We start from the raw sequence: 72,089 nt of genomic DNA on the forward strand, positions 1-72,089 counted from the left end.
TTTTTGCATATGGAATTAACCTTGGAAGTTCTAGGGGTAGCAAGAGTCATTTTTATGGATGACTGGGCCTGCAGTGGAACATTTTCATGGAGAGTTTAGATATTCTTCAAGTTCAGCAAACACGAACCTGTTATGATTTTTATCTGGTATAGTTTTTATAACAAAATTACACTGTGTACATTACATGCAATTCATTCTACCATTTCAAGTATTATTCTGAAACCAATAAATGCATTTCTTGTTGTTTTATATATATGTAGGCAGCCATTTACGGTATTGTCATTTTACTTGGTCATGTGCTTTCATAGAGCTGTTATATGGTTAACTTCCCATTGTTCTTCTGATGGACTGCTGGCGGGAGGGATATCACATCAACTTGAAGTGCAGCAGTAAAGAGTGACTGCACTGCAAGTCAAATGACTGGAGTGCTTGGGAAACTGACAGCATGTATAGCCACTGACATCTGCACTTTACATTGATCTTTATCTTTTATGTCAGATTTCAAAATTAAATATAAAAAAATCAGTTTGCTCTGGCTCAAGGCAGGATTCTGCTGGAGGAGAGACATTATGGGGCTGATTCACTAAGCTCGAGTGAAGGATTCGAATGAAAAATACTTCGAATTTCGAAGTATTTTTTGGGTACTTCGACCATCGAATGGGCTACTTCGACCTTCGACTACGACCTTCGACTTCGATTCGAACGATTCGAACGAAAAATCGTTCGACTATTCGACCATTCGATAGTCGAAGTACTTTCCCTTTAAAAAAAACTTCGACCCCCTACTTCGGCAGATAAAACCTATGAAGGAAGGTCCCCATAGGCTTGCTAAACTTTTTTGATCGAAGGATTTTCCTTCGATCGTTGGATTAAAATCCTTCGAATCGTTCGTTTCGAAGGATTTAATCGTTCAATCGAACGAAAAATCCTTCGATCGATCGAACGAACGTTTAGCGCTAAATCCTTCGACTTCGATATTCGAAGTCGAAGGATTTCAATTCGAGGGTCCAATTTCGAAGTATTTTTTACTTCGAAATTCGACCCTTAGTGAATCTGCCCCCAACTGATGTATTTTTTTTTTTTAAAAAAAAAACATGTTTTCCCATGACAGAAGAAGAAATAAACATTTCATAGCATTGTTGCTTCACACAGATGACAATGTACCACACCACAACAACTAATTGCATATTATCAAGAGTTAAAGCATGATAGGATCTGTAGTGTGGATTATAAATAATTAGTTCTATGTGGGTTACCTTGTAGGAACTGAAATCCATAATTCTGTGTACACCATCAGCTTAAATGATTTGGAAATTATATTGTGGATAACTGAGAGCATTAAAAAAGTGAGCTTGTGTGGTCAATCTGTAGTAGCATATGAAGATAAACATTTTAAAAAGAATGGTTATGGCATATAAAATATAACAGATAAGAGAGGAGCTAGCTGTACTCTGTAGAAGTAATATATGCAAGGGTGTTAAGAGGGTATAACAGAATGTATGAAGAAATAAATAAGAGCTTAGAGAACAGAATGATGAAACACATATATTTTGCTCTTGGGATGGTAGGTTTCTATAGACCATTGTAGATGTGCTGTTAATTGTATGTTGTCTTACCAGATATACTTTAAAGGAATCTAAAGCATCTATAAAACACTGTGCCCCCTATCTGTTTAATGTTTGTAGCATGTCGGTATCTACATGCAGAACTACTAGATAACTGCTGGACATATTTCACCCAAAATGCACCTATCCACACTAGTACTAAAGTGCGGTCCATTCAGAGGAAAACTGTCAGGTAATGTTTCTTTAAATAGAGATTAGCCAATGGCTTAACTGCACCTGTATTTGAACTATCAGATAGATCTGTGTCAGACAAAGATTAATTGTAAGAAGCTACAGTCACACTGACATCTGCACTATACATTGATCTTTATCTTTTATGCCATATGACCATCAGGATAGATGGTTGAACAGAGAAGATTCTGTCCAAGTGTAGCAGAGTGGGATTTGTATGTATTTATGAGCACTCTTGACCTGGAGAGTCTGGTGACTAGGATGATTCACTAATTTGGTGTGCGTAGAAAAAGTACACACACTCTCTCTTTGTCACAATTGGCTAGATATTGTAACAACAAAAAAATGAAAGAAAAAAAAAGTCAATATAATGAATTGGTGGCCTGCACTGGCAAAATTGGTATGTTTACTTCAGAAACTCAACTATAGTTTATATAAACAAACTGCTGTGTAGCCATGGGGGCAGTCATTCAACCACAGAATACACAGTAGATACGTTCTGAAGAATCCCATTGAATGGTACAGTACTTATCTATTTTCTGCTCTTTATCCTGTGCCTTTTCTCGCTTTTCAGCTTTGAATGGCTGCCCCCATGGCTACACAGCAGTTTGTTTATATAAACTATAGTTGAGTTTCTGAATCCAACACACACTTTTTACTAGTGCAGCACAAAAGTACATTATATTTTCATTACTTTAAGACACTTAAATTTTTTGGTGTTACTGTTCCTTTAAGAACTTGTGTGTAAAATGTGTCCAGCACAACAATTGCACAATAGTTTCTGGTGAGCTTCCCCATAGTTGTAAAGCTCAGTGGATGTCATAGGGGAGCTGCACGATTGATATAAACTAGGAGGTGCAGTAATCTATCAAGGGTGCTACACGTATATTTGTTTGGATCACATGTGAAAGGAAATATATTGAATTACATTCGTTAGAGATTATTTCATCTTTACATTCATGCTCTACAAGTGGAGCCAAAAAATAACAAGGCTTAGGCTCTATTTACTGAAAAGCGACATTATCGACATTACCAAGGGATGTGCTTAAAATGTGATAATTAGCAACACCTTGGAATCCATCTGTACAGTCTGTGATAAACTGATCTGGCATTGACACCCACAGATTATTATAAAATACAGCCAAGATGGAAATGTAGGGAAAAGAAAAGCAGAACAATTTTTAAATGCAATTTTAAATAAAATATTTGTTCATGGAACTTTTTGAACCCGGATTCGGGAAATATGCCTGTCCTGTTCATTTGATTGGGGGCACAGCTATGACAGAATATTTGATCATCTCATGGATATGAATAGAGATGGAAAGTGAAATTCAGAGAATACTAAATTCTCTGACACAGAAAGAGAAATAGAAGACAGATGACTCATATCAGAAAAATCCTAATGTTTTATTGTCATTTCTACATTTTATATTAAAATCTAAAAAAGACTATTGAATAATGTATACATTTCTTGTCAATTCTAAATCTGGCTCTGCTCATAAAAAACGAATGTACTTAATCCTTTAAAATATTATGATTATGATGTATTTTTCAATTAAGAAGGGACATTTTAACCTCTTCACTGCTGTAGGTTTTCAGCACACTCTTAACAAGTATGCTTTTGTGAAAATGCACACTAAATGAAATGTGAGAGTTTTTTTATGCTTAAAAATATAGAAATATAAAATAAAATCATCAAATCTTTAAAAAAGGCAAAAACCCTGTATGTCCTGCTACAGTATATCAGAAAAGCCCACTAGAATAAGATACTGTAGGACAATGCATGTCAATGTAATGGGCATCCAATCAATGTTTTGACTAATGCATTCGCTTAAAAAACACTTGCAGTTATGGTGTAAGACTTTCCACCGATCCAGTGTGTCCTGTTCAGGTATGCTGACCAGAAAGAGTATCAGTACTTTGCTGTATGCATCATGATTATGTCACAGCAGTGAGCGTACTGATGCTCTGGTTTTTAGTTTTTCATTTTGTATTGGTTATTTATGCCAATGATTTATTCCCCCTTAGCTGTGCCAAAGACTATGAGGAGGAAGGTGTGGCTGGGTGGTATATGGCAACTGTAAAGAAAACACTTGGGGGCCGATTCACTAACTTCGAGTGAAGGATTAGAAGTAAAAAAACTTTGAATTTCGAAGTTTTTTTTGGGCTACTTCGACCATCGAATGGGCTACTTCAACCTTCGACTACGACTTCGAATCGAAGGATTCATAGTAAAAATCGTTCGACTATTCGACCATTTGATAGTCGAAGAACTGTCTCTTTAAAAAAAACTTCGACCCCCTAGTTCGCCACCTAAAAGCTACCGAAGTCAATGTTAGCCTATGGGGAAGGTCCCCATAGGCTTGGCTAACTTTTTTTGATCGAAGGATATTCCTTCGATCGTTGGATTTAAATCCTTCGAATCGTTCGATCGAAGGAATAATCCTTCGATCGTACGATCGCACTATTTGCGCTAAATCCTTCAACTTCGATATTCGAAGTCGAAGGATTTAAATTCCCAGTCGAATATCGACCCTTAGTGAATCAGCCCCTAAGACCTGATTTCCTTTTGAATGGGTGGAGGTCGGACACAGCTTTTTTGGTTATTTATTTATTAGTAATGAGTCACATTTTTTGCCAATTTTCGTCCCAGAAATGACACCCATAGACTCCAAAGGTTGTATTCAACAAGAAAATTTGAATGGCAGCATCCAGCAACCCCTTTCGTTTTTCCAAAAATTCACGAAACAGAGAAAATTCACCAAAATGCATTGAAGTCTATGGGTGCCAATTCTTTTTTTGTCAAGCAATGTGCATCCATTTTTTTCATTCCGCAATAAAACTATTTGGCGCCTATAGACTTTAATGCATTTTGGCTAATTTTTGCCATTTCACAAATTTTTGGCAATGCGAATCAGGTCAGATTCGCCCATTACTAATATTTATTAAACCTGATAACCAGTCCTTGCCTTGCCATAACAAAACTCCCACATATCCCAATGCCAGTTACTGCAGCCATGGTTGGCATGTGAAGTGAACTATGGTAGCCTGTACCAAATGGCAAGGACATAATTAAAGGGGAATTCCACACAAACATAATAAGATTTTTAAAAGGTAAACATAATTTCAAGCAACTTTGCAATATACATCAATTCAAAAATATGCAGACTTTTCATGATTTTTAATGGTTTGAGACAGTTCCCTAAGCCTAGCCCCCTGCTCTCCTGCTGATCTGTCTGACTACTTTGCTGAGTTGACTGACTACTGTTACTCAGCCTACATCCTCCAAACCCCACAATTCCCTGCACATGTGATTTCAATAAGGAAATGAACATCACAGTGCAATGCGTTGTGGGTTATGTAGTTTATGCATGCTGTATGTAAGCTGTGGAGAAGTTGTTACAATTTATAACATCAGTGTTTGTCCCTCCTTCCCTGACAGGATTTCAAATGTTGCAGAAAGAGAATAACTGTTAAACAGCTGGATTTCAGCATAGTAAATGTAATTTATTTATACTTTTTGAAGAAACAGGTAACTGTGATTGGTATATTAGAGGTTTCTGTGTTACGTGGGCCTCTTTATCAAATTTTGGTTTGGAAGCCTGAGTTCACTTTTAAATAACCACCAACCACAGTTGACAAAGATTTAAATTTACAAACACACAAAAGCAAAAATCAGAAATTGTTAGTTATAGAATAAAGTAACACACAAGCATGAAAAGTGTATAAACAGCATACAATACCTGCAACCAAGGGGGTGGGTGGGTGGATCAGGTTCTGATGGTGAAAAAGACACCAAGGTAAGTCTCTTTCTACTCTTAAATATCAATATCTATCCCCTGTTCCTGGTGGTCAGTCCAAAGCTAAGACCGTAACTACCCTAGATTCCTTTCCTCACAAGAAAAAAACTCTTGCTGCTCTGCCACTGCAGAAGAAAACAATGCTCACAGCTGAGGTAGAAACTTTTACCTGATACATCAGCTCCCATCTACAGGATTAGGAGAATGTTCTTGTTGTCTTTCAGGTAGTAATCCTTAGCCTAATGTTTTATAAAAGTATTCAAACTGTTTATATGCCACTGCACACTAATTTTGTAATGACTTCAGTACATACAGCCTGCAGTGAGCAACAGCAGATAGACAGTTATGCTAGGAGAATCAATGCACACATTGCACAGTAGTTCATGCTGATTACAGAGCTGTTATGAACCTTTTATACTGTTTTATTAAAGCTAAAGTGTTTTATATTCATATGAATACTATTTGTTAAATGTATTGCCAGAACAGTATTACTAGTATAGCATTTTGTTAATGTAGGGGATTGCTGTCCAACTTCTGTGGTACCAAGGTCCCACATTTTTCCAACCTAAATTGTGGAGGTCCAATAATGGAAGCCACTCCCTGTTTTTAAACCACACCCACTGTTAACCACACCCATGTTACCACAAGAATATGTCCACATTATTTTATATATACCACAAAAAAAAAACCAAATGTTGAAAAAATTTGTCATATAAAGACATAGGGGCAAATTTACTAAAGGGAGCGAAGTAGCTAACGTTGGCAAAAATTCACCAGCGTGACGTCATTTCGGCACTTTGCCGATTTACTAATGGTCGCTGGCATAATTTCGCTAGCGAAAGAGACTCTGGCACAACTTCACACTCTAACACCAGGTGAATTTTCGCTCTGGCGAAAGAGTGTTACTACGCAAATTCACAAAGTTTTTGATTTTACTGATCTGTACCTCTATCGCCAGACTTGACTTCACCACCTCAGACCAGGCAAAGTGCAATGGAGTAGATAGGACTTACTTGAAATTTTGTTAAAAACGCTGGCGTCTTTTACTTTTTTCAGGGTGATAGCCTGCAAAAGTGAGTACATTTTTTTAGGGTACCCAGCTTCTCCCCTACATTTCCTTACATTTGGCACCTAAACTATACAGTTGGCACATGTGTAGGGCAATATAACAACTCTATTTTATTTTATTAAGGTTCCCTTGTGTAGTGTAATGTATTTGCTGCAACATATACGTCCATTGTACTTTAACTGCACGCCGTATGCAAATCAGCCAACACTAGCGTAACTTCGAACTGCTGATCAAATTATCGCTAGCGCAACTTCGCAAGCGTTCGGTACCCTGTGTGCAACTTCGTCAATTAGCTTTGTCCTGGTGAATTTGCACCTGGCAAAGTGTTGTGATGTGTGTGAATCCAGTGCTGGCGGATATTTGGAGGTAAGTAAATGTACCCTATAACCTTAAATCTATATGCCTCATCCTCCCCTGTGGATAAGACAGCCCCCCAGCACATTATTAAACACCTTAAGGGCCCCAAATGCTTACAAACCCCCAGAACACACACCTACCAGGCTTATGTTCCACAGGCAGAGTATGGCACACCCAAGGAGCATAGGGCAGGCCCAGTATGGCACACACAGGGAGCATAGGGAACGCAGAGTATGGCGCACACACAGGCTAAGTATGGCACACCCAAGGAGAATAGGGCAGACATAGTATGGCACACACAGGGAGCATAGGGCAGGAAGAGTAGGGCACATAAAGGCAGAGTAGGGCAGGCAGAGTATGGTACACACAGGGAGCATAGGGAAGGCAGAACAGAGCAGGAGACAGGGAAACCTATAAGGAACAAGGCTTTAAGGAAGCATTACAAGTATGAACAATGCAGGGGGAATTACATGTGTGTACAATGCAGGATTTTAAATTTAAAAATGTTAATTCAAAATGAATTTAAAATGTAAACAATACACGTGGGTAGCTGCAGCACTCGGACGCCGGCGCCTTGACGCCGGTGTAATGATGTCATGTGCTTGGCGTGAAATTCAAAGTTAAAAACCCATCCGGGTCACGGGTTCAATTCCCAAGTATAGCATTTGTTTGTTTATAATTCCTGGGTACACTATATTGATATATTGACTGTTTTCTGGATTTTAAACCCTGCCTGAACTTTGATTCTGATTCTATTCTGCCTGCCTTGAACTATTGCCTGGATTTGGATAACGTTTTCTCCTGAACCCTTCTGTGTTGCGATTTCGGACTTTTAACCCCAAGCTTCCTCCTTGGTCCTGACTACTCTCGGCTGGAGTCGATAGGCCCCCGTGACATTATACTCCACCTCCTCTCTACAGTGGAGATCCCCAAGCATGCCATAGTTTTGTGAACCAGTGCCAGATCCAGTATGTTCTGCAACTCACACAATTCGAGTGAGCCAAGTTGGGAATTGTAATTACTCGTCTGGCTGGGAAAGTGCTCAAATGGGCATCTCCGCACTGGGAGAAGGAGTCTCCTCTTATTGATGATGCCAAGGCTTTACTCCAGGAGTTCTGGACTGTGTTTGATGCTCCTGGTCGGGTGACGACCACTTCGTCCCGGCTGTTTCAGATTTGACAGGTGAGTCGCAGCGTTGCTGAATATGCTATTGAATTTCGTATGCTTGCTGCAGAGACTGGTTGGAAAAATGAAGCCTACCATGCTGCCTTCTACAATGGGCTCTCTATCCACCTTAAAGATGATCTGGTCTCCCGTGAATTGCCGAAACTGCTGGAAGACCTCATTGCTTTGGCTTTCACGATGGACACTCGGCAAAGAGAGCATCAGGTGGATAAGGACCGTATCAAGAGATTCCAACCTACGTTGGCTCCCCATTCCAAAGACCCTTGTTACCTGCACCTTCCCAGCAACCTTCCATTATTCCTCCAGAGGAGTCTATGCAAATTGGAAGGGCCCATCTCTCCGAGCAAGAGAAAATTCAAATTCGTAGACGTATGGCGGTCCTATGTCTGTACTGTGGTGTTCAATCTCACTTTGCCAATTCCTGTCCTGTGAAACCTAAGGATTTTATTCCCCAAGGTAAATCCGTGGTGACACATGTAGGGGGTGTTACTCCTAAATCTCAAGAGAACTCTCACAGGTTTCTTCTGCCTTTACAGATTCGTCTGGCCACTAAGACTATTGTTGGCTCTGCCTTCATTGATTCTGGGGCTGTCGGGAATTTCATGGATGCTCTCTTTGCCAAATATATGGAGGTTCCCTGTATCCATTGTCTACTCCCTTACGGGTTACAGCTATTGACAACAAGCTATTGACAACAGGCTACTAACGTCTGAGATCATTTCCATGACAACAGGGGGTTTGCCTGTGCAGGTTGGGACTTTACATAAAGAAAAGTTGTCGTTTCTGATTATTTCCTGCCCTTCTGTTCCTGTTGTGTTGGGTCTACCGTGGCTTTGCCTACATAACTCCTCCGTTGTTCTGGCATTCCTTATCTAAAGACTTGGGTATTACACTTCAGTTCTCCTCTGCCTATCATCCCCAGACCAATGGGGCAGCAGAGCGTGTAAATCAAGCCTTAGAACAATTCTTGAGGAATCATGCTTCCCTCTGTCAGGATGATTAGTCCGATCTTCTCCCGTGGGTGGAATTAACTCATATTAATGCATGCCACACCTCCACTGGACGGTCTCCATTTATGACTGTGTACGGTCAGCATCCTCATGCCTTCCCACAAGACTTTGTTTTGTCAGATGTTCCTGCTGCAGATGATTATGCTGCCCATATCTCTGCTATTTGGGCTGCAACCAAATCAAGTTTGGAAAAGAGTGCTCTTGTGCACAAGACTTTTGCTGATCGCAGACACAAGTCCTCTCCTCCATACAAAGTTGGTGACAAAGTATGGTTATTCACTAGGAACATTCGCTTAAGAGTGCCTTCACCCAAGTTGGGTCCAAAATTCGTTGGTCTATTCTCCATTATGGAGATTGTCAATTCTGTGGCCATTAGACTTCAGCTTCCCCCGGAGATGCGAATTCCCATTGTGTTTCATGTCTCCCTGGTGAAACAAGCAATTTCCAATTGCTTCTCTTCCGATCAGTCTCCCCCTTCAGCTATCTCTGTGGACGGCCAACAAGAGTACGAGGGGTTCTCTCCAATTCCTCATTGAGTGGAAGGGCTTTGTCCCTGAAGAATGTTCTTGGAAGAAACACTCCGATGTACATGCCCCTCGTTTGGTAAGGGAATTCTACAGCCAGTTTCCCCAGAAGCCAAGACTTGGTGGTCCAGTGGCCCCCCGTGGGGGAGGGGGTACTGTCAGGAGCTGAAGCCGCATTGTCCGTTCCCTCCGACGCCACATCCAAGATGGTGGTGCCCATGAATTACACGTGGGTAGCTGCGGTGCCCAATGCCAAAGTATAGCATTTGTTTGTTTATAATTCCTGGGTGCTCTATAGTGATATATTGATATATTTCTGGATTTTGACCCCTGCCTGAACTTTCATTCTGATTCTATTCTGCCTGCCTTTGAACTCTTGCCTGGATTTGGATAACGTTTTCATCTGAACCCTTCTGTGCTGTGATTTCGGACTTTTAACCATAGAGCTTCCTCCTTGGTCCTGACTACTCTCGGCTGGAGCCCATAGGCCCTCGTGACATAACATGGTAGGGGGCCCACATGCGGCCTGCAGGCTGCCAGTTTGACAGCACTGGTGTAGGGGATCAGGCAAGTCTTTCCTCTGTTTCTCTGTCTGTGACATCATCCAGCCCGGTTACAGGCTGGAGGGCAATCCTAATGACTGAAAGCCCCAGTGCACTTCTGGTAAAGGAGGAGGACTCAGGGGAGTACCTTGCTTTGGAGCCAAATGCACAGGGTTAGAGAGGCAGCTTATAAGGAAGCCCCTGTTGCTGCAGCAATCAGCAAGAGCCAGATCTGGGGAGTGTGAAATGCAGTGTGTGAGTAAGAGAGCTGCAGTAAAAAGTAAACCTGCATTTGTGCTCATCTTGGACAAAATTTGAGCTTCAGATTAAAGGAGGTTGCCCTGTATCCAGTTCAGCTGTTGGATGCCTGTTGCAGCCCTAATGTGTCCCCGTTGTGAGGACAGGTGTTTCTCATGAGGCTGCCACGTGGAAGCTACAGGTTATATCCTAAAAGAGAGATACATTGGGGGCAGGTAGCACTACCTGGGAAATAATAACTCTGGGAAAGGAACATTACCTTTGAAATGAACATTTTTCCTCTACTCAGGTGTTCACCCTGAGTGGAGGTAGAGACTGTACAGTGTTTGGTGCTAGATAAACCCATGTTTCCCAGTGCAGGAATAATATTGCATATTGCAACTGTTATTTCATTATTATTGGTTTACTGCAAACTGTGTGTTTTATTTTCTCCTCCGTGCCCACTAGGTGGAGGCACTGTGTTGTAAATCCCAGTTCCCAGTATCTTTCATCGGCAAAGAGAATTTAGGGCCCTCAATTGCAAAGAGTTAATCACTATTTAAGAGAGAGAGAGAGAGAACAAAAATAGGGTTATATTATGTTACTCCTATACTAAATTACTTATATAAAAGTATATGTTTAGTAGCTTAGGAACTTTTACCTGATGCACCAGTTTCCATGTGCAGGATTAAGAGAATGTTCCCAGTGTCGGACTGGCCCGGCGGGACACCGGGAAAAAACCCGGTGGGCCCCGACCCTCGTGGGCCCCCGCCGGGCCAGACCACCTCTAATAGTATAAAAACTTTGAAAAAGTTTCTGGCGATGCGCATCGCGTCGCCGCTTGCGCATGCGCATTGCCGCTTGCTCAACGAGAAGCGCTGCTCGCGCATGCGCATGGTGGCGGTCGAGCGGCGCAGTAGGGGGGCGGGGGGCCCTGGACCAGCAGTCCCGGTGGGCCCTGGGCCCCCCAGTCCGACCCTGAATGTTCCTGTTGGCTTTCAGCTCCCTGCAATAAATGGAATTATTCTGTTAGCCTACCCTCACACTCTAGTTCAACAGTTTTAGTGTGGTTTTTCTGCATTGTTTTTTTTTTATTTTTTTTTAATGGCGTTTAAAAATAAGTTTCTCTTTCTGTAATATTCTCTTATCCCTTTGTTACAGACCTTAAAACAGTATGTTTATACATTTGCTGCTTGGGTGACTCATTTTCCGAAGATGATTTATTTAGACTTAAAAATAGACCCTCCTAGATTCATTAGACTTTGCTGTTTCTGACAAACATTGTTGGCTATTATTGCTAATGGATTTAGGTAATCATCCTTTGCATATTTGCTGGGATTGTAAAGTAGGTTTTTATAAAACTTGAGCATTATTATTTGAAAGAATTAATAATCTACTGTAGAAATATAGTTAGCAATTTTTATAATTATTATGAACAGAAATGTACAAATCAAAAGGAAAACATCCAGTATTATGGCTTTAAACAAACAAAACATCATTCGTTATTCTTTGACAAATGTTCTGCATTTGTCTTTGTAATCATAAAACTGCATGCCACAGTAACTGGTCAAGAACTCATAATTGAAGTTGTGTTTTTATCTTGTAAAAATTTCCAGGAAAGTTGCAAGGTTATCTTTTGTCCTGTTTGTTCAGTTTTTTAAAAAATGTGTTCAGTTTTCAGAAAAGTACATATTTTAAAAGGCCATTGTGTTGTTTCATTTGTTGTTCTAAGACTTCTTACCTTAGTTACTCAGTGTAAAGGCCTAAAGTTAACGACCAGATAAATGCTGGTTGCTGCAGTCCAGAAACATTGAGGTCTTACTCTTCCACAAATAGTACTCAACAAAACTTTTTTCTTCGTCTCATGGCCAAAAACCCCATTTAAATACAAAAAGAAAAATCCTCCACTCGTTAATTACACTATTTAATACTAAGCAAGCACACATTAAAGGGATACTGTCATTATTTTTATGGTGTAGTTTTTATTTATAATTTTCATTGTTTACATTGGAAATAATTCACTCTACCATGTAAAAAAAATTTCAGGTCATTTTGTCTGATCCCATGCTTTCAGAAAGAGTCAGCACTTTGGGATGGAACTGCTTTCTGGCAGGCTGTTGTTTCTCCTACTCAAAGTAACTGGTGGAGTCGCAGTGGGACTATTACTACTGAGTGCATATTCTCATACCAAGTATCTGTAGTCTTGTGTCAGGGAGCTGTTATTTGGTTACCTTCCCATTGATCTATTGTTAGGCTGTTGCGGAAGAAAGGGAGGGTGAGATGACTCCAACTTGCAGTGCAGCAGTAAAGAGTGAGTGAAGTTTATCATAGCACAAGTCACATGATTGGGGGCATCTGGGAAACTGACAATATGTCCAGCCCCATGTCAGATTTAAAAATTACATACTTACATAGTAAAATTGAGTTGAAAAAACACAAAGTCCATCAAATTCAACCCCTCCAAATGAAAATCCAGCATCCATACACACACCTCTGCATGCCTTCACATAAATTATATATACCCATACCTATACTAACTATAGAGTTTAGTATCACAATAGCCTTTGATACTATGTCTGTCCAAGAAATCATCCAAACCACTCTTAAAGGCATTAACTGAATCAGCCATCACAACATCACCCGGCAGTGCATTCCACAACCTCACTGACCTCACTGTGAAGAACCATCTACGTTGTTTCAAATGAAAGTTGTTTTCTTCTTGTCTGAAGGGGTGGCCTCTGGTGCAATGATCCTCTTTATGTGTAAAAAGGTCCCCTGTTATTTGTCTATAATGTCCTCTAATGTACTTGTAAAGTGTAATCATGTCCCCTCGCAAGCGCCTTTTTTTCCAGAGAACACAATCCCAACCTTGACAGGCTGCTTGAATCAGTTGCATGCTGCTCCTGGAGGAAAGAAAATGTTATTGTGCAGAGATGTTTAAAAATCCATCTTTATGGTTGCTGGACCACTAATTAGAGATATAACTCTTACGGATTTGTTGGGGAATGCTGGTAGAATACTGGAATTGTAGCCTCTGAATACACTGCTGTGGAAACTACAGTGTATGTCCCCTGTAAACATTGTTTTTCTATTACAAAACAACTAAACGGCTGTACTGTAATATGTTCTCCCTAGATCCAGTTGCAGGAACAAAGAACATAGATAACAAATGTGTTCCCTAATTTTCTTTTTTTTTTTTAATGTAGTGGGCAGAACTTTGTCTGATCTGTTATTTTTCCTACTTTAATCATACAATTTAAATCTAAATGGTTAATTTTAGATCATTGCATAAAACAAAAACATTCAAACATTCATTGTACAAAAATGAAATTCAGAAAGTCTATGGCAAGCTTAAATCTTTACAGTCATTAATTGTAACTGATTCATAAAGCATTGGTACATCAATAATATGGGTATTTTCACTGCAGTGATTTACCTCATAATATACCACGATGTAAATGACCGAACTGATGACCATATTACTGATAACTATATGGGTCTTCATTCTCCACATTGAATATATTGGGATGTTGATTTCTTTTAAAATAAATATTTTTGGGGAATTTAAAAATTAATAAAAAACACAGCCTTTCCAAGCTGTATTTTAGAACACACTGCTTATTTTACTCTGTTCGCCAATTTTTTCTTGCCATCATAAATGTAATTTTGTATCATGTTTCTTTCACTGTTGATGACAAATAACTACAATACATTACTTTTACTTTGAATTTTATCCAGGGGAACTTTATCAGAAAGTATAAAACTTCTCTAACACCTTATTATATGAATACTTTGCAAAAACATGCACACACCCTTGCACAATCCTGGATTTCATTTCAGAAGGAGATGTATGTAGTGAATGTAATTATGCCCAACGTTTTATTTTGATGAGCATACCTGTCTTGACAGTGCCAATACGCACTTGTAAGCTCTACACTTTTGCAGGAGCCACCTACAGCACATGCCTATAGGGAATATTCAGAGTTCCTTATTGTACAGGACTCAGATTTTTATATCCAACTTATATCAAAACAGATAAAATATAATCACACTGGAAAGTTTCGTCTTATGCCCTTGTAGTCTGAAGTTGACTACCTTGAAAAATGTCTTTTTTATGACTATATCTATAGTGAATATTGGAAAAGGATATCATGATTTTCTCTTTTCTTATTCTGTGTAGAAAGCTGGCTAAAAAGAGGTCCCAGATATCAAAATCACCTCTAAAATATTCTGGGTATTTTATATTTTTTTATATTTATTTTTATAATTTACAAATATTTGTATTATAATTGTATTATCTGTAATCCTTATATATGATATATTTAAGGTTTATGATTTAGTTTTTGCCATTGAAAGATGAAATCAGGGGAAAAAAAGACATTTTTCTTATCATGGAAGGATTATTTTAATAAAAAATATTCAATACATTAAGGCAACATAAAAAAAAGATTTATTAAAAAGTAATTATTGCATTCAGGATCATTCTTGCTGTTTTTATATTAGTGATGTGGTTAAAATCTTTACGTACTGGATACTTTGCTATACGCTATACCTATGGAGGAGCTGGTTGCTAACACCCTTATCCACTACTTACACACAATATTGGCAGCAGTGAGTAAGGAGTGGTCTGGTTAAGTGTTTTTGTCAGCCAATCAGTTAATCTGCAAAGGAAAGAAAAGGGCTCACAGATTTGTAGTAGTGCTAAATGCCCCTCTAGGAAGTTGCTCTCTCTCCCTGCTGCTTATTTATACATCTAAGCTGATCCCAAACTGTGTAAGCAATTTATTTTAATTAATAAGTCAAGTTTATTACTTGATTGTAACTGTAAAAGTAGCTTGGTAGCTATTCAGGGGCGATCCTGGCCCCTCCGCCGCCTGAGGCAGCAGCAGTTGCTGCTGCCCCCCCTCCCCTGGAAATTCGCTCTTAAAGTACCAGGAGCAGCATTTTTGCTGCCCCTGGTACCTAGCGGGGCGCTGCCGCCTGAGGCGACAGCCTCAACTTGCCTCATTGACGAAGCACCCCTGTAGCTATTAGTAGCACAGGTATAGTATGTTACCCCTTATCCTGAAACCTTTATCCAGAAGGCTCCGGATTACTTGAAGGCCAAGTCCCATTTTAATTGAATAATTCATATTTTATAAAATGACTTATTTATTCTCTGTAGTAATGAAACAGTAGTTTGTACTTGATGGTAACTAAGCCACATGAATCTGTATTGGTGGAAAAACAATCTTATTGGGTTTATTTCATGTTTAAGTGATTTATAGCAGAATTAAGGTATGGCGATCCAAATTATCTGGAAAACCACAGGTCCCTGTACTTTGCAAAAGATGAGCATCTTTAACATTTTCATACTTATGCAAAAAACACATTTTAATTGGACTGTAGATCACTTATGATATAGGGGACCAAAGCATAACAACGGCAACCACCTTCCACAGATGCAATCAATTTTGGTTACAGCTCATAAACTGCCTTTACAATTACTTTGGTTCCGCTGACAGGATATGTACACCAGGAAGCTAATATATTGTAGCTTCTTATATTGGTCTTCAATTCTATGTTTTTTATACTGAGTTATGCCGAAATGCATTTTTAGTAAACAAATTTACAATACATACAATGAAAAAAGATCCTACTGTGCCCCCTAATTCTTTATAACAAACAAATTATAATAATATTAATCACCAAATTGCTTACCAGTAGTGATGGGCGAATTTGCGAAACGTCGCCGGTGACTCGTTTTTGATGCTGGCATCCGTTTTTAAGGCGCCTGGCGAATAAATTCACCCATCACTACTTACCAGCTCCTACAATTGAGCACTGAATTTTTCACCAGGATGTGACACGCGTGACGTCATGTTCACCGCATCTTAAAGGGGTTTTTTACTTTTAAATTAAATTTTAGTATTATGTAGAAAGGGATATTCTGAGACAATTTGCAAGTGGTTTTCATTTTTTATTATTTGTGGTTTTGCGTTGTTTAGCTTTTTATTCATCAGCTCTCCAGTTTGCCATGTGTAGCATTTGTTTTTTGGATTGGGTCAGTAACCCCCCATTTGAAAGCTGTAAAGAGTTAGAAGGTGGCAAATAATTAAAAAAATATATTTAATGATAACCAGTTGTAAATTTGTTTAGAATTAGTCATTCAATAACATACTAAAAGTTAGCTTAAAGGCAAACCACCCCTTTAACATATGCCCTACCACCTGGACCACCTCATGAGTAAGTAAATATTAGAGGGGAAGGAATGTCAGACTGCTGTTTCAGTTGTTTTTTTTTAATGAAAGATAGTTAGGGGCAGATTTACTATAAAGAGCGCAGTGGTTAATGCTAGCGTCAATTCGCTAGCGTTGCCACCCACAGGGACATCACCAATTCACTAACAGGGGTAAGCTCCAATTCACTAGCAAACCAGACTATCGTTAGTGCAGTTTCGGACCCTATCTTCAGGAGTATTTCCCCCCCAGCGAATGGGCGCTACTCCGCAAATTCACTATAGTGCGGATTTTACTGAATGTTACCTCTTTTGCCAGAGTTGACTTCGCCACCCACGCGAAGTGCTAAAAACAAGCTATCTCAATCTTCTGGTCACTTTATTATATATTATATCCTGTGAGCCGAAAATGCAGGCGACAGTTTAACTTTGTGCTCCATTGTTTGATTGCTGCACTGTTACTACCAGTTGTACTTTAAATCGTATATCAAGCATAAGACAATGTGTATAAGATTAAGTAGCAACAGGGAAGCTGGTACATAATGCATTAAGAACACAATCCTGAGCTCCATTTCATAAGTGCTGAGAGATTCCTCTGTCATAACTACCCATGCAAAGTTCTTTTGCCAACTTTGAACCTCCCTTGGCAACATTGTACCTCCCTTGAGTCTCCAACAGACCATGTGAGAATGTATGTGTAACTTATTACTAACACAGATTTGTATCAATCAGCTGTTACCTTTGCATTTATATTTACAGAATATAACAGAGGCCCTACATATTCCAATTCTTTGCTTCTGACAGATTTCAAGTACCTGTGGAGACACATTAATTTCCATTCTCTAGAGTTATTCTCTTTGCAATTGTTTCCTTGTTTATCTGTGTGCCTGGCTCACTTTGCCCACAGATTCCCTCTCAAGATTTAATTTTGAGAGTGCAGTTTAAAAGGCAATATAATTTAATTATTCCCTTAAGATTCAGTCGGAATAAATAAAATATTGCTGGTGAAGAGATGAAAGAAAGTGTGTTAGTATGCATCATATACAGGCCCGGATTTAGGGAAAGGCCCCCTAGGCCGGCAAGATGTTAGGGGCGGCAAGAAGGCGCCCCCTAACATCTTGTGTAAGTCGGCTGCTCCTGATAGATCCGGCTGGCTTTAGGACCGCTCCTCCAGCCTATCTCCCGCTGTGGCTCCGCCCCCTCCCACTCCTCTCTGTGCTCGTGCTGCTGCTGCCTATGCTGTGCTGCGTGTGTCCCAGCAAGGTGATCTGTTCCTGGTATGTACATTTAATATTTCCCCTGCAGATCTGCTGTATATCGGCCATGTAGAGAAAATGTCATAGTCAACTTGCAGATTTGCTGGAGGTGCAGAATCACAAGTGTTCTAACTTCTAAACCTGTTACAGATTTTTTTATGTCCCTTTCCTGCTTCCTACAAAATGAAAACCATTTCAGTTCATGTATTATAAGGGATAATGTACCCCCTACTGTAAATGATAAGGATATTAGAAGTCACTGAGGGGTTGTTCTGTGACCATATAAAGGCACAAGGCTGCAGGCTGAGTTATACAGGGAACTCTGAGTATCACTCATGTATTATAAGGGATAATGTACCCCTTACTGTAAATGATAAGGATATTAGAAGTCACTGAGGGGTTCTGTGACCATATAAAGGCACAAGGCTGCAGGCTGAGTTATACAGGGAACTCTGAGTATCACTCATGTATTATAAGGGATAATGTACCCCTTACTGTAAATGATAAGGATATTAGAAGTCACTGAGGGGTTGTTCTGTCACCATATAAAGACACAAGGCTGCAGGCTGAGTTATACAGGGAACTCTGAGTATCACTCATGTATTATAAGGGATAATGTACCCCTTACTGTAAATGATAAGGATATTAGAAGTCACTGAGGGGTCCAGTAACCATATAAAGGCACAAGGCTGCAGGCTAAGTTATACAGGGAACTCGGAGTATCACTCATGCATTATAAGGGATAATGTACCCCCTACTGTAAATGATAAGGATATTAGGAGTCACTGAGGGGTTGTTCTGTGACCATATAAAGGCACAAGGCTGCAGGCTGAGTTATACAGGGAACTCTGAGTATCACTCATGTATTATAAGGGATAATGTACCCCCTACTGTAAATGATAAGGATATTAGAAGTCACTGAGGGGTTCTGTGACCATATAAAGACACAAGGCTGCAGGCTGAGTTATACAGGGAACTCAGAGTATCACTCATGTATTATAAGGGGTAATGTACCCCCTACTGTAAATGATAAGGATATTAGAAGTCACTGAGGGGTTCTGTGACCATATAAAGACACAAGGCTGCAGGCTGAGTTATACAGGGAACTCTGAGTATCACTCATGTATTATAAGGGATAATGTACCCCTTACTGTAAATGATAAGGATATTAGGAGTCACTGAGGGGTTGTTCTGTGACCATATAAAGGCACAAGGCTGCAGGCTGAGTTACACAGGGAACTCGGAGTATCACTCATGTATTATAAGGGATAATGTCTGCTGAGAAATAGGAACTACAAAGATTATGCTGCTGCCAAGATTTGACTTTTTTATTTTATAATAAATATTTAACTGATGCTGCGGCTGCGCACTGTAGCACAATTGACAAACTTATCAAAACAAGGGACACATCTCTCTCTGCATCTATGTATAAAAAGGTGTCTATATATAGAGAATATATATAGATATATCTCAAACAAGCCTAACTGCTAGTTGATCCATCTGATCCACTTTTGCATAAATGTCCTGATTGGAAAAAGATTCACATCCAGAAAATGCGTGTGGGGGGGGGCGGCACAGTAGCTGGGCCTAGGGGGGCAAGGAGGGTAAATCCGGCCCTGATCATATATAGAATTTGAAGGAGGTGCACTCTACTCTACAGGATTAATGTCTGTGAGCTGCTCCTCATGCACAATTCATGCTTTAAATAGAATCCAATGCAATCTCATGTCTTTAGTTAAATATTAAATTGTGTTTATTCTGGTGTCAACATTTAAGTTCTGCTGGTGGACCTCTGCCAAGACAAGCAGAGCAGTGTAATATATAAAATAGCTATCAAGTAGTTGGGAGGCTCAAAATTCATGGCCCCATTACAACATATGTGTAAACAAGTTGAAAAAGACAAGATTCTCCATGGAAATCTCTCCTATATCACTTTGGTCTTGAAAATGGCCTCATTGTGCAGTTTTGATTTAAAATGAATCACTATGGTTGCTGAGCTACAGCTTCCATTATGCTATGAGAATCATGGGAGTTGTAGTTCAACAACCCTTGCTGGCCCTGTATTCACAGTAGTACATGCTATGTCAACATATGTTTATATGCTTTATTGAGTATTTGAAAAATAGTGGCACAAAATCAATGCAGGTTTACTTTGTGATGAGCAAGCAGGTTTGAAAGCCCAGAAGTGAGTAATTTATAGCACAACTAGTGTATTCATCTTCTACTCTTTGTTTGTGGCCCTTTTCTGCAAAATGTGTAGATATATAAAGCGCTTTTGAACTGAGCAATGGATAAGTGTAGTGTGAGCAGAATATATCTGAAGTATATGCTAACATATTGGGTATTCTTATCATTATTACAGGTTTGGAACCTATTATCCAGAATGCTCAGGACCTGGGTTTTCTGGATAATGCTTTGTGTAAATTGTATCTTCATATCTTAAATTGACTAGAAAATCATGTAAACATTAAATAAACCCAATAGGCTGGTTATGCTTCCAATAAGGATGACTTATATATTAGTTTGGATCAAACACAAAATACTGTTTTATTATTACAGAGAAAAAGGAAATCATTTTAAAAAATTTAGATTATTTGATTAATCTGTTCCTGACTCGTCTGTTTAGACCTTGCTGTATAGCTGCCTGAACTGATTCTTGCCTGTTTGAGGGCTCTTCTGGATCCTGACTTGGTACCATGTTACCAATTGGTTTTAACCCTGGCCTGGTAATCCTGACTACGCTCCTGGTTCATGATCTTGTACTGCACTGTCTGGTACTGTCCTGTTCCATGTCTGCACTCTTTATTTTTCCATTCTTCCTGAATACATTAAGGTTTCCTTGCCTGCCAAGAGGTTCCCCCTGGGTCCTCTCACATTGAGACCTGGCAGTATCAGAGTATCGGAGGGCCCATCCTGAAGCCAAAGGTGGCTGCTATAGGCAGAAGTGTGAGCTGAGACTTGGACCTTGGGGTTCACTCTGGGTTTTGAACACTGTTTAACCCTTTAAGTGCCACAGAACGTAGAATCTACGTTCTGTGGATCAAAGGACCAAAGTGCCATAGATCGTAGATTCTACGTTCTGCAGCACTTCCGGGTTTGCGAGCGGAGGAGCGGCTGTTAGAGCCGCTCGCTCCGCTCCTTCACGATCCCCTGCCCCTAGACAACGAGCAGAGCAGGGGATCGTGTGGCCCCTGGGGCGCGATCGCCCAGGGGCCCCAAAGCAGCAGCAGGGACGCGTTTCCTATGCGTCCTGCTGCTGCCTGCGCTGCACTTCCGCCCAGCTCCGCCCCCCCATGGCTGCTGACCGTTGGAGCTGGAGATCTGCTGCGTGGGACCCTTTCTCATCGATCTGATGCATCTACCCCAGGTAAGTGTAACATTTACACACACAAAAACACACAAACACACCAACACACACTTATTACAGTAATATACACTTACATTCACACTTACACACACTCACACATAGATTTTTGGGGATTGGGGGGGTCACACACACTCACAGCACCCATGTACACTTGCACACGCGCACACACGCAAATAACATGCAATTTACCCGTTGTGCACACGCATATGTACATATATGGCTTTGTGGCTTTTTTTTTTTTTTTTCTTATCGCATCGTCTCTTTTTGGGCTAAAAAAAATGTTTTATTGCCGAATAGCGTATTCGCTAACCGTACTGTGCAATAGCTTTTGTATGTTATTTTGGTGGTTATATTGCAATTTTGGGTATTTTGGTGCATTTTTAGCCATTTTATTGAATTTTTAGCCATTTTATTGCATTTTCAGGTCTGCATTTGTGTTGTTCACTTCTTTCTGTCCGTATAATCGATTTGGCCCAGCTAAAATATTCAAACGGTAATTCTGGTGGCTGATTACACTAGTGTGAAAAAAAAAGCATTGATTTTTGTGGTTTTATTCGTTTTTGGTGATTTATTTGCATTTCACACTGTTCTGTGTTTTGTTTGTTTTGCCTATGTAAATTTTATCTACTATATATCCATTTGTGGGTCTCTGTGCGCCTCATAGTTTGGTATATCTTTGCATATTGGGCATCAAAGTGTTCAGTAGACACCTGGCGTTCATATTTAGGATGTTTTATGCTGATAAGTTACGAAATGTGGGGCATATAATGGGGTAAAATTCAAGCTTTGTGACGATTTTCAGAAATTTGATAAAAACCGTTATGTTCAGCATTGCTTTGCAGTTTGGCAGTTTGCAGGAGAAACACTTATTTACCCATATTGGATTCGTCAGAATGTGTACTTTCTGAAAATATATGGTTTTCTGGGGTCTCTGTACTGTTAGGGGGGTCTAATGTCGCATATTACACACACCGGGTGCTTATATTGCAGCAGCCAGCGCGCGTCAGCCGTGAAAATGTATATACACTATTGTCATTTGGGGGTCTCTGTGCGCCACATAGTTTGGTATATCTATGCATATTGGGCATCAAAGTGTTCAGTAGACCCCTGGCGTTCATATTCAGGATGTTTTATGCTGATAAGTTACGAAATGTGGGGCATATAATGGGGTAAAATTCAAGCTTTGTGACGATTTTCAGAAATTTGATAAAAACCGTTATGTTCAGCATTGCTTTGCAGTTTGGCAGTTTGCAGGAGAAACACTTATTTACCCATATTGGATTCGTCAGAATGTGTACTTTCTGAAAATATATGGTTTTCTGGGGTCTCTGTACTGTTAGGTGGTCTAATGTCGCATAATACACAAACCGGGTGGTTATATTGCTGCAGCCAGCGCGTCAGCCGTGAAAATGTCTATACATATTGTCATTTGGGGGTCTCTGTGCGCCACATAGTTTGGTATATCTATGCATATTGGGCATCAAAGTGTTCAGTAGACCCCTGGCGCTCATATTTAGGATGTTTTATGCTGATAAGTTACGAAATGTGGGGCCTATAATGGGGTAAAATTCAAGCTTTGTGACGATTTTCAGAAATTTGATAAAAACCGTTATGTTCAGCATTGCTTTGCAGTTTGACAGTTTGCAGTAGGAACACATATTTACCCATATTGGATTCGTCAGAATGTGTACTTTCTGAAAATATATGGTTTTCTGGGGTCTCTGTACTGTTAGGGGGGTCTAATGTCGCATATTACACACACCGGGTGCTTATATTGCAGCAGCCGGCGCGCGTCAGCCGTGAAAATGTATAAACACTATTGTCATTTGGGGGTCTCTGTGCGCCACATAGTTTGGTATATCTATGCATATTGGGCATCAAAGTGTTTAGTAGACCCCTGGCGTTCATATTCAGGATGTTTTATGCTGATAAATTACGGATTGTGGGGCATATAATGGGGTAAAATTCAAGCTTTGTGACGATTTTCAGAAATTTGATAAAAACCGTTATGTTCAGCATTGCTTTGCAGTTTGGCAGTTTGCAGTAGAAACACTTATTTACCCATATTGGATTAGTCAGAATGTGTACTTTCTGAAAATATATGGTTTTCTGGGGTCTCTGTACTGTTAGGTGGTCTAATGTCGCATAATACACAAACCGGGTGGTTATATTGCTGCAGCCAGCGCGTCAGCCGTGAAAATGTCTATACATATTGTCATTTGGGGGTTTCTGTGCGCCACATAGTTTGGTATATCTATGCATATTGGGCATCAAAGTGTTCAGTAGACCCCTGGCGCTCATATTTAGGATGTTTTATGCTGATAAGTTACGAAATGTGGGGCCTATAATGGGGTAAAATTCAAGCTTTGTGACGATTTTCAGAAATTTGATAAAAACCGTTATGTTCAGCATTGCTTTGCAGTTTGACAGTTTGCAGTAGGAACACATATTTACCCATATTGGATTCGTCAGAATGTGTACTTTCTGAAAATATATGGTTTTCTGGGGTCTCTGTACTGTTAGGGGGGTCTAATGTCGCATATTACACACACCGGGTGCTTATATTGCAGCAGCCGGCGCGCGTCAGCCGTGAAAATGTATAAACACTATTGTCATTTGGGGGTCTCTGTGCGCCACATAGTTTGGTATATCTATGCATATTGGGCATCAAAGTGTTTAGTAGACCCCTGGCGTTCATATTCAGGATGTTTTATGCTGATAAATTACGGATTGTGGGGCATATAATGGGGTAAAATTCAAGCTTTGTGACGATTTTCAGAAATTTGATAAAAACCGTTATGTTCAGCATTGCTTTGCAGTTTGGCAGTTTGCAGTAGAAACACTTATTTACCCATATTGGATTAGTCAGAATGTGTACTTTCTGAAAATATATGGTTTTCTGGGGTCTCTGTACTGTTAGGTGGTCTAATGTCGCATAATACACAAACCGGGTGGTTATATTGCTGCAGCCAGCGCGTCAGCCGTGAAAATGTCTATACATATTGTCATTTGGGGGTTTCTGTGCGCCACATAGTTTGGTATATCTATGCATATTGGGCATCAAAGTGTTCAGTAGACCCCTGGCGCTCATATTTCGGATGTTTTATGCTGATAAGTTACGAAATGTGGGGCATATAATGGGGTAAAATTCAAACTTTGTGACGATTTTCAGAAATTTGATAAAAACCGTTACGTTCAGCATTGCTTTGCAGTTTGGCAGTTTGCAGTAGGAACACATATTTACCCATATTGGATTCGTCAGAATGTGTACTTTCTGAAAATATATGGTTTTCTGGGGTCTCTGTACTGTTAGGGGGGTCTAATGTCGCATATTACACACACCCCGTGCTTATATTGCAGCAGCCAGCGCGCGTCAGCCGTGAAAATGTATATACACTATTGTCATTTGGGGGCCTCTGTGCGCCACATAGTTTGGTATATCTATGCATATTGGGCATCAAAGTGTTTAGTAGACCCCTGGCGTTCATATTTAGGATGTTTTATGCTGATAAGTTATGAAATGTGGGGCATATAATGGGGTAAAATTCAAGCTTTGTGACGATTTTCAGAAATTTGATAAAAACCGTTATGTTCAGCATTGCTTGGCAGTTTGGCAGTTTGCAGTAGAAAGACTTATTTACCTATATTGGATTCGTCAGAATGTGTACTTTCTGAAAATATATGGTTTTCTGGGGTCTCTGTACTGTTAGGTGGTCTAATGTCGCATAATACACACACCGGGTGGTTATATTGCAGCAGCCAGCGCGTCAGCCGTGAAAATGTCTATACATATTGTCATTTGGGGGTATCTGTGCGCCACATAGTTTGGTATATCTATGCACATTGGGCATCAAACTGTTTAGTAGACCCCTATGTTTATATTTAGGATGCTTTATGCTGGTAATGATACATGGACAATACGATGCTGGAAAGTTGAAGCTTTGAGGCAATTTTCAGAATATTTTACCAAAACCGCCAAATTTGGCAAAGCCTTGCGACTCAGTAGTTTGGGGCAGAAAGGCATGGGTACCCATTTTAGATTCTGTATAATGTGTACTTTCCAAAAATATATGGGTTTGGGGGGTAAACATATATTTCTGTGTTTTTACCCCACAAAAATGCAGTCAATGTGTTGATTTTTCATTAGCTGAAGTTACCCACAGGACAATTTGTATGTGCTAACTTCATTTTGGGGCCTCTAAATGCAATATACTTTGGTAAACCTATGCACAGTGGGCACCAAACTGTTTGGAGGACCCCTGGCAATCACAATTTGGGTGCTTTTTTGTGTTACGTAATGATACATGGGCGATATGATGCTGGAAAGTTGAAGCATTGAGGCAATTTTCAGATATTTCACAAAAACCATCAATTTTGGGAAAGCCTTGCGACTCAGTAGTTTGGAGCAATAAGGCATGGGTACCCATTTTAGATTCTGTAGAATGTGTACTTTCCAAAAATGTATGGGTTTGGGGGGTAAACATATATTTCTGTGTTTTTACCCCACAAAAATGCAGTCAATGTGTTGATCTTTCATTAGCTGAAGTTACCCACAGGACTATTTGTATGCGCTAACTTCATTTTGGGGCCTCTAACTGCCAGATACTTTGGTACACCTATGAACAATGGCCACCAAACTGTTTGGAGGAACCCTGGCAATCATATTTAGGGTGCTTTTTTTTGGTGCGTAACGATACATGGGTGATATGGTGCTGAGAAGTTGAAGCTTTGAGGCAATTTTCAGATATTTCACCAAAACCGACAATTGTGGGAAAGCCTTGCGACTCAGTAGTTTGGAGCAGAAAGGCATGAGTACCCATTTTAGATTCGGTAGAATGTGTACTTTCCAAAAATATATGGGTTTGGGGGGTAAACATATATTTCTGTGTTTTTACCCCACAAAAATGCAGTCAATGTGTTGATTTTTCATTAGATGAAGTTACCCACAGGACTATTTGTATGCGCTAACTTCATTTTGAGGCCTCTAAATGCCAGATACTTTGGTAAACCTATGAACAATGGCCACCAAACTGTTTGGAGGAACCCTGGCAATCATATTTAGGGTGCTTTTTCTTGGTGCGTAACGATACATAGGTGATATGGTGCTGAGAAGTTGAAGCTTGGAGGCAATTTTCAGATATTTCACCAAAACCGACAATTGTGGGAAAGCCTTGCGACTCAGTAGTTTGGAGCAGAAAGGCATGGGTACCCATTTTAGATCCGGAAGAATGTGTACTTTCCAAAAATATATGGGTTTTGGGGTGTAAACATATATTTGTGTTTTTACCCCACAAAAATGCAGTCAATGTGTTGATTTTTCATTAGCTGAAGTTACCCACTGGACTGTTTGTATGTGCTAACTTCATTTTGGGGCCTCTAAATGCCAGATACTTTGGTAAACCTATGAACAATGGCCACCAAACTGTTTAGAGGAACCCTGGCAATCATATTTAGGGTGCTTTTTCTTGGTGCGTAACGATACATGGGTGATATGGTGCTGAGAAGTTGAAGCTTTGAGGCAATTTTCAGATATTTCACCAAAACCGACAATTGTGGGAAAGCCTTGCGACTCAGTAGTTTGGAGCAGAAAGGCATGGGTACCCATTTTAGATTCTGTAGAATGTGTACTTTCCAAAAATATATGGGTTTTGGGGGGTAAACATATATTTGCTGTACAGAAGTCCTAAATCTCCCTAAAACTATACATATCTGGTATTGGCACGTTCGAGAGACATAAGGCTTTCCAAATCAGTTGGATTTTCATCTGTAAAATGAAATATTTTTCTGGTATAAATTGATATACGATGAAAAATGGTAATTTTTCTTTTTTTTGGTATTTAGCACTATAAATTTTTTTGCACAGGTGGAAATACATGAAAACTCAGGCAGATTTAGAAAGCTCAGTTTCTACCGAAAAAAACAATGTATAGTTTTCCTAGGTTAACTATAGGTTTCCCCTCAGAAAATGCCCCTAAAGTGAGAGAGCACAAAATGCTTAAAAACGGCTGGCATTTCGCGTAACCAAAATGTGAAATTCTGCTGGCACTTAAAGGGTTAATATCACATAAATCAGCCCCTTTATGTATATATTTCTTTCTTTCTATTATTATTGGTGGATTTTTTTTCTAAGACAAAATATTTTCCATGTTTAAATATTGTTTTAGACAACAACAATGACATTTCATTCATAACATCTTATATAAATAAAATAATAAAATAAAACAAATTTCTTTTGGCTCTTTTTCTTTCTTTTTTTCCCTGTGTTTTTATGCATTCTGTCCATATTTGATAAGCCGTTTGAGTATGCTCTTTGGTACTGCTAGTTCATATTCCATGTTGTTGGTTACTTCTTTTATTATTTGAGTAATACTTGGTATTTTTTTTTGCAAACTTTGAACCTCCCTTGGCAACATTGTACCTCCCTTGAGTCTCCAGCAGACCATGTGAGAATGATTGTGTCATGTATTTCTAACACAAATTTGTAGCAATCATCTGTTACCTGTGGAGACACATTAATTTCCATTCTCTAGAGTTATTCTCTTTGCAATTGTTTCCTTGTTTATCTGTGTGACTGGCTCACTTTGCCTACAGATTCCCTCTCAAGATGAAATTTTGAGAGTGTAATTTAAAAGGCAATATAATTTAATTATTCCCTTAAGATTCAGTCTGAATAAATAAAACATTGCTGGTGAAAGAAAGTGTGTTAGTATGCATTACTGCATTGCATTTTTCATATATAGAATTTGAAGGAGGTACACTCTACTCTACAGGATTAATATGTCTGTGAGCTGCTCCTCATGCACAATTCATGCTTTAAATAGAATCCAGTGCAATCTCATGTCTTTAGTTAAATATTAAAATGTGTTTATTCTGGTGTCAACATTTTAGTTCTGCTGGTGGATATCTGCCAAAACAAGCAGATCAGTGCAATATATAAAATAGCTATCATGTAGTTGGGAGGCTCAAAACTCATAGCCCCAAAAAACTTCGACCTCCATTGGACTGGTCTTTTTGAATTCGAAGTTCAACGTTTTTTTAACTTCGAACTTCGACCATTGATAAATCTGCCCCTTGGTATTTTTTATTTTTTCCAGTTTTTAAGTTTAAGAGTCTGCTACTGTTTAGGACTTGAAAGATAAGCCTGTAACTTAAATACGGGAGATATTGTCTAGCAGGGATAAAATTCTTCCAAAAAAATCCTGATTGCTAATTTTGGTAGTATTTTTGATAAAAAATTTGACCTGTCAAAAATCTTTTTTTAATGGTAACGTACTTTCAACAGCAATGTTGATCCACCTAGATTTTCTTGGACTCTGCAAAGGAGGGGACCTACATCTACAGTGGAACTAGAAAGGCTATATAGTAGCATCTTATTTAAAATACACTAGAGCGTTCAAAGTCAAGGATAGAATTGTCCATTCCAGAGACACTTCCAAGGACACATACCAATATTACAACCTTTTTTTTTATTGTGTACAGTCTGCATTTGTGAGATATTTAAGTCAATAAGATTTTATAGATGATAGCTAGCTAAAAGCAGATAATGGATATCTAAATAGATACAGTAGATGATATCATGCATTCCAGCTGACAGTTATTGTTCTACAGGAAACGGCAAATAAAGATGGGCACAGGGAAGTGCAATGCATCGATCACATGCTGTTGAATTGACAGTAGTGATAGGGAGATAATGTAAAACTGTTGTCATTAAAATTTATTTCAATGCATTAATGTATTATAAAAAGATAAATATACATTTACATAGTATTGGATCTTTGAAGTGGAAAGCTTGGAACTGTCACAGGCACTTCCCTGCACTCATTTCCATGTCTGCATTCTTTATTCTCCATTCCTGAATACATTAAGGTTTCCTTGCCTGCCTAGAGTTTCCCAGAGAACAGACTAAATAAAGATACATATGCATGCACACAATAATTATGATATAAAGCTATTTCTAGGGCTGTCTCTTTCTTATTGTGTATATACAGAACATATGTGGGGCTGATTCACTAAGGGTCGAATATCGAGGGTTAATTAACCCTCGATATTCGACTAGGAATTGAAATCCTTCCACTTCGAATATCGAAGTCGAAGGATTAAGCGCAAATACTGCGATCGTACGATCGAAGGATTATTCCTTCGATCGAACGATTAAATCCTTCGAATCGAACGATTCGAAGGATTTTAATCCAACGATCGAAGGAATATCTTTCGATCAAAAAAACGTAGGAAAGCCTATGGGGACTTTCCCCATAGGCTAACATTGACTTCGGTAGCTTTTAGCTGCTGAACTAGGGGGTCGAAGTTTTTTTAAAGAGACAGTACTTCTACTATCGAATGGTCGAATAGTCGAACGATTTTTAGTTCGAAATCCTTCGATTCAAAGTCGTAGTCGAAGGTCGAAGTAGCCCATTCGATGGTCGAAGTAGCCCAAAAAATACTTCGAAATTCGAAGTTTTTTTACTTCGAATCCTTCACTCGAATTTAGTGAATCGGCCCCTGTGTGTTTATGCTATATCTAATAAATAACCTAGAACTTCAGAGACCTTAAACGCTTTTAGAAATGGGCGTTGGTTTGGGCAATCTCTTCCTTTAAAAGCCGCATGCTGGCGGGGAAGGATCTAGCCCTCAGACTGAAACCAAGGTTCAAGAGAATATTTTATGAAAATGTTTTTTTTAGATGATACGGGGTATTACATATGAGTTGTTTTATACAATATATTCTTATAGAGACCACAGAGTTTATTAAAATGCTGTTATATATTTAGCCTTAAGGTGGCCATACATGGAGAGATCCGCTCGTTTGGCGATGTCGCCAAATGAGTGGATCTCCCTCCGATATGCCCACCTTGAGGTGGGCAATATCGGGCTGATCTGATCGTGGGCCCTAGGGCCCAACGATCGGATCCTAACGATGCCCAAACGGGCGGTCGGATCGCGGGACCGCATCAACGAATAGATGGGATCCCGACGGGATTTTCTGTCCCATCCGATCGAGATCTGGCCGACTTTCGGCCAGATCTCGATCGGTGAAGCCCGTCGGGGGGCCCCATACACGGGCCAATAAGCTGGCGACATGATTTGTCGGCAGCTTTTATCGGCCCGTGTATGGCCACCTTTACTGAAAGATTTGCAAAACTGCAAAAAATTCACTAATTGCATTGAAGTCAATAGGTGACAATATTTTTACACAAGCCGCTCCAAATGCATGGCATTTTTTCTTGCGGCAACTTTTTGTCTTGGAGAATTTTTGTCCCATGGACCAAATGGTCAATGGGCTTTTTTCTCACTCCAGATGCATTAAAGTCAATAGGCATTTTTTTCTTGCAGCAACTTTTTTATATTGGCAACTTTTTTGTCTCTGATACTTTTAAGTCTCAGTGAATTTTTGACACAGTTTTGCAAGTCCATGCCTGGCAAAAAAAGTTCCTGATGTACAAACATGAGGCAGCAAAATGAACTAGGTAAGAAAGAATGTCTAGGTGTTTCAATGTTATGCCAAATGTGTCCTCATTATTAGGTGCATTTTATCAACACTGATTACATTTACACCCGCCACTTCATCAGTCAAGCAGTATAAAAAAATTGCATTTACCAATGCATTATGTAAGCAAGTGCATGATACAACTTTAGATGAACTACAGCTCCTCTTCACATCTGTTCCAAGCATTCAGGCTGTCAGAATAAATGAGAAAACAATAGAAAGGGGCCATGTATTTCAAATCATGTGGTATCCATCTGTTTGGCCTGTGTTTGGATGCCACCCAGCATGGCCCCATGTATGGACACCTTAAGGATACTGCAAAATAAAAGGCAAGGTTGATTATGTTGACCAACACATTAGATGGAAATACAATAAACTTTATTAAGTGGAGATGCTTTTAAATCCAGAGCTGAAAAGAGATTGTTCAAAAAAAAAAAAGTATATTTTTCATATATCATTATAATAAATTATGTAAAATATGTGAGTTTATTAAACTAGTGTTATATAAAGTCAGTGAGAGGGACATTTACATAATTTATCATAATGATATATGAAAAATATACTTAGTTTTATGGAGTTAAGGTATAGAACGAGTTGTCCATGTCTTATTAGATCCTCATGTATTATACACAGTAGCAACACTTTGATTGTTACAATTTTATTATAATAATTTCAACAAGTAACATTGCAACACTGTGTTTTGTTTTTAACTTTGTTTTAAACTGTTATTTAAAAGTAGCCTTTTGGTTCCCTATAATGGGTTTAGATAAATTAACCATTTAAGCAACATGATGTGCAGCCATGAAAGTTGGTTTGTTTGGCAGTCGCTAAATGCTGACGATTACCTCACGTCAATCAGACTGTTGTTTTCCCGCCTTATCATGTGTATAAAATGCATTTTAAATATTGAATTATTACTTTGAGAAAGGCCTGGGACCAGGCCGAAATGTGAGTCTGTAACTTCTACAATAAATAATTTTTTCCTTTTAAGAAGTCCTGAGAGTGCGGACTTTATTGCATTTCGGTTTGGATAAATACGTGGGACACTGCACCCAGGCATGTAAACCTTTTTGTCGAGAGTGCTGGCAACATAGAGGATATATATATATATATATATATATATATATATATATATATATATATATATATATATATATATATATATATTTCCTTATATTATTTTTTAGCTACACTGAATCTTATGACACTTACGCATATGTACACAAACATACAATAATGCCATCTGGCTTTTGTGCTTTCTTATCCATTGCTTATTAACTCTGTTGCCTCCTTCCTGATGTCCTTGTTAAATGCCCTCTGTCCATTCAGGCAGAAAGCATGGTGTTCCCAAGTCTTGTTCTCCTCTGAAGATAACAAGCAGCTATTCATCTTCTCTTTGGCTGCATCTCTAACTACCTCTATATGCAGAGAAACAGAATTTGCTTTACATATTTAAGTGTGTCTTGTTCTATACTTTATTTAAACTTTTTCAATTCATGAGCAATTCCTTTTTTTTATAATGAAATTGTTGGAGGAGGAGCAGGTGAATCAAACAAAGGGGGGGGCAGAAGTGAGGGACATGACAAAAAATACAAGGCAATTGCAGAGCATTTAAAATATATAGCTTATATTCATTGAACTATCTTATTCTTAGTGTTTATTTCTAGCAAAACAAGATCTAGCTGCCAAGATATTTTAGTAACATGTAAAATTCTTATAAAAGCAGCGCAATGATTTCCATTGCTTTAATTTTATGGACATGCTCAGTAGAGTCCCACAGTCACAGATGGAAGTGCAAATATAAATTCTCTTGGGCACATTGTGTAAATGACAGGTGGCTCATGATAAAGTTATTTTTGCCCAGACATATTCCATATTTCTCTACAAGTATATACAAACAGCAGAAGATTGTAGAGATTTTTTTCTTTCAGTTTCCTAGTAAAACACTCACAGAGAGATTAGGGATTATAAAATTTATTGTGATGATAAATAATAAAGAATATTCATTCATCATTCATTTCTTGTGAAGCTACCTAGCTACAAGCTACAAAGGGAATTTGATCATATAATAGTATAATGATAAACACTATATTACTATAGTGATAACTACATTTTATCTACAGTATTTTCTGCCTGAAAAATAGTGGGTCTTCCACCATCATCTAAAAATTAAAATAAAAATGTCCAGGGCTGCAACCTTAAATTTTGCATAGCTTGAAAAGCATGTTGCTTTTAACACTAGGGGGCAGATTTACTAAGGGTCGAATATCGAGGGTTAATTAACCCTCGATATTCGACTAGGAACTAAAATCGTTCGACTTCGAATATCGAAGTCGAACGATTTAGCGCTAATCATACGATCGAAGTACGATTCGAAGGATTTTAATCCAACAATCGAAGGAATATCCTTCGATCAAAAAAACACAGGCAAGCCTATGGGGACCTTCCCCATAGGCTAACATTGAGTTCGGTAGCTTTTAGCTGCCGAACTAGGGGGTCGAAGTTTTTCTTAAAGAGACAGTACTTCGATTATCGAATGGTTGAATAGTCGAACGATTTTTAGTTCGAATCGTTCGATTCGTAGTTGAAGTCGTAGTCGAAGGTCGAACTAGCCCATTCGATGGTCGAAGTAGCCAAAAAAACACTTCGAAATTCGAAGTTTTTTTAATTCGAATCCTTCACTCGAGCTTTGTAAATCTGCCCTTAGGACTAAGACAGAGGGGCCGATTTATCAAATGTCGGATTTTAGTGGTTTTAGAGGTTTTTGACACCATGACTAAAATTCACATACTCTAAAACTACAAATGTTGTGAGATTTATTAAAAAATCTGAATAAAAAAGTACAAACGGAAAATTACGCTGAAAGATGTGCTAAAGCATATGAATATCTTGACTTCTATTCGACCTTGACAACTTTTATCTGGTGAAGTTTTGTATTAGAGGCTTTGACATATAAACTGGCTGTTTCATTCTACTGCACGTGTTTGCCCCAGGAAATTTTAAGAATGAAGAAACGAAGAAGACAATCGATCCTTGGTACTGGAAGGCAGAATTGCTGATCAGTGCTGTTTTCTGCTGATAGAAACACTGGCCCAGGGTGTCAGGTAAGTAAAAACAACCACTTGGGGTGCCTAACTTTTGACACTCCCAATTTAAAAATACTTTTCTTCTCCTATAATAAATCTTGAATTGTTAGAGCTTCTTTAAAAAAAAAATAGATATCCACAAATTATTTATAGATTTGTAGTAAATGACCCCCTAAAAGAGAATGTACACCTAAAATATGTTTGCCTCCTAGCTCTGCAAAATAGTAATTTCAAGGTCCAGGATTCTTTAATAAGAATTATGCCTACTAGGGCAATGTCAAGTTATCTTGGTGTGTAATTTTTTCTTGATAATATTGCACTGTAATCCAACTTCAAAGAAACACACTCTTCTGTTTAGGTTTCTTTTTTTTTTTATAGGTAAAATTCTAATGGTTTATAACACATTAAACATAAAACAAAGTATATGCTGTAAATGCGGTTGAGTTGCTATTACAGGGCTTGGAGCAAAATATTTACTTACAGATTTGTTTAGTAGTTTGATTGATACACTGAACATCTAAAATATAGTTCAAACAGTCATACAATGAGATGTGGATGTTACCTCTATTGATGGGTGAATTTATTTGCCAGGCACGAATTCGTGGCGAATTTGCGTGATACGCCACCAGCGAATAAATTTGCATAAAAAAATTGTCGCTGGCGTCAAAAAAAACAATTAGTGATTCGCCCTTTCCGAATCACTAATTGCCCATCACTAGTTGCCTCTGAAGTACCTATCATCGACATTGAACAGTAACAGCATTTTCTAGATAAAATTAAGGATTTTTGCCTTTTATAGTATAAATGTTTCTTTTCATGTTCGGGAGCCCTGACCCCCAAGTCCCGCTTCCCACCATGGGCTCCATGTTTTTTCAAATCTTTTCAGTGAGCCTCTGGCTAGTAAGGTAAGTTTAATGAGAGGCAGATTCTGATTCACCAATGTTATAAAGTTTTGCACCGTGGGTGGTTGGGAACCCATCCATGCCATAGCAATTATTTTCTTGGCATAGTACAGCAGTGTTCGGTATCTAACTCTGGCATGATTAGTGTATATGATTTAGTCTATGACTCCTAATATGCACACCTGTGGGGTCAGCAGCTTAGGGAAATCGAATTTATCTGCTAAGATATCCATAACTTCGGTCCAAAACTTGGAGACTGATGGACACAACCAAGCCATATGCAGGAAGTTTGCTCCTTCTGCACCACACCTATGACATCTTGCAGTTGGATTACTTCCCATGGCCTTAAATCACACAAGGGTGAAATAGAATTGGTGAAGCCATTTAAAGTGAACCAGTTTGTCCCGTATAGAGAAGAGATGACTATAACCTTTGTCTGTTGCTTCCTCCATTCCTTGTCTCTCAAATGTGGCACCGTCTAGCACATCATGTAATCGCCTAATGTGTTTACGTGGCCAGTAGAGAAAATCTGGGAATTTATGGAAGTGGGGAAGGCGTAACTTAACCCACAACAGCAAATTACGTGTTAAAATTGAGGGATTCTTTGGATACAGCTTGAGTGCCAAATTACAGGCCTTTCTCTGGGTTGTCATAACAGCTGGGAGTTTGACATGTGTCACTATTATAGTGAGGGCTGTACAGTGTATCAATCAACAATGCATTGGATTGTGGCATATTGACATAACAAAACCAGTAGACAAACAATAAACATAACACACCTTTACCCTTACCCTCCCTACCCACCCTCCAAACCTGGGCAGGTCTTGTACCCTGTAACATATTCTGCAGAAGCAGGTTAAATTGAAGGAACATGCACCAAATCATCATATATGAATCAACATTAACTTAATTAGTCCTAAGATGAAAGCTGGTGATTCCTTCAGTGTCCAACTGTGGGCCCCTCATCAAGCTGTTAGGGCTCACAAATAAGAACCTATGAATATCATTTTAGTAGAATACTATAGTACATGTATCTAAGTTCCTCTGTTTCAGAGTCCCTTTGCATGCCTGTTGAGTCATAAAGAGTTGAGTCTGGGCTAGTTTAAGATAGCCTATAAGGAGTTGGAAGTAGGTATTGTGATGTGTAAATTGTAAAGTTACCTTCCTTGTAACCACTGAAGAATATTTACTGAGATCTGGGGGATCGCCCTCATCTCTGCAACGATATTGTATCCTACTGGGGACTGTCTTATCCCTTTGCGATTCAGCCAATCCTCTGCCTCTGTTGGTGTAGTGAGGAATAGTACTCAATCACGATCCTGGATTCGTAGCTTTGATGGGTACAGCATACTTTATGGAATATTTGCATCTCTTAAGCACTCTTTGCTTTTGGATTGCAGGGGAGAAATCAGGGTATAGAGATACTGTTGCTCTATTGTAGATAATGGGCCCTTTTACTCTAGGCGCTTTCAGTGCTGCATCTCTGTCTCTGTAGTGTAGTAGCTTTAGAAGAAATGGCCGTGGTGTGGCACCTGGAGGGAGGGCTCTGGTAGGGACTCGATGCGCTCTTTCTACTGCAAAGAGCGGAGTAAAGGTATATGTGCCCAATGTATCCTGTAGCCATTTTTTAATGAAGGTTTCATTCTATTTTCAAGAACATCAGTCTTATCCAACGCTTGCTTGAGTGGAGTTTTAATATTCCGGCTATCTTGTTGCATAGGTGGGATTTAGTCTTCCACATCTGATACTCTGTTTTCTACTGCTGTTGTGCGTTCACAAATATTTTGCAGATCCTGACGCAGCAGACATAGGTCGACTTTAATTGCCTGCAATTGTGCTGTTGTGGTGGTGCGACTCTCCATTATAGCCCCCAGGAGCTCACTCATGGTTGGCTCATGGTTGGCTCTTGGGCTTCCTGAGGCAGCTGTGGAGGATGAGGGCATGGTGGTGGTGGAGAGGGATTGGCTGAGTGGGCGAACCGTTCCAGACGGGCTGCTGCCTCTGCCCTGGTTTTTTGAGAATGTTTCCCCATGTAGAGATCTGTAGGACAATGCTGTTCTAATACTTGTTTGTTGCTATTTGTAGTTTCCAATGGTAAACAGGCAGCGATGCTCTGAGTAAAGTATTGGTTGGCACACACTTCAGGTGTATAAATCACATATGTGTTTATATACATGTTTATATATTCAGAAGTTTAACATAGAATTCCAGATTTAGCAGGTTTTGCTTCCCATCTGTGATTCGAGTTGCTGCTGGTGCTGTGTGCTTTTGTACAGACAGTGTAAATCCATGTATCCTGTTTTAACTTTAGCTGGTTGTAATCTGTATTTTATCTCTCTCCTCACAAGGCAGTTAATTACTGTCAGAGGTGGGTATAGAACAGGGGCAAGAAATGTTTATATAGTTCATTTAGGTCCCGTGAACTATCCCCTGGATTGTGCCCAGCCTGTTGATATGTAATGAGCCTCTAGTCCTCCTTCCCTTTTGGCATTTTCAGCATTAGTGCTGAGCAGGTGTGAGTAGTTGGAGTATTGGCTTACTGCAGCAGCTGAATTGGCAGGCAAATGGGCAGTGGCCATGCTCCCAGGGGCCGTGCACACTCACCCCTGGCAGCCTGCAAGGTCCCTGCACGTGTGTTGGGCCAAGCGTTGTGCTATAGTGGATCCAACGGGATCTATCTTTTGCACACCCGCGGTTCAGCGTTGCACCGCCACTAGAGGCCGGGGCTTCCGTCTCCCCAGTAGGCCACAACCGGATCTCGCCTCTGAGGGCAGCTAGAGACCCAGCTCCAGCGGCGTTGTGCTGGTCGGAGGTTCCAGAGGTGAACTTCCTTTAAATTAGTGGTGCTGCATGCACTGCAGAGGGGTACCAGTCACTGGTCACGAGATTTGGTCCCAAGAGCGCCGAGTAATTGAGCCTGGTCAGATTCATGGTTGGCCACGCCCCCCATCAGTTGCCCTGTTTAGGTGTCTTTAATGATGATTGTATGAAACCAAGAACAGGTGGTCAGAGCCATCTGTCCTGGAGAAAACTGTGTGAGGAACTTGCCTGAAGGTCTAGTGGGGGTGTCTTCTAGACTAGAAGAAAAGAACTTTCATTTGAAGCAACGTAGGGGGTTCTTCACAGTCAGGACAGTGAGGTTGTGGAATGCACTGCCGGGTGATGTTGTGATGGCTGATTCAGTTAATGCCTTTAAGAATGGCTTTGATGATTTTTTGGACAGACATAATATCAAAGGCTATTGTGATACTAAGCTCTATAGTTAGTATAGGTATGGGTATATAGAAATTAATTAAAAGTAGGGATGGGTGTATGTATGGATGCTGGGTTTTCATTTGGAGGGGTTGAACTTGATGGACTTTGTCTTTTTTCAACCCAATTTAACTATGTAACTATGTAACTATATGCAAATCATTATATTGCATATAGAGAAACCTTTGCAAAGAGGAAATTTCTTCCCATTAGCAGAGTAACTAAAATATTAGGCACAGTTTGTGTTCTCCTTATAGTAAAACAGGCTGTACATGAACCCCCTTTCACTTGCTTTGGGTACAATAACTTGTGTTTCATTGTTCTTTGTGGATATTTGTAGGTTATTGTCTTGAGTGTGAGTTAGGGTGATAGTGTTTGCATTCTAGGGCTGATAAATGACAGAATCAATGTTTTTAAGTTTAATTTAGAAACCTTTAATAGAATACTATTAGTAATAATCATTTTTAGTTTATGTTTTTGCCAAGCTTTGGGGGCATTCGCTAACCTATATCAATGAAAATGGGAGATTGCAGTGTAAAATCTGATATCCTGATCCAAAGACAATGCTTGATAGGAAATGGCAGTGTTACCGCCCAATCAATTTATTTTTTACACACATGCAAGTACTGCAGTTTCTCTCTTCCACCCCCTCCCCCCCGCCAAGCCCTTGTATATGGGTCATCTTTCCCTGTATATATTCATTTTGCTGTACAAAATTTAGTCAATTAGGGATAAAGATATTGGTTCTGGCCTCCTCCCACGCCAGTTGCAAGTATACTTAAAAAAGAATGGATGCCAGTACATGTAGTTTAAAAGTTTGGTAAAAGTGCTCAAGACACGCAGGTTATGATCAAACATTTCGGGACAACTGCCCTTCTTGAAGTGATAACCCACCATAGAGATTCCCATTGTTTATATAGCAGTGATTACAGTGCCATCTAGTGTGCAAACCACATAGTGCAAGAAATGATACAAAGTATACAATTAACAAGCATTAGTCCCATTAATGGTAACAACTTTTCACCAGCATATTCAAAAAGAATCAGGAAAAATGTCAGTTCTCATGAGTCCATCTAAACAGTCTTTTTGGTGAAAATCAAATCTTTTTAGAACATAACTTTTTGTTATAAAGAAATTTAGCACTTGAATCATTAGTAGTTAATAATAATACTTACTAACTGTGGGGAAAGAAAGATTATATCTTATATTTTTCAATCGTATTCTCCTTCACTGTAGAAGCCAGTAGTGCAGTAGTGTAGCACTACACCATGGTGTGCAAGGGAGCCCGATACTTAAAGGGGTTGTTCAACTTTGAGTTAACTTTTAGTATGATGTAGAGAGTTATTTTCTGAGACAATTTGCAATCGGGTTTCTTTTTTTATTATTTTTGGTTTTCAAGTTAATTGGCTTTTAATTCAGCAGCTCTCCAGTTTGCAAATTCAAACATTACCCTAGCAACCATGCATTGATTTGAATAGCCTCGAATAGAAAGAAGAGTAATAAAAAGTAACAATACATTTGTAGCTTTACAGAGCATTTGTTTTTAAATGGGATCAGTGACTTGCTGGCAAGAGTCAGAAGAAGGCAAATACTGTAACTATATAAATAAATAATGAAGACCAATTGAAACGTTGCTTAGAGTTGACTATTCCATAGAATAGTAATATTTAACTTAAAGGTGAACCATTCCTTTAACATTGGCCTTGCAAAAAATACTTGACTGTATGAGCCCGTAGATGTGCATAAAGCCATCTTCATGCATCTAGCGGCTCTCGCACACAGGTAACTTGCTGCATTTCACCTGCGTTTGGCAGTTGAGGGAGTACATTGAGGGTTAAAGAAAACAATTTTTGCAGCCGCTTTAGTTAATGAGCCCTAACATTCATTTGGCTGATCTTTTGATATAAAACATTAATTTTGTAAACTGATAGCCTTGTTCCAGTAACAGTATTTTGTCTTTTATCTTTGCAGATAAAAGAAGTGCATCCTTTATTTACAAAAACTAGCAACTTCAAAAAGCCTTACAGGAGATTAGGTTTTTTTCATGCAACATACCATTTTAGCTTCTTTCATTAAAAGCACATGCATAGACCCTAATCTCAGGAATCACACTGGTCCCAAAGCAACACACCGGATTCTCCCCTGAGAAAGTAGCCAGACTTTTTTAAGGGCTGCCTGGATTTAAAGTAGCTGGGTTTCTAAGGCAACTAGTTAAGATGTACAGTAAGAACAGCATCTGCAATGTCTCAGCCTTCTCTCATGCTCTCTGGTGCTTATTGAAGGTGCATAGCTGACACGCCATTAATCTCCTTTCTGGAAAAGCTTATTTATAATATGTTTTTCTTCCTGAATCTTCCTGTCCCAAAGAATCGTTGTGCCAGTCTGTTTATGTTTCATATCCATATATTGCATTTATGAAGTCAAAACTATGAATGAAAGTACATGTATTTAAATCGTACTTACACAATGATACATTACTAGTGATGGGTGGATTTATTCGCCAGGCGCAAATTTGCGGCAAATTCCCGCAATTCGCCACTGGCGAAATTAATTAGAGAAACCGGCACAAAAATTCGCCAGCAAATTTCGTAGGAAATTCATGAATTTTTCGGCGAAACGGCCCAAATCCGCCCATCGCTATACATTAATTTAAAGCTGAAAATATATAAGCCTAAAAGACTCTATTAGCTGGAAAAAAAAACCTTCTTATTTGGGCTGTAACATTATTATAATTATTATTAGAAATAATAATCATACTTAAGCCCATACTTAACCCATCACTGCATACCTTTCTAATAATAATGGGGTTAATGGGAAGCCATAAATCACTTAAACTGTGATTGTCTTTTAAAAGTTTTAAATTCTTTAAGCCCACACAGTGACTCATTATCTGCAATGCCTGTCTTAGCTCATATTTCAATCCATGACTGATATACAGTATAACAAACAATGAATTTATAGAATGTACCTATTCTTCGAACAACAGTAAAAGAAAATGTACTATATTATGTCAATCACATCTAAATTAGGCATTTTGCTCAAGTATTACATGTAATAGGAAGGCAATTCTAAAATATACATAAATGCAGTAGATTATTCCTTACATAGTTTTATTGCTGTCCACTTTGCTATATTTTTATTTATACTAAAAATATTTTTTTCTGAAGTAAAATGCTCATCAATATATGATGGCATTAAACCTTTCCTTATTATCCTGTCTTTTCAGCTGCCCCCCTTCTCATATTCCCTTATCACCATTTTGTGCCATACTTGTGTCATACTTGTGTCTCCCCCAGCTGTGCTGCTTTCCCTTGTGGCTCAGTCCTTCTCTCTGTGCTGTCATTGGATGGATGCTCCTCCGTTACAGTAACTGTGTTTCTCTTCTGTTACTGTGTGTATATATATATATATATATATATATATATATATATATATATATATATATATATATATATATATATATATATATATATATATAAAACAAACAAGGGAAAGTTGTGCTCACCACTATTTTTTAAAACCATTAGGCGGGGGTGCAATGAGGGTGTGACCACAAAATACATATAGTCAACTACAAGAGTCCTCTGCACTCAACCCATTATCAATATATTTAAGACAGCGACATTTTGTGCATACTGCTACTAAAAAATGCCTTACCCTTTAAACAACACAGGGATTGTTTGTCCATATATTGCAATATATTTAAGCTGACCAACTACGTCAAAGTCATCCCATATCTGGCCAGTCCTACGCTTAATTTTCATCTGATTCATTAAGAATTCAATTGCTTAATTATACATTTTACAAAGGGACTAAGTTTTACCTGCAACTTACTAGCTGCTTTCAAAGTAAAACTCCCAAACTTGGCTGCCCTTTTATTAGACACCAGTGGGATCACCTGACTATAGCTGGGAGGGGTGGGAGCTACAACATGGAGCTGGTCACTGCTCCTGTATAACTATAACAAACAAGGGAAAGTTGTGCTCACCACTATTTTTTAAAACCATTAGGCGGGGGTGCAATGAGGGTGTGACCACAAAATACATATAGTCTTGTAGTTGACTATATATATATATATATATATATATATATATATATATATATATATATATATATATATATATATATATATATATATATATATATATATATATATATATATATATATATATATATATATATATATGTACATTTCCCATCCTTAAGCAAAGTCCCTCCACTGAAATGCTGTTGGACTACAACTCTCAGAATTCTCCAGGGTTGAGCCATATTTGGAGCTGTAGTCCATTAGAAATAGAAATGAGCCCCTAAAGCAAAATTTGAATGATAAAACCTTATCCCAAGTTTCCCAGGCCCAGTGGTAAAGTGATGGAATGTATCCACCAATGAGAATCCTGCCTGTTTCTCTTGATTATATTGTAATATTGGCAGGCAACCATGGCAAAATAATCCCAATACTGAAGTACTGAAGTGTTGGTATGGATGAAAGTAATACTTGTCACAATTTGCGTGCCTTGCAAAAATAGCATTCTGCCATTTAAAATCTTACAGCTGTCTATATCAATATATAAAGTGGATTTGAGCTTAAAGGAACAGTAACACCAAAAAATGAAAGTGTTTTAAAGGAATGACAGTATATGTTCTGTTGCCCTACACTGATAAAACTGGTGTGTTTACTTCAGAAACACAACTATAGTTTACATAAACAAACTATGCTATGCAGCCATGGGGGCAGCCATTCAAGTACTGGAGAATCCCATTATGCACTCCAGAGCTGTTATCTGCTGTGTATCCTGTGCCTTTTCTCCTTTCTCAGCTATGAATGGCTGCCCCCATGGCTACAAAGCAGCTTGTTTATATAAACTATAGTAATGTTACTGAAGCAAACACACCAGTTCTACCAGTGCAGGGCAACAGGACATTATATTTTCATTACTTTATAATATTTTCTCTTTTTGTTGATATTGTTCCTTTAAAGAATCCTAGACTTCATTTTGATACTTAACATCAGAAAAGATGCAATTGTGTCAGATATACATGAAAATACAACAGCTGTTGTGTGTGTTTTTTATGCACTCCCACAATTGCATCAGATGCAACTCCCTCTACGAAGTCACAATTATGCTGGAATGTTGGGGGGATATGATGCATTTTGGATAAACAAATTATTATTATATATTGCCATTGTCTCCCTTAGCACAAATAAGGGATACAAATAAAAGACAAAACATTTTCAGTTCCAGAGAATGGCTGCAGCAGAGGAAAAGTCCTGAATTTGAGAGTCTGAACCAAGGATCAGTGTGGAGAGACATAAGATTACATTTGGGGGTGTATCTGATAATTATAGAGGTGATTTTTGGCGGCACAACATTGCTAAGTGCTTTGTGAGTACAAGGATATTGAAGTTAATTCTGTGTTTGAGAGTCAGGACTAGAAGGGTGAGGTAAGGAGGGAGATGCAGTATGGTTGACACTGAAGGTTTGATTATAAAGAAGAAATGCAAGATGCATACAAGTGCATACTCTTGGTTCCCCAACGAAGACTACGGAGCAACAAGAAATGACCAACAGTGTCTGCAGATAAGTTGAGCAGAGTTATTATTAAGTATTGTCCTTTATATTGATCAGTGAGCAAGTAGAGATACTGGTGGAGAGGTGGAGGGGATTGTAGGATCTAGGGAAAGTTTTTTGAGGGTAGGCAATTTGTATCCAAAATTAAACTTTAAACACCACACTTGTGCTAGTAGTAGGACCATTTTCCCCTTCAACTCCATTTGGTTGCTGTGCTGCCATTGACCACCAGTTAGCACAGGGATGCATATTTAGCAGTGCAGGAGATTTCTGAGTTAATTTTAACCTTTAGTATTTTAGAAATTACTCGAGCCTTCAGGTAACTTGCTTATTGTAAGGGCGAAGGGGTTTTAGCACCAACTGCCTCTATTTGTATATAATGATTTTTGAATGTGGCTGAATTGTTCTTGGGACTCACTGAACCAGTGTTTAAAAGTGTAAGTACAGCCTTTCACTGTGCTAGCTGATTCAAAGAGTGTCCAGTAAATGTGTTTTCCAACAGTGTATTTAAAGGGGAAGTAAAGTCTAAGATAGAATAAGGCTATAAATGCTGCATTTTGTATATAAACATAAACATGAACTTACTGCACCACAAGCCTAATCAAACAAATGATTTATGCTTTCAAAGTTGGCAGCAGGGGGTCACCATCTTGTAACTTTGTTAAACATCATTGCAAGACCAAGACTGTGCACATGCTCAGTGTGGTCTGGGCTACTTAGGGATCATCATAAATGATCAAAACAGCACAAGTCAAATAATATCTGCCAGAAGGCTATAAAGCAAGACTGATTAATAATCAGACTATGCAGACTGCACTGGGTCCTGTGTTGTCATGTAATCTAATGTGGATTTTATAGTTTTTGTATTGGTTTTTGTATTGTATTTGCTTTCTCCAACTCTGCAGAACCAGTGTCAGAACCAGTGTCTGCAGCAAAAAGATAGAATCCCAGTTTATTTGTTTAAATCTGGCTCCATGATCTTTGTCCCTGCAGCTGGAGTTGGAAACAGTAAAGGGGATGTAAAGGCAAAAATAAAATCCAATACAAATCTCTACACAGTCGCCGACTGCTCTACAGGGAAAAAAACAAAGCTGCTTGACTTCTTGCAAATGAGACAAGTGTTTGCGTGAGTGCGCCCAGTGTGCGAAGTTGTTGTGCGCGAAAATAGCATTGACAGTAACTTAAATTCACAATTTGTAAAACTGTTTTGCCAATATTTTCTCAGCCACCAAAGTTGTGGCATAACTCAGATGCAGAGTATTCGCAATTTGCACTTTTCGCCATATTTAAAAAATTCTTATGGACATTCGTGGTATGAAAACAATTCAAAATTCTGTTTGCACAATAAGTACACCACTCATCCAGCTTTATAAATATAACCATGCGCAGGGCAAATATTTTCAATGTGCGATTCATTCTGCCCTTTATAAATGAGCCCCAAGGTGTTTTGTCTGCTGTTTGTCTACGTGTGACGCATATGGAGCATTAACAGATGGAACTCTGCGGAAATCACACCCACGTCACTGACCATGTGCATCATCTTTGGGACTTTTCATTTAATATTATCAGAAGCGGCAACAGGCAAATAGGGCCTTTGACTGGTGTTTATGTGTAAAACATCAGACACAGTGAATGAAGGAAATGTTAATATGAGCACATCTGATACTCATTATGAAAAACATCATCGCATTACAGAAATTCAGGATAAAATGGATATTAACCATCACTATCTCTATCTTTCTCTCTATCTATAGATAAATACGAGGATAGCAAGAGGTTTGCAGTCTAACACCAATGAGAGGATGGCGTGGAGGTCAAGAGTTTTTGATTACAACTTAAAGCATGTTTTTAAAGTAGCCTAAACAATGTGAAATATAAAACTGGGCCATATACTTTCCATATGAATAGTCATTTTATAATAATTGCACATTAATATTTAGCAAAAGCGTCACTTAAATTTAAAAAATCCCATAATAAAATACATCACCAAACTATTGAATCTTAATATTCATGTCACTTTTCATAAAACTCAAATATATAAAAAAGATGATGTCAATGTTGTTTAAATAAAACCTTAATAAAAATCCTTTATTATAAAATGTCCTGCTATAGCTGGCTACTTTTCGTGCCTTTCTCCAGGGATCAAAATAGCCTGTCACAGCCAACTGTTCTAATTAGTGCACAGATTTTCTAGAAAATACAGATGCAATATTTCTCTCAGCTGTAGACTGTAGAGAGAAACACTTTTGAGATGCTAGGGTATTTTTCTGTTCTCGAGGAATAATGTCAAACTTTTGAAATACAGATGAAGCCACTTGGATTTGTGAGTTAAATGCGTCATGACTCAGAGTTAATTGAAGAAACTGTGTTATCTAAAGTTATCTTAACTCATTTAATGCATTTAACCTTTTCATTAGCATACCAAAGCACCATTGTTCACAATGGTGAATGCTTTAATTAGATGGGATGTTGTGACACAGTTTTCTGTGTTAAATGAGATAAATGGGATATCTGTGTTTAGTTATTCTGTGTCAAACAGACAAACCAAAGTGGCTGCATCTGTATACCATGGTTCTCTTTGACAACTTAATTTAATCTTAAAGATTATGTTCATCTTTAGCCAACTAAAAAAGAACACCATACTAAATAAGAAAGGCTTGTTTTGTCTCTCGAGATCATCTCTAACAATTTTCCATTATAGCTAAGAAAGACAAGATAATATATAAGTCCCAGCAAGGGACACATCAAATAGACAATACAATGATCAAAGTTAACACTTGAATGGAAAGATAAAAGAAGAAAACCATATGAAAAAGCTGCAGTGATTGCCAGTCATTATTTAATAGAACTGTTTATTATTGACACCCAGCAATTTTTAAAAGGGAATCTAAGAACTCTAGTTAATTTTCTGAATTAAAGTTTCCTCATACCAGTATGCAACATCTGGGCTGTATCATTAGAAACATTCTTTGATAAAACTTTGCATGGATGGCTACATTTTGCAGAAAATTTGCCACATGCCTTGGAGTCAATAGGAAGGTGAAATTAGCAAGTTAAGGCATGTGTAGCCCTGCAATAGCATTGCCTTTCCTTTTAGAGAAGCTCTACTATGCTCTGACTGTTCCTTTGTAGAAAAAAAGAGGCTTCCATGTTTTCTCCAAACATGGCATCCAGACAGCTTCTTAGATAGGCAGGGGGAGGATTGGAAGGTATCTGATTTCCATATTTATATATAAGTGTGCTTTATAAGGTGCTACATATGTAGGCATCTACCAACTTTACTTTGTATGGTGTTTTACTTGGAAAAAAGGGGTGAGCTAATCAAATTGTATTGCTCAGTACATGCAGAACACAAATTTAGAGAACATCAACATTTTCCTGTCCATTTTCAAAGTCAGTACAATGCTCATTAAAGTAATGAGGTTTTCAATGAAATTTTACTACAAGACCCATTATCCACAATATTTAGGACCTAAAGTTTTCCGGATAAGGGATCTTTAGGTAATTTGGATCTCCATACCTTGTCTACTAAAAATAATTTCATCATTAAATAACCCCAATAGGATTGTTTTTCCTCCAGTGTTTATATCTTAATTGGCATCAAGTACAAGGTATGTTTTTTATAATTAAAGCAAAAAAGGAAATCACTTTTAAAAATTGGAATTAGTTGCTTATAATGAAGTCTATGGGTAATGGCCTTCAGAACTCTATGGAAAACAGGTTTCTGGATAACAGATCCCATACTAGCTAACGCTAGTGACTTTTTCGCCACCCGCGGGGACATCGCTGATTTACTATGGGCGCAGGTGCCAACTCACTAGCAGAGACTGGCGCTAGTGGTCATTCGCACTCTAACGCTTTTCACTATGGCGAACGGACGCTGCTCCACAAATTCGCTAAAATTCGGATTTTACCGAATGTTACCTCTTTCGCCAGAGTTGCCTTCGCCTCCACAGACCAGGTGAAGTGCATTAAAGTAGCTAGATCTTCCTCAATCTTATATCTCTTACATTATATTCTGTGAGCGTAAAATGCATCAAAGTCCAAAAAAAGCTGGTGTCTTTTCCTTTTTTTCAGAGTGATAGCCTGCAAAAGTACAAAAAATTTTTTTTGTGTAACCAGTTTCCCCCATACATTTTCTAATATATGGAACTATACAGTGGGCTCATGTGTAGGGCAATATAACAACTCGATTGTCTTTATTAAGGTTCCCTGGACTTGTGTAATTAACAGTGGAAATGTAATGTATTTGCTGCAACATATAACATAAAGACGGCCATTCAACTTATAATTAAAAGACCTCTAGCAAATTTGCGTTAGGCAGAAATGAACAGTAATGCATCTTCACTTTGAATTGCTCACATTGCCAAAGTAACGCTAGTGAAAATTTGCCAGTGTTCGGTACCCAGGATTCATGTTAATGAATTATTGTTATCTGGGCAAATTTTCGCCAGGCGAAGTGTTGTGATGTGTGTGAAGTGGACACTGGCTAGTAAATCTGCCCCCTAGAGTCCAAACCATCATATATTTTCCTTCCATCTTTTGAAGCTTTATAAATCTTTGATTCCTGCTTTAATGCAAACTGCTGAACCATAGGAACTGTTTATACCAACAACCTTTATAAATTTGCCCCTATATACTATTGCTGAGTTTAGATTTAGCTTTGGTGAAAGAATGTGTAGATATTACTGTACCTGATCCAATGGCAAGCCATTTCATGCAACACCTGTGTTGCTAATGCGGAGATCGTGTTTGAGTTAAAAAGAAGCCAAGAAGCTAAATTCAGTTTGTCACATTTCTTCTCTGTTGAACATTTTTTTTGTGCTATCAGTTTAATCCCAGTCGGTGCACTTTCTATTATAAAGCCCTTTTATCTGATACAACATAGCACTGTTTCTTCGAGTCAGCCTCATACAAAACAAAGCGATATTTTTTTCCCCCCTTTATTTAAAATTATTCTTTATTGCACATTAGATGCCATCTGGGTTTTTCTAGCAGCAGGTTCAAAAAAGTCCAATTTTCTGTTTGTTAGTTGCCTTTCATTATATCCAAAACCCACTTCCCTCACACGCACTGCAAATGTCATATCTCCTGTCGGTTTCGTCTTAATTAAAGTTGCCATTATTTATTCTTGGCTGAGTGGTTCAGCTCTTTACATTCGCAGCATACATTTTTGTTTAGTAAACTAGCTTCACTAAGGGGCTGATTCACTAAGGGTCGAATATCGAGGGTTAATTAACCCTCGATATTCGACTGGGAATTGAAATCCTTCGACTTCGAATATCGAAGTCGAAGGATTTAGCGCAGATAGTACGATTGAACGATCGAAGGAATAATCGTTGGATCGAAGGATTTAAATCCTACGATCGAAGGAATATCCTCCGATCAAAAAAAAGTTAGGCAAGCCTATGGGGACCTTCCCCATAGGCTAACATTGACTTTGGTAGCTTTTAGATGGCGAACTAGGGGGTCGAAGTTTTTTTTAAAGAGACAGTACTTCGACTATCGAATGGTCGAATAGTCGAACGATTTTTAGTTCAAATCCTTCGATTCGAAGTCGTAGTCGAAGGTCGAAGTAGCCCATTCGATGGTCGAAGTAGCCCAAAAAAACTTCCAAATTCTAAGTTTTTTTTACTTCGAATCGTTCACTCGAAGTTAGTGAATTGGCCCCTAAATGTTGATATATGTGTGATTAACCCTTTCAACACTGCCATCACCACATAATACCTTCATTTTAATATTTATTCTAAAAAAATATTATTATTCTCTATTTGATGTGCCTAGCTCTACCTAGGATTTAGCTAGAGGATCCAGTAGAGTGTTCTGGTATACATTTAAATAAACAAAACTATCATGGCACATTCTGACCTCATTTAGCCTTATGGACAATTTTCCAATATTCACTTTGACTAGGAAATATGCTTGAAGAAATGCCATCAACTGAAAAATCAATATGTATAGTGAGATCTCCCAAAAAATTAAAACCAAAAATAGGCAAGGGTCAATACCGGTAGATTTCAGAGTCGTCAGGCAGGCAAGGGTCAGAATTAGCAGAGGCGCATAAAATCCAGAAGTGTGCGCCACAACCGCACTAGGAGCCGGCAATCTATACAGAAGAGGAAACACATGATGGGTGTCCCTGCCGGAGACGTGGTGTGCGTCCCTGTTAGCCCGTTAGACCACCAGGGTGAGATGTCACAGTTAAAAGGTGTTTACATTTTCTGGGGATAATGGCCATAGTATTTAAAGTTATTTTAGCTCATATCATACTTATATTTTGTCTGATGGAAAGGCTGAGTTGGACTTTCTTTGCAAATTACACTTCTGAGATGCAGTACTATTTTGTTGTTCACTGAATTGTCTATAAAGATAATGGATTACAGTTCTTTCTTTTACCAATAGCAAGGGAAATGATTGTATAGCACCACTAAACCTTTTAAAAGTCTGATAAGCATGTTGCGGAGGGTACGGTAATGATGTGATCGTGAACGGACAATGATGAGGTTGTTATACTGTGGAAATAGATTGCAGGTTGAATGTACAACTTTGTTTTTCTTGTTTCCTCCTCTTTCTTGGAATACACATTTTATGATGTATATTTATTCTCTGTACCCTCACTGTGTGTGTATATTTGCTAATAAAAATTGGAATTTTAAAAAAAAAAAAGTCTGATAAGTATCTTTGCACATTAGGCATTTTTGTCGTTGTAATGGATAATTACTTCTTGTAGCTTGTATAGTGAGATTTGCTGTAGTAGATGCCTCTTTGTGAGGATGACAAGACTATAATATTGTAAATCTTTTAGTTTGCTATAGAAAAGTGATATAGAATAAGGGTGCCATTGTGTATGAAGGCATTGTGATGATATTTTGTAATTAATATTGGTGTAACTCAAGTTCTAGAGGAACCTTTGTATATAGTTTTTTTTCAGGGTGCTCTTTAAAGGGATACTGTCATGGGAAAAAAATTTTTTTCAAAATGAATCAGTTAATAGTGCTGCTCCAGCAGAATTCTGTACTGAAATCCATTTCTCAAAAGAGCAAACAGATTTTTTTTATATTCAGTTTTGAAATCTGACATGGGTCTAGACATATTGTCAATTTCCCAGCTGCCCCAAGTCATGTGACTTGTGCTCTGATAAACTTCAATCACTCTTTACTGCTGTACTGCAAGTTGGAGTGATATCACCCCCCTCCCTTTTCCCCCAAGCAGCCAAACAAAAGAACAATGGGAAGGTAACCAGATAACAGCTCCCTAACACAAGATAACAGCTGCCTGGTAGATCTAAGAACAGCACTCAATAGTAAAAACCCATGTCCCACTGAGACACATTCAGTTACATTGACAAGGAAAAACAGCAGCATGCAAGAAAGCATTTCTCTCCTAAAGTGCAGGCACAAGACACATGACTGGGGGCAGCTGGGAAATTGACAAAATGTTTAGCCCCATGTCAGATTTCAAAATTTAATATAAAAAAATCTGTTTGCTCTTTTGAGAAATGAATTTCAGTGCAGAATTCTGCTGGAGTAGCACTATTAACGGATGCGTTTTGAAAAAAACATTTTTTCCGATGACAGGATATTTTATCACAGGGCCTTCTGCTATGTCCATCTCCACAAACTTTTTTGCGTATGGAAGAAACTATGCTAGATGTTGTGATCTCCTCTGTATGATAAGATGCAAACAAGTTAGGCTATCTGGCACTTAAGGAAATCCACAGGGCTAAAATTCTAAAAATAAACAGTATTTTTATTTTTCTAAAGTTAAACAATATCTATCCTATCTGCATAGGCCCTACGCATTTTGTGCCCAACAGGCACTTAGAGGCATATTCATCAAAGGTTGAATTTCAAATTCATGTGAGTTTTTAAAAACTCCAATAAATTTGAAATTCGACCAATCGAATTTATTAAAAAAAATCTAATTTTTTAAACTTGGATGAATGGAATAGACACAAAAACTCGATTCGAGTTTTTTCTCAGAAAAAACCTTGAATGTCAGGAAGGCTGCAAACAACTCAAAATGTATCCCTGGACCTCTCCCATTGACTTAAACAGCTATCGGCAGGTTTTAGGTGGTGAATCATTGAATTTGAGTTCTTAAAGTTCCAGAGTATGATAAATCTCGAAAATCGAATTAGAATTTTTAAAGAAAATTCAAATCAAATTTGAATAACTCCATAGTCGAATTTGACAGTTTTGACCATAAAACATTAAAAAAAAATTAATTTTCAATTTGACCACTATAAAAAAACAGTATCTGAAGCAACATCACCAGTTGGTGCCCTGACAAGTAGCTCAGTAAATGCTGTGGTGTGTGCCAAAAAGGTGCTCATCTAGACATAATATTGCTCAGCTGAGAGTGGTTGTGGACTGGGGTGGATTGGAAAGAGGGTGGGGTGGGGAGAAAGAAGGGAAAGGAAGTATGTGTCCACAGGTACCACTCCAGCTCCCCGTCGTAACTTCTGTCTTGAAGTTTGACTCTTATGGATTCCATTGCTCTGATCCAGTTTACCTTTATTATCAATGATTGCAGTCCTGGAATTTTGGGTTGTTTCCAATGTGCTGCTAATAGAGATCTTGCTGTTGTGAGGATGTGAATGGCTAGTTTGCTGGATTGTTTGGAGTGTATGGCTCTAATTTACATTTCTAGTAGAAATGTATGTGGGCCAGCTTGTATAGTGCAATGTAGAAACTCAGAGAGCAGAACCGCTACAATCCTCCAAAATTCCTGGGCAACTGTACAGGTCCACCAGGTGTGCAGGAAGGCCCCCTTTCCCTTCACCCTCTGAAACAAATAGAGTGGTCTGGATTGCCAATGTGTCTGTTGATGTGTGTGGGGGTGAAGTACCAGCAAAATATAATTTTGTATAATCTTTCACTAGAGATTGCACATATGGATGTTTTTTTGACTGTTTCCCATATTGCTGACCAGGTCTTTTCAGATATTGCAAGGTCTAGGTCCTCTTCCCATTTTGACATGTAAGGCTGGTGTATATCTGTATTGTCTGATGTTAGACTTGAGTATAACAGTGAGATCAGATGTGTTTTTTTCAAAATAGGAGAGGGTCTGATTTGTTTGGTTTTTAAAGTTGGTTTCCACATAGTGTCTAATTTGCAGGTTTTGAAAGAATTGTGTGTGTGGAATGTTGTGGTTCTCCCTGCACTGTTGGAATAAAATAACTGTCTGGTCGGAGTTAGAAGATTTGCTTTTATCCAGGGCCTAAATTCAATGGGGGGGGCATCCCGGCTAAAAGTCTTTATTCTAAAAAATAGCTCTGCATCTAGTATTGGGGGTGCTTAGTTTCATTTTGATCGCTATGGCATCCCAGAGATCTAGCGCTTGTTGTGAGGGAGGTAGGAGGTCTGGTGGGGTGTCTCTAGTTGCCTTAGGTATGCAGAACAGATGTGCTAGTTGTGCTGCTTTGAATTGATTTTAAATTTCTTTCCAGATTCCCTTGTTGGAGTGTGTATGTGTACCATTGCTTCTAATCTGCTGGCAAGATAGTATCTATATAAGGGAAGTACCCCCCAGTCCTCTTAGTGATTTCAGTTTGGTCTTGATTGCTGCCTTAATCCTTGGTCCCCCCCAATGACATCTATTATGGCTTTTTGGAGCGAAGAAGCTATTCTTTTGGGGAAGTGTACTGGCAGTGTTCTGAACAGATATAACAGCCAGGGCAGTAATGTAATTTTGACAACAGCTATTATGCCAAACCAAGAGAGATGAGTGCTGCGTAGTCTGTTCCTTTTTCAGCTTATCTATCAGTTTAGGGAAGTTGGCTTTGTATAGAGTGTCATATAATTGAATGAGGTATATCCCTAAATATGCCAATGAGTCTTTTTCACATCTGTAATCAAAATTGAGTTGTAGCAGTTTTAGTTCTCCTTTGGACATTTTCAATGGGAGTGCGTGTGATTTTGTGAGGTTAATTCTGTATCCTAGATCAGTTGAAAGCATTTGTAGCAAATTTGGTAATGCCAAATCCCCAGGTTTGTGGGGATGTTAGTGTGAGAAGAATATCATCTGCAAAAATGTTAATTTTGTATTCCCTATCTCCTACCTGGAAGCCCCTGATTTTGTCTAATGGCATGGGCTAAGGGTTCTAGGGGGACATAGGGCAGCTGTGACGTGTCCACCCTTTTATCTCAATGTGACTGGAGAGAAATCCCATGCTAAGCACCTGAGCAGAGGGTGCTGTGTTAAGTTGTTTAATGCCAGTGAGGCATGGCTAAGGTATGTTTAATTTGTCCACGAACATATAGTTCCGACCTCACCAAATTTGACAGTAGGTAGCAAGTGTTTTTTTTGGAATACAGCGTTCTTCTTCCTCCATGCAAAGCTCTTTTTGTTATGACCAAATAACAAAGCACTTTGTTCCAAAAGTGTCTAAATGAGCTTTTGCATACAAAAAGTGACTCTGTGGCTTCTTTCTCATCACCCTGCCATATAGATGTTCTTTGCGCTGAATTGTAGAACGATGTACAGATACACCATCTGCAGCAAGATGTTCTTGCAGGTCTTTGGAGGTGATCTTTGTGTTGTCTGTAACCATTCTCACAATCCTTCGTGTATACCGCTCCTGAATTTTTCTTTGTCTGCCAGACCTGGGTTTTACAGCAACTGAGCCTGTGGCCTTTCATTTCCTGATTACATTCCTTACAGTTGAAACTGACAGTTTAAACCTCTGAGATAGCTTTTTGTAGCCTTCTCCTAAACCGTGATACTGACAATCTTTGTTTTCAGATATTTTGAGAGTTGCTTTGAGGATCCCATGCTCTTCAGAGGAGAGTCAAACAGAAGCACAGCTTGCAATTTGCCACCTTAAATACATTTTCTCATGATTGGACTCACCTGCCTATGAATTCCAAGGCTTTACAAGCTAATCCAACCAATTTGGTGTTGCCAGTAATCAGTATTGAGCAGTTACATACATTAAAATTAGCAAATTACAAGGGTACCCACCTTTTTAAATAGCCAGTTTTTCAAATTTGATTAAATTTTATGCAACCGAATACTGTTTCACTAAAGATCTTTGTTCAGAAAACACCCCAGTACTTTCCAGGAAAATTAAAGTTTTTGAAGTCGCCCAAAGTTGCCTCACAAGGAAACTTCGGGCAACTTTGGAAAACTAAATGCTCCAAGTGCCATCCCAAATGTGATTTGGTTTCAGGATATGGAATGGAATGCCATGGGGTATTGTAGGGTGGGGGATGTAGACATCCCAAACAAAAGAGCAGTCTGGGACACACAGACACACACGGACTCTCACACAATACAGACATACACAGATTTTACACATCACATCAGTCAGGGTTTACAGCCTCCTTAATTTTTTTAATGATGTTTTTAACTTATTATGCCTTACTTGATTATATATGGCCCTTGCCTGCCTGCCTTCCCTGCACAAACAGAATGATCTGTGCCAGGACTGCTTGCAAGATTAACCTTTTAATCCCCAGAGCTGGAGTAGATTGTGCACAAAAAGTCAAGCAGGCAAGTAAGGGACATGGATATATAACCTAGTGAAAGGGAATGAGTAAAAAGCACCATCTGAAAAAACAAATGAACCTGAGCAGCTCAGGAGAGGAGATTTTCAGAAAGAGGAGGATTTTTTTCAGGAGTGGATGTCAGATAAGAGAGGCTGAAAGCAGTAGTACTCACTAGGTATGGGTGAATATTTTCGCCTTGTTTCACTGAAAAAATGACGCCCATAGACTTGTATGGCGTTGTGCGTCAAAATAAAAAGACGTGCATCAAAAAAATTTTGACGCGCAAAATTTAGACTTTAATGGCCGTCGGCGACATTTTTGTCGAAACTAAATGGAACAAATTCGTCCATCCCTAGTACAGGAAGTAGTATCCTTCTCCATATGAGCAAGTCGAGTGCTTTAAAAGCTTTGTAAAATATATTTTACTAATTTGTGGGTTTACATCAGTAATTTTGTGATTAATAGTTATTATTGCCATCAAAGTAGAGATCTAAGAACAGAACAAGAGGTGTCACTATCACTTTAATGTATCTCAGGATACATACTGTAAGGTGCAGATTTATCAAAGGTCGAGGTGAATTTTTGAATGAAAAAATTTGAATTTCAAGCTATCTTTTGTGTACTTCAACTAGGGAATAGCCCAAATTTGATAAGAATTTGAAAAAAAAAATTGAAAATTTGAAAATCGAAATTTATCATTTACTATCTCTTTAAAAATTCGACTTTGACCATTCTCCATCTAAAACCTGCTGAAACCTGCTGAATTGCTGTTTTAGCCTATGGGGGACCTCTTAGAACCTATTTGGAGTCAATTAGTGGACTTTGAAAAATCTAGTATCCTATTGAAAAATCAAATTTGATCAAATGCACTATTACTTATAATACGGACCTATTCCATCGAAAACTGAGATATATGACCAAAAAAAAACTTTGACTTAAGTTCGGTTGGTCTTTTTGAATTCAACGTTTTTTCAATTCAAAATTCGACCCTTGATAAATATGCCCCTAAGTATTTGTGACCCGATACACAGATGAAAAAGTATACAAAAGACATTTTTATTAAAAAATGAGAATAAAATCTGGTTTGTGAACAACAAACTCTATTCTGTAAATTTTCACAAGCAATTTGTCTCACAAATGTATAACAGCCATGTAACAAATGCAGTTATGTGTAACGTTACTTACAGAATGAATTTTGTAAAAAAAAACTTGGACAGAATATATAATGATGTAACTACTGCATGCCAAGATAGATTTTAATGACAAAGTAGATGCTTTTGACAGAAAGCAAGATTTTATAGCACAGGATTCATCAACAAAATGAAAACTCAGTTTCACAAAACTTAAATCCAAAAATTATCCATTCTGTGAAACAATACTGTCAGTCACCAAGAAGGACAAAGCTTATAGTCCTATAACAAACAAGATAAAATGTTGCCAGCTCTGCTCTTCATGACATCTGTAGTGCATAGGATACTATCTGGTCTGCTATTGAGGGCGCCCTCTAATGTCCCCTGTGCTGCATAGCAATACACATGAACTAACATTTCCTAAAAGGGCTGCTGTTAAACACTACAGGTTCTTAATTAGAAATTCTTACAAATGGCTGAGAAATATAATGTGGCACTGATTTTGTGTCTCAAAACTTGATAATGATTGTAGAGAAAGAAAAGCTTGCAAAACATAAATATGATCACTTTAGGTGATACAGCTATTCTTATTGTAGTAATCTGCTTGTGTGGGCATTTTGGTTATGGGCTTTCCTGCTGTTTTGCGATTATCTTATATGATTCATATTCCTGTTCCTGTTTGCCTCTTCCTGTCTAAGCTGAAGAGCCACACCCATGTAACTCATGTTCTGGAGGGACCATTGTATATACTGTAGGTTTCAGGGTGCTCTTTAGGGCACACTTTAAAATGCTAAATTTTAGCACAGGACCTTCTCCTATGTCCATCTCCACAAACTTTTTTTGCATATGAAAATAAATTGTGGTAGATGTTGTAATCTCCTTTGTACCCACAAAACAGAATTGAGTAGCTGCACACACAATATGTTTCAAAATTAGGATTGCCACCTTTCCTTGGCCCACAATCCAGGCAGGGGGCAGAGCCATGATGTCAGTGGTGCAAGCCTGTGATTTTAGGGGCGGAGTGAGAGCTGTCATGGGGGTGGGGCTATGACATGGCCATCAGCAATTGGCTGATCACCATGTCCATCAAAGGTTTTCCATATTTGGAAAATCGGGAAGATTGTGTAGCCCTTTTGAAAACTGGGTCATGACACTGGGGGATCATTTATAAATTCTGCCACCAAAGTTGCACATAAATATTGGCAATTTGCAATTTTTGTCATATTTAAAAAGCTCTTATGGACATTCACAGTGTGAAATATAAAATTGCAATTCTGTTTATTCAGCTTTATAAATAAAACCATGTGCAGGGCAAATATATTCACTGTGCAAACCAATGTGCCCTGCACAAAGTTTATAAATGAGCCCCACTGTGTGCTAATTCGTCACTCACTTGCAAATACACAAAACTTTTGTACCCATGTTATTACATAGCTTATGCTCCAATGCCCAATTAGTAATTAAGGTCCAAACTGACAAAGTTATTTGTGTTATTAGGTACAGATGAAAAGAAAAAAAAAGAAAAAAAAACTCACCCTGTAGCCTTATTGCTATTTTGCAGTGGAATGGCAGCTGAATAATATGGTTTAGAGAAACTCAATGCCCTTAAAATAAAACAAAACAAACTGAACATACTGTACATTTGAAAGCCAGGGTTATACATTCAACTCACACAGTTTGTAAAAGTAACATAGCACATTATATTCAGTTGAACAATATCAGCCTTTTAAGAATCTTAAACTCTGCACAGATATTCAGTTATTTTGTAACTCATTGTATTATAGATTGATTTCTAAAATAAGAAAAAATTCTTTTGAAACTGACAGAAACTTCAAATTCAAAGTGTCTTAAAATTCAGCAAGGTTTTGGAACATGACACAAATATTTTATCATCTTTTCTTGTGTTTTTTCAAGAATATGGAACAAAATGTCACTCATTCTTTGAACTGCAGCAGTGACAGTGATAAGCCCTTGTGCCTGACGGGTGAAAGAATGGAATAATTTGATTTCTGGAAAAAAGAAAGATTTTTAGTGAAACACTGACTTGTAAATAGCAAGCAAATAGCAACCATAACTATAACTATGTTAATCATGAAACAAAGTTTGATTTTCAATAGTAACATAAAAGGCTTTACAAATATTTATAGTATGGTTGCACTACTATTACATGAAGGGGCAGAATAAATAAGTATAATGCAAATATATTGCATATTCTTTTAATTAAAAAAATCTCATATATTATTTTTTCATTACAAATTATGCACTAGCAGATCAGTTTTGTATTTTACATTTATTTCAAACCCTTCTGTCTTGGGGGCAGATTTACTAATGGGCGATTTGTCGCCAGCGACCATTTCGCACACATCGCACCAATCGCCAGGTGCAAATTCGCTACGCTAATTTACTTATATGCTAAGTTGCACCCTGGGCGCCGAACAATGGCGACTTTTCACTAGTGTCACTTCTGCAGTGCGAGCATTTCATAGCAAAGATGCGCTAGCGTTCGTTTATGCCTAGCGAAAATTCGCTAGTGATCTTGCACTTAGGTTAATTTAATGAATTTGTGGAGTAATAATTGTTCGCCAGAGTGATAAGTTGTCTGGCGATAGAGTGCGAATGAACACTAGCGACAGTCGTTGGCACCCGTTAGTGAATTGGCGATGTCCCTGTGGGTGACAATGCTGGTGAAAAGTCGCTATCATTAGCCACTTCGCTCGTTAGTATATCTGCCCCTTAATGTTTTCTGCTTTGTTTGTTTAAATAGAGAAAATGAGATCTGTGTAAACAACCCTCTGTTTTCCTTAGTAGTGTTTGTTTTTCCTTATAGATAAGCAGAACTCCGTCACATAGGGGGTGACATGAACTAAATTCTTCACTTTACACAATTGTTCACAGGAACCAGAAAGTTGAAAACTGAACCCTGCCATGTTTAGCTCAAGAAGTAATATAAGAATAATAGTCATATCATTATTAATATAATTGTTAATTGAATACATTCTGAACAAGGGTGTATTCTGCCCCTTTAATTATTAGATATTCAGTTAGATATTCAGCATCTCTTCTAGCAAAGCTGCTGTTCAAGAGCTTAGATTTGAGCCTGGTAAATTTAATAGCTAATGAGAAATTCATAAAACTAGAATAGTTCTTTTATACCTCACTGGCAGATAGATTACAAAATTGTAATGATGTGAAAACATCTGATGAGGCATACCGTTGCAAATTTAAAATGTATGCAAAGTATTATAAGTGAATATTTTTACATATTCATTTTTTTTTGTCTGAAAGATGAATAATGGGTCCCCTGTGATAGTTTTGTCAGACAGAAAACAATACTATGCGATTTCTCTAAAATGTGTTCTAAATAAAGATGACACATTCTTTTAACACATTCATTCAATGCAGTTTATTTAACAGGTGGCATTGAACCACTTATACATATGGATCATGGAATGAAAGGTATGGGATATCTTGCAGTAGGGTCATCACTATTCAGCTTGTGTTTAAACATAAATATGATTTCATCATAGTATTAGTGGCAATGTTGTTAATTATATAAAGCAAGGGTAAAATCTGTTCATTGAAAGGGGTGATTCATTATACCAACACAGCTGCCAAATAAGCAGTTCTGCTATAGGGAGTAATTTGAAAAAATTCACCTTTCTATTATATTTTTAAAGACAGTCATTACCCAGCCCAAATGGGTTCTGTGCCATCCAAGAGAATGAGATAACAAAACTTTGATGTGCTACATTTTCTACCTTCACCCCATTAATAGCCAGAGCCACGTGAGCTTCTATTGCACTTGAGCAAAGACAATAGATCCTCTGCACTCTTTCATTATAACTATGCTAAGGATATTTAGGCATTTTGTACATATAGCTGCTATAGATGCCCTTCACTTTCACCTATGTTATAATATATTCAAGTTGAAAAACTATAGCAAAGTCATCCCTGGTCTGGCCAGTCCTACACTCACTTTTGTGTGATTCAGGATTCTGCCATGATTTTTATGGTTTACTTTTTATTTCTAAATGACACTGTTTACATGGCAAATAATTCACTCTACCATTAAAAAAAACATTTCTTGAATCAACAAATGTATTTTTTTATCTGTAATATTGGTGTGGTGGCAGTCATCTCAGTACATTGTTCCTGATTCTTAACTTTGAGAAGGAGCCAGCACTTGGGTGGAACCAATTTGAGATCGCTATTGTTTCTCAAATTCTCATCTCTACCACTAGATGCTATTACTTTTAGCAATTCAAAAAGTTCCTTCAGCAGAGGTGTTAGGGAGCTGTTATCTGATTAGCTGCCCATTGTTCTGTTGATAGGCTGCTGATGGGCTGCTGGGGGGTTGATATCACTCCAACTTGTAGTGTAGAATAAAGAGTCACTTATGGTTTACTTTTAATTTTTAAATTGCAAATAATTCACTCTACCATTAAAAACATTTCTTGAATCAACAAATGTATTTTGTAGCTGTATTATTGGTGTGGAGGCAGCCATCTTAATACATTGTTCCTAATTCTGAGCTCACTCCAACTTTCAGTGTAGAAGTAAAGAGTCACTGAAGTTTATCAGAACACAAGTCACACTTTGACATCATGCCTAACTCCATACCAAATTTCAAAATTAAATATAAAAAACCTGTTTGCTTTGGAGCAGCACCATTAATTGATGAGTTCTGTAAAAAAATGTTTTGATGCAACAGTATTCTACTGTTTTATTATACTTTTTTCACAGGGACCATGTTTTACCTAACTCACTTGCTTCAAAGTGGAAGCCCTTTATTGGCCACCACTGGGATCACCTGACTGTAGCTGGAATAAAGGGAGCTACAAGATTGATCTAACCACTTCTCCTGTCTAAACTATTTTAAACAATGAGGTCACTTTGATTGCATCCCCACCCAATGGTTTAAGTTGTGTAGTGGTGAGCACAACTTTGCTATAGTTTTCACATTTGCATAGGATCAAATATATTTGCAGCCAATCAGATTAATAGTATGTCAGTGGGTTAGGAAGAGAGGGGCATACTCAGCAGGAAAAGTTTGTACCACCTTGACTTTTCCTGAAACCATCAACTGCCAGAGTCCTTGTCCCTTTAGCTGGGTAAGCTCTTCTCTTAGAAATAGTTTTGTTAAATCAGTCCTATTGGGAATATGCTTGTTTTGGCAACAGGGCCAGCAATTTTTTTTTAAAAGTGTACTATCCCTATAAGTATAAGTCTAGGAGATGAGGCAAATACGCTATTCAACAACATCTTACAATGATATTGTTGTACTCTAGCGCAGCAACTGAACCCGCATTTGTTGATGCATAGATTTAAAGGAGAACTAAATTCTTTAAATGAATATGGTTAAAAATAATATATTTTACATCTGAAATTATTGTACCAGCCTAAAGTTTCAGCATCTCAATAGCAGCAATGATCAAGTACTTCTCACAGGGGGTTACCATCTTGAAAATTGTCTGCGACGATCACATGCTCTGAGCAGCTGTTGAGAGGCTAAGTTTAGGGGTCATCACAAATTATCCAGCAGAAAATGAAGTTTGCCTGTAGTATAAGCTGATGCTACAAGGCTGAATATTAAATTCTGATGCTAATTGCACTGGTTTCTGTGCTGCCATGTAGTAATTATTTGTATTGATTGCTAATCAGTTTTATATTGTGAAATTTCTATTCTATGTGTACTGTATATTTGAAGTTGGTCCTAAGCTCAGTAAGTGACAGCAGCACAGAGCATGTGCAGTGAATCGTCAGAAAAGAAGATGTGAGCTTATGGGGCATATTTAGAGGCACTGGTCTTCCCTGTTAAAGGGGAATGATTTCCTTTAGCTGGTACAAAGCCCAAAACATAATCTACATAATTTCTAGCCTACTTATTTATTTAGGCTTTAGTACAAGCCATATTCAGGTGCAGAAAGTTCAGGTAATGCCACTGGTTTACTTTAATTTACTTTCAAGTTATCATACAAATTGAATACCATCTTTTGTGTTTTTGATCACCTTTCCACAGTTCCATTTGTATTTATCACTATCAATACTTTGTACCAGGTTTGCTCTTGAAAGCTTTAAGTAACATTTTAGAAACATGATTTGGTCATTATATTGTAGCATCTGATTGTCTTTCCTGTTTTATTTGCAGTTTTATTCTGACAAGATCCAATGGCACAGTCTGTATTTGCAATTGTCATGAGTATAGTTAAATGCAGTTGACAGCTTATTATCAACAGAGCTGTTAATCCAAAGCCATCAGTTGGTATGTTTTTGTATTGCAGCACAGAGATGTAGGGATTTCATCCAATTTGCTTTGTCTTTGAGAGCAGATGTCTTAACTATTCACTCAGACTGCTCATCTGAATGTAGAGCTTGTTTCAAAATTATAGACCTTTGCAAACTGGTCAAATTCTGCTGATGAAAACTGATAACCATTACCTACAACCTCATCTGGAATTACATATCTGGAATATATTGATTTCAGTTTTTATGTTACATTGTAAGTGATATTTACAACCACAAAGAAAAACATTTATAACCCAGCACTAGAGTATAATTTAATTATCTAATAAAATGATCTGATGCCATCTCCGATCAAATCCAATCAGGTTTTTTATGCTCATTTATTTTTTACATTTTCCTGAAAAATTTGCTTTGCGGGAAAAAAAATCAGATTTTCACGATTTTTTCAGATTTTTCCATCCGATTTTCCAGATTTTCACGATTTTGGTACCTGCTACCTTTAAAAAATGTATTGCCTGTGAGGAATAAAACTCAAATCAAATTCAAATCACCTTAGGGATTCCACAATAGGGGTCATGTTTTTAGGCTTGGGTGTCAAGAACAATATCATATTTTTGTAGATAGAAAATAACCCTCTGCAATTTGACTAGGACAGATTAGACTCTTTTTCATGATTATTTCAAAACGTTTGTGGTCTGACACCATCCATAGATAACCTGATAGAAACATTCACATCCAAATATAATGCATACATCTCTTCCATTCTGGGCATAATTGACCTCTGTGTGTGTCAGTGACTTGAAGACATAGATGACTTACTTTTCTTTCTTGCAGCAATACAGCTCCAAACACATTAACTTGAATTGCCACTTTCTTATTATCATTCTGCTGAGATTCCCTTTATTTTATTCTCTTCAAAAGTTCTCTTAGAGGAGACAACATAACAGCAAGGTACAGAATGAATTTTGCCAGATTTTGGCCAGTCCCAAAAAAGTTTCTAGCTCTTAGTGATACATGTTTTCTCATAATAGCTATTGCCTTTGACTTGTCTTGCTCTCAGAGAGCATTTTTTAGCACTTAAAGGAACAGTAACGTCACAAAAAGTGTTTTAAAGTAATGAAAATCTAATGCAGTGTTGCTCTGCACTGGTAAAACTGCTGTGTTTGCTTAAGAAACACTACAATTGTTTACATAAATAAGCTGCTGTGTAGCAATGGGGGCAGCCATTCAAAGGAAAAAAGGCTCAGGCTACACAGCAGATAGCAAATAAGCTCTGTCTGACTAATGGTGTTATCTTTTATCCATTTGTTAACCTGTGCCATATAGCCGTTTTGCAATTTCCGCCATTGCTCCACAGCAGCTTGTTCATATGAACTATAGTAGTGTTTCTAAAGCAAACAGATCAGTTTTACCAGTGCAGAGCAACAGTACATGATATTTCCATTACTTTAAAACACTTAAATTTTTTGGTGTTACTGTTCCTTTAATTTAACTACCTTTTTCCTGGACCCTTGAAGCGTGACATTTAAATTAGAGGGCTGCCATGCACCAAAAAGTTATTCATATAAGCAGCTACATTTGAGACCTTTATATGTTCTCAACATTATTTTGGAACACTGTGCAGATTAAATACAGATTAAATGGGAAGTGTTAGCCTAGCGGTGTATCAATTGTTGTCAGCATAGAAGTGTCATGGTCTAATTTTATTTGCCAATATCTTCACCTAGAATAAGTGACACTAATTTATTTTGTTCCTGCCAGTTTCTTGTCATTTTCTAAAATAGACATTTGACAGTGATCCCTTTGCAGCACATGTTTTTGTTACAATGAGCAATGAATATACCTATTCAATAATTTAATTTACTTAGAATTATACCCATTGTTAGAGGAGCTCTGTGAGGAACATGGACTTATCTAGCTTTATTTTGTACTCTCCAGGAAGCGTTCAAGTCAGTGGAAAGTTTATTTTATTTATTTATTTTTGATATCAGAGGAATGACTGTATGCTTTGTGAATTTGCCACCAGCTGAAAATATTTGAAATCTAGGTTCTGAAAATCTAGGTTCTGAGTCCTAACATTATATACGGCATTTTCTTGACAATGAAAAATATAAATTCAGTTTATTCATTTTCCAGGTACAGGCCAAAGTGCACATACCTTGCACAACTAATTGCTCTCAACCATATCCATTCAGCTGGGGGCTGTTTGTTGCAATTGGCTCTGATGTTTTTTCCTGTATAATATATTTAAAGGTATTACATTTCATTTTGCACCTGTGTTCGATTTGAATTTTATTGAGGTTGCTTCGTGCAATTTCAGGGAAAACCTGGCCAGGCAGATCCTTCTCAATTGCATTTAATAATGCATATTGGCTAGTGGTAATGACCGTTTCTATAGACAAAACATATAAACCCTTATATGTGGCTGCATCAATGTGTGACACATATTATATATAATTGTTTTGTGGAGTTTTTCTGTGTCTTTTTTGCTTGTAATTGCTTGAGGGAATTGGGATTTTTGCTTGCAATATGTACTAAGTCAGCCATACGTTTCATTAGTGGCTGAGCCGCTTTATGAGATCTTGCAATATCAATCACTTTGCTTATGGTGAGACCAGCATATTTGCTGATGGATGGATGGATGATTTCAGATCAACCATAAGAACATTCTGCCATTACAATTACAACAACTCAAACATCGAAGAATGTGCAGTTTGAGCGCTTAATTCCTACTTACTGTATAGGCACAATATTCCCACAAGTGATAGGTAACAGAACTAGGAATTCATGAGCAGCAGTGGAGATTTATTCTTTGAGTCCCCTACATTGAGCTATAATGAGCTAAATAGTAAGCATGGTTATAGAATTTATATCCTGCTTGAAGTTTGCTTTTTTTTGGGGTGGGGTGCACATAATTACTATGTATTTTATAATAAACACTTAAGCACTGAACTGCTTGGAATATGCAGATAATTCTCCCCTTAAGTAATAAATGGGCCTTCCTTTCTCTCCAGCCTGCAGCAATAAATAACAGTGCTTATCTTCTCTGCAAGTTGTTTGAACTTTTTCCATTCCATAGTATGATTTCCCAGTCTATGCAGAGTGACACCAAACAGCATGCTTTTTCACATTGAAGTATGGTGTAGGATGTAGCTTTGGACACCATGCAGAGATGTCACCCTCCCTTAGACAAAATCTAGTCTGGAAATGTCAAGTGACATCACCACTATGCCAAGTGACCTGTGTATATATATATCTTGCAATTCCCAGAGTGCCTTAATACTAAATGACTGAAATCACCGGACCAGACAAAATCAGCCTAAAATTTTACTATTCTCAAATGAGAGATAAAAAAAATAAAAGAATAAAAAATATCATTTTTGGGAGGAATTCCTTTGCATTTTCTATAGCTCCATATGGCCTATATGCTAATTAAACGGTATAACTAAAACTCATTTTGAAATCAATTTACTTTATAATTTTGCAGTATATTGCTTGTGCATTTTCATACTACATTTAAATTAAAAAAAAAACATTATGCCTATACTACATTGTCTGCAGCCCAAAAAAAAAAAAAAAACTGCCAATGAAACTAAACTGAACAAAAGCTTTCCCAGTATGAGAAAATGTATGTGTTTTAAAAACAAATGCTTTGTTCTCAGTTTGAAAATGTTCACATATAGTCAATGATTTTTCAAAGGGAATTAAACAGTGTTTCTCAAACTTTGGGTGATATTAACTGATTTTTTTCTGGACTGTAGTTCTAAGTACAGTATATATAAATGTATTATTAGAATGGACCTGTTACCCAGACATAAAAAGCTGGTCTTCCATTCTGGTGCACAAACAATATTTTGAGCTGATGCAAGGCTTGTCTTAATAACAGTGTCCACAAAATGGCTCCTGCCTGCTTGTTATAATATGAATTCCCAGACCAAAGGAAACAATATTCAAATAATTTTCAAAGTGTAATAAAACTTTATTTTGCTTGACTAACATGATAAGCAAGGATTTGGAATTATTTTTTCAGGTGACAAGTTCCCTTTAAAGAGTAATTTACTTTTAGTATGTTACAGAATGTCCTGTTCAAGGATGTCCTAGAGCAACACTGTTTCAGGGAGAAGAAGAAGAGAATGCATTAAAGGATTACTAAACCTTACATAATGTGTTGCTCCACTCAAACGTTCCTGAGTTACAACTCCTGCAATTCTCGGCATAAAATCAAGGGTTAAAACACGAGTGAATCTGTCCCATTTTGCTTAGCCGACAAATTCGCTAAACTGAGAAAAAATTCCTGAAACGGCAGAAAATGTTCTCAAGTAAAATGCATTAAAGTGGATCGGTATTTTTTGTTGTGGTGACTTTTTTTGTCTCTGCAACTTTTTTGTCCAAATGCATTAAAGTCAATGGGTGTTTTTCTTATGGCAACTTATATGTTGCAGCAAAAAAAAAATTCGGGATGGATTTTTGCAGCAGTAAAAAAATGTACCCATCACTACAGTTGATGCATTTAAACTTTGCATATGCAATATTGCTTAAACTAGACACTCTCTTTTCTTGGTTTCATATGATCATTACCAAAGGCATTTATCATTCTTTTTCTGGTTAAAAACACATAATTGGCAAAAATTAGTTAATACAGTATTAATCAATACAATTATTCCCCTTCAGAGCCAGCAGCTAAATGAGAATCCCACCTGATATGTGTTAATCTGTGTTCTATGTTCTTACAGTGTGAGTTGGAGGACATTTTTCCTAGCAGTGAGCAATTGTGATGACAGAGTAATATAATGAAGCCAATTACCCAGTCTCCTTATGCACAATGACTGGCATAATGCATTCTCACTGGTGAATTGTCTTGCTTTTGTAATGTTATTGGTAAACTTTTTTAGATAACTAGAGGGTAAAGTGGGACTGGAGGGCCTAGATACCCTAGAACATATACCATCCTAAACTTATTTTTCCCCCCTTAGCCCCCCGAAGTGGCAATTTTAAACTTAGAGATATAAAAAATTCATGTTAGACCTAAATTAATTATCTTGTTATCTGACATATAATCATACATTAGAATGGGGAAGAATGCTGTTTAGCGGTACACCAAGGGATAACAAATAGCCTGTAGAAGGATGAACACAAGTAAGAGGCTTTCTGCAGGCTGCGCTGTCCAGAGCGCACACAGCGGAGTGAAGGGAAAGCAGATCCCAAACACATGCTTGACTTCTGCACAGCAGCTCTGAGGCGTGCAGGGCACCGGCAGCGCCGCATTTCGCTTCTTAAGTTAGCGCTCTGTAGCGCATCATTCCTCTCCTTACCCGGAGTCTTGGAGGATGCGAAGTCAAACATTACATCCCCATACTAGTACATACATACTACTGCTTACTTGGCGCTGCAAACAAGTTTGATGCTCCGGGTCCAGATGTGCAACAGGCAGCACAGGGAGGTGCGGTAGTGTGACCTGATCTCCGTGATGTCTATATGCCCTCTGTTTGTGTTCATATACCCCACTGATCACAACACCCCACTTGTGGCTTCTAGGTGCCCCGATGATTGCATCTGGCCCAAGACCGACATACAGGGTAACCCATATTCTATTATAATGCCTAAAAGTCACTACACATACTAAATGAAACGTGTACCTTTTACCGGCATCATGAACCAATGTACAAGTCTCTATTAGTAGGCTATTTTCTATAAATAATTACATAAAATAATTCCCTAGTTGTAGCTTTTACCTTGCACAAATTTTCTCAAGTGAAAGCTCTGATAAAGATGTGCCTGCAAGGAGAATGTGCTGCGCATTACAAATGTTCAGAAAAAAAATGTTACAGATGAAACGCCTGTGGATAGCCTAGCAACCAATAAAAAGCAAGCTTTCACCTGTCACTCAAAACACGACCCGACCTAGAGCACAGTAGTCTAACGAGTCAGAGAGAGAACACAGAGAGAGAACACAGAGAGTCAGTCATAAGAAAAACAAAGTATAACTAATAAAGAAAACTAATCTCATAATCAAACATATTTACAAAATTGACTATTTTCATGAGCTCTACCTGATATTAAAATTGTATTTTCGCGATAGATCCCCTTTAAATGCCTACAGTGTTGATCAAATGTAATCAGAGAAGGCAGAATTCTTACAGTTGCATCAACTGGGTCAGTAGGGATTTTAATGAATCCATCTCTATGTTTACTGGGCTGTAATGCCCATCATCAATCAACACTATAATAATAGAGGTTTTAGTCCAGCAATGTCTTGGTGGAGCAAAATTGCTATAAAAGATACATATCCCCAATATGGGATGTCTACTTAAAATATTCAGTATTGGTGACAGTATATGTCCCAAATTGAATATAAGCTCTGTAGACCTAATCAAATAGAGCTTAATCAGTGAAATCACTCTTCTCTAAATACTAAACAAATTGCACTAATTGAATTACGGTAAAGCACACATATACATTGATGTGAAATGAAATCTGCTATCTGGGGATTTAAGGCTATGAAAAACTTTGAATTATTACCGAACGCTTGACTGAGAAAAGAGATTGAATTTCTATGTTAATAAGTAAAAAGTTTATAAAAACTTATAAGGGAAAAAGATAAAGAACTGTCAATAAATAAAAAAAACTGAAACTACTGTAAATAAATCTTACTGCAAAATATTGCACCTTCTCTCAGTTTTAATGTTAATATGTATATGGACACAACGAGAAATGTTCACTAGTGCTGAATATTGACTTACATACATAACCTCCTTTATGAGTGTAACATCCTGTCTGGATACAAGACGGGGACCTGCTGTTTCCTATACAGTCTGCATTATCACTAGTGATGGGTGAATCTGACCTGTTTTGCTTCGCATTGAAGTCTATGGGTAACAATATTTTTTTGACCCGCAACAATTTTTTTCCACCCATGGTAGACTATGGGTGTCTGGCTATAAAATCCCCAGCTCTGTGCTCATTCACTACCCGTTCCTGCTCAGGTTCCTGTTGCAGATTACTGTTCCTGGTTCCTGCTTCTTGCCCCTATCTCTTGTGTTGTTTCCTGGTTCTGATCCCAGCTCATTTTTGACCCTCCCGGCCTGGCTATATGCCCTTACTGACTCCTTCCTTGCAGTAAACATTTTACTCCCTGTGGGAGTCTCTGGAATCTCATGAGGTTAGACCTTGTGGAACCAGAGTAGCTGAGGGCTAGGTCCAAGGCCAAATGTGGCTGTTATAGGCATTAGAGCATGCCTAGAGGGTAATCCAGTCACTCCCATCGTGGATTGTGATTGCAGAAAATGCAGTACCAGATATGAGTTCCTGACCCAAATCTGCACTCCTCATGTAGAAGAAAGCTCTATTCCATTAATGTTACACATGGAGATATTGAGCTAAAAAACAAATGCATCAAATCAAAAGCAAAACTATTAAAACTAAATGCAACCTTTAATCAGAACCTTTAAACACATGGAAGAAATATAACACATATAATTGTATATAGTAGAAACATTCAGGAAGTATTACACCAACCTCTAATACATAGAAATAATTCAATCCAAATTTTTCAAGAAAATACATTTTACAAAACTACTGTATATCAAAGATACCAGCTATGTTCAAAGATCAGAACTTACCTTAAAAGCTAAAGGTAATACTCTATTAGTTCTGGAACAACTAAAAGAGGTAATTTTACTTTCAGAAGAAAAGCCTAGGCTAAGGCAAGGTACTCCATATGGTTGCAAAAAGATTTAGAGAAGCTCCACTTCCCAATGATACTAAAAGCACTGGACCAAAAATCGGATCACCCCAATTTGGCCAACCACACATGATCTTGCTAAATCAGCAGATTTTTGGTATGGCCCGTCTAAAAAGCCACAAAATATGTGGATCCAGGTTTACATCAATTAGATAGAATACACTTTGAAGGCATGTTTGCATTTTTATGCAGCTTCTGGCTCTGGAAAATTTTATCAAGCAATATTGCTATTAGCATTTTAAAGCATGGTATTTGTAGCCCTGCAACAGCAGAGCAAATTGTGCTTGATCAACAGTATTTAGATTCCCTTTTAACTGGTGCATATATATACCTTCTCTAAAATTACCCTTTCGCTCACCCTAGTTCTTCAAAGTAGCCACTCCAAGGCTAATTACAACTGCAAGGGAATTCTCCAGTGAGAATCATCCCTACCAGCTCTATATCACTGCAATCAAACTGAAGGGTAAATAAAGCGCTTAAATAAAGTGTTCACAGAAAGAGAGTCAAATATAAAAAAAAAGCAGGCAGGATTTTCTTTGGAGTGAATGTATAAGAATCCTCCAATGTGTGGGCTTATAATTCTAATGTAATCTCAATTATACATCCTCATCTTTATGGAAAACCATTCTTTAGCCTACTCTTGGATTTGTTTGCTGTCTTAAAAAAGAATCCAAATTCTCTACTAAACTGTTCCACTACATCCCCTATTTCTTTAGAGTAGATTGCCAAAAAATGTAACAAAAAATGTATGTTTCCTCAAAACTTGACTATTTGCTCTGTTCTCCAAAGTTGACATCCCAACCCCAATACAAGATGATGCAGAAACCCCACATCTGGTTAGAGTATGGAGTATAGAATGTATATGTCCCTATTAATACATTATTGCACATTAAACTTTTTCCAGGGCCAGTGGCCCATTTCAAATGAAAGGATGCTCAAAGGGATATCCTGAATTCTGTGTTTACACATCCTTCTTTGTTTCACACAATCACTACTGAAGGCATTAAACTTAATTTTGTTGCTCTGAACACCCAAACTGCACTAAGTTTCATTTCATGTCAATACTGGCCAGGAGAATTGTGCAGTAATCCCAACATGTTATCTTAAAACTAGATGACTCATATAGCACTAGTAGAGATGATCCTGCATGAGATTGCATCTGTAATTAAGTTTGCGATGTCTACTTTAGAGCGCTAGAAGAGCAAAATGGCCAGTGTTAGAGAAGGATTGTGTTGACTTGATCCTGATAAAATTTTCATTACGTATATTTGTGTTAGGGTAGGACTAAACAGGCGTTTCCTGTGCGATGTGGCGGATGGTGTCGCAGCGTTGATCCAACACGAATGTCGGATGCAGCACACATCGTCTGCATCCGTCAGTCGTGTCGCGACGGATCACAGCTGCGACACCATCCGACATTTGTATATCTCACCTTACTTCCGTCGCAAATGCCTGTGTAGTCCCACCCTTAGGGCTAAACTCCATGAGCACTTTTGTAGGATGGTGTCTGATTGACAAAATGCATCTGACAAGTTGGATAGTGTCACATGGGTCAAAATATAATGGGGCTGATAGAAAAATCTGATGCATAAACTACATGTAAAATTTTCCATCCAACACGACATGACTGACGGATGTGAACGCTGCATGCTGACTTTTTTCTCAATGAAATATATTGATTGTCGGATGTAATCACATGAAAAAAAAAACTCAATCTGACTTTATCTGATCCGACTTTACATTCTAGTTTAAGGGGATCAGATTCTGTAGCATCCAACAAAATCTTGTGCCGTAGCCTAGGGGGGTCAGATTTGTAGCATCCAATAAAA

The 72,089-nt window shown here is 38.1% G+C and overlaps 1 long non-coding RNA gene across 1 annotated transcript; it reads left to right on the top strand.

The window, feature by feature from the left end:
* The first annotated feature begins 17,974 nt into the window (after positions 1 to 17,974).
* LOC121397741 lies at positions 17,975 to 45,636 on the top strand. The gene is made up of 3 exons (XR_005963889.1): positions 17,975 to 18,014; positions 33,838 to 33,948; positions 45,409 to 45,636. It is a non-coding gene; the product is annotated as an uncharacterized LOC121397741 (long non-coding RNA).
* The last annotated feature ends 26,453 nt before the right edge of the window (positions 45,637 to 72,089 follow it).

This window comes from Xenopus laevis, chromosome 8S (genome assembly GCF_017654675.1).
Source record: "Xenopus laevis strain J_2021 chromosome 8S, Xenopus_laevis_v10.1, whole genome shotgun sequence".
NCBI lineage: Eukaryota > Metazoa > Chordata > Amphibia > Anura > Pipidae > Xenopus > Xenopus laevis.